The sequence below is a fragment of the Hibiscus syriacus genome, unplaced genomic scaffold, assembly GCF_006381635.1.
Source record: "Hibiscus syriacus cultivar Baekdansim isolate YM2019G1 unplaced genomic scaffold, ASM638163v2 tig00110733_pilon, whole genome shotgun sequence".
NCBI classification, from domain to species: domain Eukaryota; kingdom Viridiplantae; phylum Streptophyta; class Magnoliopsida; order Malvales; family Malvaceae; genus Hibiscus; species Hibiscus syriacus.
The window spans coordinates 2,429,106-2,501,194 of NW_024062845.1; the positions used below are offsets into that span (position 1 = coordinate 2,429,106).

General features: G+C 32.5%; 2 protein-coding genes across 2 annotated transcripts in view; both read left to right on the plus strand.

Moving 5' to 3' along the window:
* The first annotated feature begins 27,449 nt into the window (after positions 1 to 27,449).
* On the plus strand, positions 27,450 to 30,347 carry LOC120139263 (proline-rich receptor-like protein kinase PERK4). Its single transcript, XM_039154555.1, has 8 exons — positions 27,450 to 28,091; positions 28,260 to 28,796; positions 29,032 to 29,118; positions 29,214 to 29,284; positions 29,388 to 29,464; positions 29,592 to 29,730; positions 29,857 to 30,018; positions 30,092 to 30,347. The coding sequence occupies exons 1-8, from the start codon at positions 27,638 to 27,640 to the stop codon at positions 30,335 to 30,337; spliced, it is 1,773 nt and encodes a 590-aa protein (XP_039010486.1). The 5' UTR covers positions 27,450 to 27,637; the 3' UTR covers positions 30,338 to 30,347.
* Positions 30,348 to 71,390: 41,043 nt separating this feature from the next.
* LOC120139298 (sulfite exporter TauE/SafE family protein 3-like) overlaps positions 71,391 to 72,089 on the plus strand; it is a 3,540-nt gene continuing 2,841 nt past the window's right edge. The window contains exons 1-2 of the mRNA XM_039154573.1: positions 71,391 to 71,736; positions 71,856 to 72,015. Of these exons, the coding sequence (XP_039010504.1) occupies positions 71,518 to 71,736; positions 71,856 to 72,015 (379 nt within the window). The 5' untranslated portion in view covers positions 71,391 to 71,517. The remainder of the gene's footprint in view (positions 71,737 to 71,855; positions 72,016 to 72,089) is intronic.

Genomic DNA, 72,089 nt, shown 5'->3' on the forward strand with positions numbered 1-72,089 from the left:
ATTGCTAGATTTAGGTTTGGTATAATTCCATTATTAGTCATTCATGCATAATTTCATCGTTTCCTTCATCGTTAAATTTGATATTACATTTTGTTTGATTTTGTGGAAAAGATACTCTTGGTGTGTGTAAATTTGTGCAGATTAAGAATTACAATTTAAGCTGATTTTTGGAGGGATCCACCTCATTATAGAGAATCACGACACAAAGAGATAATTCCTACAAAGTTACGCAAAAGTTAAAGAATGAAAGAAGTCTTAATTTCAAGGGATTTAAGGATAAAAATGAAAGAGGTTTTTTTTCTTTTATTTAAAGAGATTTTTTTCTTTCATTAAAAGAGATTTATTTCATCTTTTATTGGAATAAAAACTCTCCTCTAATAAGAAAAGGAACACAAACATCCCCTATAAAAGAGAAGAGAATGTCGACACCCATTTTTGTCTTGTTATTTTTAATAATATTATTATTTTTTAATACAGGCCAATTACAACCAGCCTAAAATTGGGCCCCGAATTACAACAGGCCCGATCGTGCGAAACAAAAAAAAAACAACATTTATAACTCGTCCTAGAACTCTTTATAACCCGAATTACAAGTTAGGGTTTTTAAACCCTAACCCTATTCTACCCCCATCGCCTCAACTACCTAGTCCTAGGCCACCTTCATATACACCAATCCCTTGCCACCATCATCTGCACCAACACCCCACGTCCGGTCACTGTCAACGCACCAACCCCTTGTCACCGGGTTCCAGCTCAGCCAACATGTCCCAAGCAGCAAGCAAACATCAAATCAGTAACTTTCATTTATGATTGTTTTAGAAATGTAAGGGTAATATAAAAAACCCCCGAAAACAACAGTGTAAATGGCTTTATTTTTTCGAAAGGAAATAAAAAACAACAAAAAAAATCCAGAATATTCATTTTTTTCTCATTCGAAGTACGTTTTTTCTAGCAATAATAGAATAAAAAAAGAGGGAAGAATGAAGAAAAAGTTACCTTCGGCTGGAGGCTTCACCAGTGTTTAGAGCCTCTATTGCCAGATCCGAATGATGAGGAGGACCACATGAGCTAGGAGACCAACATACTTTGGATTGGGTCCGATCCAACGGCAGACGGCGGAGATCCGAGCGGTGGGAGCCGAAGGATTCCAACTCAATTTTACACCATTGGGGGTTATTTGTTTTACAAAACTTAGCCCATATCGGAGACGAGGAGGATGAGGTGAGTCTCCCGGTGAAGTTTGGTGGCCAGTGGCCATCAACGACGACGACGACGCGACGGTTCGACCGACGACCGGCTAGGGCTAAGCGACCCGCGAAGGGCCGAAATCTAGAGAGAAGAGAGACCATCTCTCTTGAAATAAAATAAAAGAGAAAAATAAAAAAAGAGCAAAAGGTGGGATTTATAGACACCGTGAAACAACGTCGTTTTGGGTTGATACCGTGCGTCTGGCTCCCGTGGTATAATCACACTCGTGGTCCTCGCTTGTTTTACCCGGATTCATTTTGCTCACCATGCTGTGTTCTTTTCATTTTTATTTTAAATTTAATGTCCTTATTTTGTTATTTTCCATTTTTATCTTTAATTATTAACTTTTTGGTTATTCTCTTTTAGGTCCCCCTATATTTGTTGTTTTTTCGCGTTTCGGTCACTAGACCTCCCTTTTCTAATTTATTGCACTTTTATCATCATGTTTTATTTTTTTTTTAATTTAGTCACTGTTTTGTTTTGACATTTATTCGAGATTGGTCACTGATTTTTATTTTATTTTATTTTAGTCACTTGATGTATTCTGTTTTATTATTTATTCATGAATTGTGTGTTGTACTTTTAATTTATGCATTTTAGTCACTGTTTGTACATGGATGCCTTTAGGTGGAATTATGGTGTGTCCTTCCAAGTTTCAGGTTTATTCTATTTTAGTCACCATTGTTTATTTATTTCATGTTGTGGCTTATTTCATATTTTTATATAGTTTGTAACATTTATATTTTAATCACTAATGAAATTACCTTTGCTTTATCATTTAAGCCCTTTATTTGCCAGTTATTTCGTTTTAACCATTGTCTGTTTAATAACCTGTTAGTGTTTATATTGTGATTATATTTTATATTATACTATTGTATATATATATATACATTGTACTCATGAATGTTAGTGTGTTAGTTGTTTTCATACTTTATTTTATTCATTTATTATGTTATTATTATTTATTGCATGAGTATACCATATGTATATATTAGTGATGTATCTTAACAATTTAGTATGTGTACAAAGTCACTATTTTCGTATGTTTGTTTGCATATAAGTTTAGTCATATCTTAATTAGTTTTGCATGATACCCTCATAAGAATTTCTTGACTCGAATCGAAATAAATTGACTAAGGGTAATATTCGTTCATTTTAATATTGTCGTAAAGTGATTGTCTTAACGTATAAGAAAGTTACTTTCGATAATTTTAAAATAAAAATATATCCCATTTAGTGACACGAATTAAATCGAATTCATTGGGATTGGGAAAAAATCATGTTCTTTTAATTAAATTCACCGAGAAAATACTATTAGATCGAATCTAAGGTCTCATCTCGAGGTATTTAAATAATTGAATATCCTTATTCTCATTAAATATTGGTAAAATAAATAATTAATTATACTTACTTGATATATGCTTTTAATTTGCTTTATTTTTGCATCTGTTTTTCCAATGGGTTTTCAAAATAATAACACTCGAATTGATTTAGAGAATAGTAATATCTTTTTATTTCGGTTGGAGTAATAAATGAATGCTTTAAGGCATGAGAGATCATTTATTCTCAATTGGAAATAATTCGATATTACCATTTTCTCTAGAATCAATATTGTTTTTTTTAAGATGGAATAATGATATATATTCATTTCGATTGGAGCAATAAATGATTTCTTTAAGGTATGAGAGGTCATTTATTCTTGATTGGAAAATATTAGATATGATCATTTTCACTATAATCGATATTGAATTTTAAGACGAAATAATGATATCTCTTCATTTCGACTGGAGTAATAAATGACTGTTTTAAGGCATGAAAGATCATTTATTCTCGATTGGAAATACTTAGATATTATAATTTTCTCTCTTAAAAATTATTTTTGGGTTTTGTTATTTTGAATTAATAATGAAGTTTAGAATGGAATTTTAATATTTTTTTTATTTCAATTGGAGTAAGAATTGATTGCTTTAAGGTATGAGAGATCGATTCTTCTCGATATGAAATAATTAAATATTATCATGTTTCATCCAAAAATTCAAAGAATATTATTTTTAGGGGTTCTTAAATTAAATTAGACTAGAACTCATAAATTTCATTGCAAAGACAACTAATTAATCGACTAGTTACCGATTTAGGGTGTTGTGGGGGTGCTAATCCTTCCCCATATGTAACCGACTCTAGAACTCGATTTTTTGTAATGTAGACCACAAGTTTGTTGTTTTAATTAAAATTAATATTTTATTAAAATGACAAATACATTTTTGGGTGCCTAATCACACCCTAATCAAATTTTGGTGGAGACTCCTCAAACCACGTTTTATCATTAACAAATCATCAAAAATTTATTTCGAAACAAGACCCCCTTTTTTCCCTCCAGAAAATTGTTTTGACAGCTTGGCGACTCCGATGGGGACTTTTTTAGAGAGTCAGACCATTAGTCGATATTAATTGTCTTTGCAAATGAAAATTACAAGTTTGCTCTAATTTGATTTTTGACTCCTTGTGTGGTTTGAACAAAATTTTCGTGGTTTGAATACATTTTTCACTTGTAATTTGATTAACCACTAAATAGTTGTATTGATTTGTTCTCTAATGTTTTTAGAGTAAACAATTATTCATGTTTTTGAGACTTCTACTTGGTGTTAATTTTTTTGTTTTTGCTTTTCCTCACACACTGCAGAACTGCACAACTGCATTTGCATAACATGAGCTAAAACCCCGCTCCATCCTATTTAAGTAGGAGTGAGAAGCTACACCCTCGTGTGGTTTTCACCTCCGTATTGGATAGTGAATTGCTCTTGGGGCTCACACCTTATGGTCCTCGTGATGGTTTTCACCTCCGTATGAACATAAGGAGGTGTGTCCCCTCGAATTGAACTCAATCCAAAAGCTTGTGATGGGCCAGGATTTAGGGTTTGATAGCCTAAGGGGGCACCATTAAGGACAATTTGAGAACATCTTACTTTAGAGCCGAACTGAGCACATAGTGAACTTAGAATCCAGATAAAGCCTTACGCAGACTTTAAGAGTCCCGTAAGGAGAGAATACAAGGAAAAGCCTTTTTATTTTTGTAGTGTAATTTTAAATTCCGAATAAATGTATGCGAACTACATATCATGCGGTTAGGTTCATTGTTTTTTCAAACAAGTATGCGAACTAGATAGTATGAGGTTAGGATTTATATATTGAACAAAGCATGGGGTAGAAAACATGTCTGGGTAGAACTGCTATAAAAGCATGTCAGGGTAGATACCATGTTGGGTAGGATCTTTTCTTTTCGTGAATATTTTTATGATTTTTTGGTTAAGTGGTACTAACAATTTATTTTATCTTATTTTTGTATGTCTTATGTTTGCATTTGCATTTACATTTTCATATCGTAACTAAACAAGGTATTTGATTTGCAAGTGATTGACTAAGTAATGAGATTGTTCATAATGAAACAATAAATTATTAGCCATGTAGTCAAAACCCGGAGATCCAAGGGTGTTCAAACGATCCATGAAGAAAGACATCCGATGAGTGAAGGAATTTGAAGCTGGTTGAAGATTTCATTTGAAAACACCAAAACCAAGATGTTTCCTCAAGAGGTGGATGCAATCGGATCAAGGAGGAGAAGACCCTTCACAAAGGCATGAAGACTATTTCACAAAATGGAGATCTCACGATTCAACCACAAATAATTTAAGGACCTCAGGCGTTGTTAAATGTAATAAAGTACCGACAACTTTAGATGCAATGCTAGATTCCATGAAGAGTACGGTTCAAGAAAATAAAGAAGTGAACTTAGTCGTGAGTATGTTATCTAATGCTCACTCAAATACCATGCAAATGTGCAGCGCTGCCAAGATGTGGAAAGAACTATCGAGAGCTCATCTTGATGTTTCATAGACTGCATCGCCTTCGACCGGGTATGGTTATGGCGATGGAGGAGTAGCGTTAATCGGCGGAGATGTAGTGTTGCTTAGAGATAGGAGCATGTTTTATTGTTATGACACGGAAAAAAATGCGAGAGCAAATTTGGGTGAAGTTGATATTGATACAAAGGCAGCAATTGTGGGTTATGTGAATAGCTTGTTGAGCCCTAGACTGTGGGATGAGGACTCCATGAAATTTGTTCATCTTTTATTTTTGGGGTAAACTACTTTTTACTCACTGAAATATGACCATGCTTCTATTTTAGTTACAAAATAAAATTTTTTGGATTAAGATGTTGAAAAAATTGATTAATCAGGTAACCACATGTTAAATAGTAACGACGTGATTTTTTTTTGATTGGGATAATAACATATTTTGTTTTCAATATTTATATATTATATTAGTTTAATTCTAATGCTAAATAAATCAATAATTTAAGATTGAATCATGTTACTTTTCTTTAGGATTAAGTATACAGAAGTTGCCCAACCTATGCCCCTTTTTCCAGTTTAGTGGCTAATGTTTATTTTGTTCTAGTTTGGTGCCTAATGTTTCATTCCGGTACTCAAAATGGGTCAAGCCGTGACGGACCGTTAATTTTGGCCGTTACCCATTAAAAATTCCACATGGCATATTTTTAATATTAAAAAATACCACCCTAATCCCAAAACTTTAAAAATCTTCATTTCAACCCCTAAATCTACATCGTCCACCATCTTTTTCCTTCGATGAAGCTCCACTCGACCTCCCCTTCCCCTGGAGACCAAAACCCCTATGAAATCGTGATCAGTCGACGGTCGATCGACCGTTGGAATCATAATTTTCATCTTAGGGTTTGTGGGGTATAAAACATTGATTCGTCATTGATTGACTGTCGATCGGTCACGATTTCATGTGGGTTTTGGTTGCCTTGGGGAGGGGAGGCCAAATGGATTTTCGTCGACGACAAAAGGAGGTAACCGACGTGGGTTTAGGGGTTGAAATGAAGGTTTTCAAAGTTTTGAGTTTATTTCAAAATTTTTGTTTTCTTTTTATATATATATATATATATATATATATATATAATGTTAGTTTTTTTAATTTTAAATAAATTTTTTAAAATTATCAAGTTGTGACACGTGTCACTTACTGGGAGAAATTAACGCTGTTGACGGCCTGAGCACCTAAATGGGTAACGTTTGTAACATTATGAACCAATCTGGAAGGAAATAAACGTTGGGCACTAAACTAGAAAAAACAAGCATAGATTGAGCACCTTTTGTATACTCGAGCCTTTTTTTTTATATGATTTCGTGTTATTCATTTTTGGCTCATTTTGTTTTTAAAGTAAACTCAAATTAGAAATTTTGTTCATATTTTTTGGTTGTATCAATTTTGTATTGAAGTTATTTGATTATATCAAATGTCTTTTGATCAATATTGACTATTACAATGCTAACAGGCGGTTTAATGTGTTGATGTGTAGTCCATGTATGAATGGTGGTGTGATAAAGTGGTAAAATTAATATTTTAGTCATCTTCGAGAGCATAATTTTTTTTATATAGTTCAATGGCATAATCGATTTTTGTAGAAATTATAATGACGATTTAATCTTTACTAAAAAAAATAAGAATTTGAAAAAAAATAAATTTATTTTATTAAAATAGTATGAAAAAATAAAAAAAACTTTATAATATTAAAAAAATTAAATTATAAAATAATATATTATAAATAAATTTAAAAATAATTATAAAATATAAAAAAATTTGAAAACTTTCATAAAAAAAAATCTTCGATTGTCTCTCGTCAACCTAAATTTACTACTATTCCTTGAATATATTTTCAATAGAATTATTATTGTATTAAAGTAACAATAAAAGAAAGGGTTAACTACAAAAATAATCATTTATGTTTTTATTTTATCTACTTTTGATCACTAATTTTAAAAAAACATAAGATATGATAACTTTGTTTATATTTAATTAAGATGTTGTCACCTCGAGTTAATTGCCATTAAAAATAGTTAAATATTTTGATATAATCACACATTTGGTCCCTATTATTTACATATTCTCTCAATTTAGTCATACTTTTAATAAATTAAAATAAATTATATATTTTTAATGAAAATAAAAATAAATTATTTTTAAATTAAGTTAATAATAAAAATATATTTAATAAGTTAATATAGAAATATATTTAAGTTAATATATATAAAATTATATTATATATAATCCGGGTCACGGGTACTCAATCCAATTTTTTTATTTAAATTATAAAAAATTCTAAAATTTAAAATTTAAAATTCTATAATATATATAACCCACACATAAAGTTTAAAAATTCAAATTACATAATTTACATAAAATTTATTAAAAAATAAAATAAAGAAATATAATTAAATTTCAAATGTTTTGAATTTAAAATAATTATTTTTAAAAATAATTTAGAACATTAATGTGAAATAATTTCAGAAATTAAAAGTTTAGAATGTTATAAGTGTCAAAATTTAAGAAATTAGGATTTTAGAATGTTAGAGTGAAATAATTTGAGAATTATGAATAAAATTTAATATAAAATAAAAATGAAAAATAAAAATATATATTAAATTGGGTATCGGGTCGGCGGTTAAACAACATTTTGTGACCCAATCCCGACCCTGAAACTCAAAACAAATAGAGGGTAGGGTACCTAGCCTAGAAAATTGAGTATTTTTATTATAAATACCTGATTTTTTAACTAGGTCAGCAGGTCAATGCGTCTGGTCAATCGCATCGGGTATTTTTGAACACCCCTACGTGACATGACATGTGACATCTTTCGATTGGAGGCTTAAGTTTAATTTAAGTTAATAAAAGTATGATTAAATTGGGAGAATATGTAAATAACAAGGACCAAATGTGTGATTATATCAAAATATTTAATTGTTGTTAATAACAATTAATCCAGGGTGATCACTTCTTAATTAAATAAAAATGAAAGTGACTATATCTTAATTAAATAATAATAAAAGTAACCATATCTTATGTTTTTAAAAATCATTGACTAAAAGTGGACAAAACACAAACGTAAGTAACTATCCATGTTAACCCTAAAAGTAAACATGGATTCCATTTTTTACACCAAATAATAATCAATGCACCACAAGTTTGGCCGACTTTCGATTTTTCACTTTTAGTTTACGAAAGTCTACGTGAAAAATTAAATTTATATATGGTGAGTAAATATATATAGACAGTAAATAAAAAATTAAACTTGTGACAATAACATGTAATTATTGGTAAGAAAATTTGAATGAACTAAAAAATAATATTATTTTTAAAATTTTTAAGTAAATTTAATCTAGTTATTTTGTTTCTGAATAAAATGAATAAGTAATTTGGTTATTCTATTTGAATTTTTACAATTAGAATATCTAAAAAAATAATTAACAAATTAATGTAAATATTCTTTAAATCTCTGACAAGTTTAAAAATCAGAAAAGTAATAATCCTCACGAAAAAAATCAAAATATTCTTCAAATTAAAAACCCATAAATTTAATAAAAATTCTATAAAAAATTCAAAATATTAAAATTATCATAAATTTAAATATTAAATTCAAAGAATTAAAAACAATATCGAAAAAATTTGAACACTTTTATCAAAAAAAATCTTTTAACATAATTAACATTGTATTCAAGTAACAATATAACTAAAATATTTTAATAATTTATTTATAATTGATTATATTTTTAATTTTTATTTATTTTTTTATTTCTAGTGCTTTGATTTTGATTTTTATGAATATTTTAATATTTTTTTATTGTTTTCAATTAAAATCGATTATGCCCTTAAACATAGAAAAAATCAATTATGTTCTTGAAGTCGACTAAAAAAACTTATTTAACCACTCTACTATCATTCACACGTGGATTGCTACATATGCATAACAAACCATCATATCAATATTGTTAAATGTCATGGTAATACTGTAATAGTCAACGTCGATAAAAGGAAAAAAATAATAAAAATAACTTTGAGAGTAAAATTAATACAATTAAGAGTAGAAACAAAAATATTGATTTAGATTAATTTCAAAGAAAAATAACCTTTTAAAAATTTTATTTTTCTTCGCTTATAAATTTCTAAGAATATCAAATAAATTTTGTGAGATAATTTTTTAATTTGCTAGATGCTTTTTTTTGTAAAAGAGTAAGAAAAAGACTAAAAGCATGCATGAAATGGGGACTAAAATTTGAATTTATAAAGTATTAAAATTCAATTACTAAACATTGATGAGATTGATGGTGCATAGAAAAACATATAAAGGTCGGAATTAAAATTAAGGATAAACTACAAATGGTCATTTATGTGTGAGCCTCGAGTTCCTGGTTTCATTGAAAAGAAAAAAAGAGTATAAATATTGATGCTAGTCTTAGGTTTTGGTGTGTTAAGGTTATATATTGTGTTTGTATGAGAGTGATGAGATTGATAGAGAGATGGTGAGACCTACAAGGAATATGGTCAGATTTGGATGCAAGGATAAAAATCACAAGCGTGGGGTGTAACACCTAAATCCCTCGAATTTGAGTGTCACACGGAATCATCGAAATGATTAACCATTTTTTAAACCATACTCACTTTCAAAATATTTACACAAAGTATGAAATCATAACAATTTATAAAAGCGAGGCCCTAATTTAAAAAATTGATAAATAAAATAAATAATTAAAATATTACAAATCGACGACCTCTACAAGCCCACTAAGTTGTCATTATTATACTCTGGTACTGTATTGAGACTCCTCTAAATATATCGATGTCCCGTTATAGTTCACGAAACCTTAAACCTACAAACAAAAACATATTCCTAGCGCTAAGCTCGTAAGTCCCGCGTCATACAATACATCTACTATACTACATGCATTCACAAAATAAGCATGCTAACAAGTACAATCAGAGAAGCAATACTACCATGCCATCAATCCTGCTAAATCGTCTATTCAAGGTACATCTACTATCACAAGAGTCTGAGTCTCATGCTTCCCTTAGTCTACTATAGAAGCGCCTCGCCATGAGTATACATATATCGGGTTTCTAACCACAATATCATATAACTATGCATCATCATTTACAAAACACAATCATCAAACACACAAACAAGGGTAGGCATAATGGTATAGTCAGAGGGTCACTTAGCATCTTGAGACTCACACCCCTTTATCCTACCCAAGTTACCCTAGATAAGACCCGGGTCACATAGCATCAGAATCTTCATCTAGAAGGGCCCTCATTACCCACTACCTAGGATGTCTCTGGGGTCACATAACATCGGAGCCTATATTCATCTAGTCTACTCCTCGTTAGTACTCGGGATGCCTTCGGGGTCACAAAAATATTAAAGCCTACGCCCGACTAGTATTTTAAGTGCATTGGCACTGACTTGGATATAACCAAATATTCCTAACAAACAAGATGATCTTCGTATACACACAAAAAATACAAGGGTACCCGTAGGCCAAACACCTCAATCAATGTCACACAAGGGGAGTTAAGGTAACTCGACTACTCACTAACATAGTTCATCACAATCGGGTAAGATCATCCCCTTACTCGTCACTATTTTTCTCATTCTTTTATCTAGAACTTTATACGAGAGTTTATTATTCTTTTAGTGTTCTATTTTCTTAATGTAACACCCTAATCCAATCCAACCCAAAATATGGTGGATTAGAATATTACACGGAACCACCTAAGTGACTAACCATTTTTTTAAAATTATTTAAGCATATTCACAAGTTCAAACATAACAAAATATCAAGTATACCAACTTATAAAATATTGGGGGAGCTCCCAACAATAGTCTCCAAAATATATACGTTTAAAATAGGGTTTATAACTCAATGATACAAAAGGGTATATGACAATACATGCTTACTAAAATACTCGAGACGTACTCTGATAAAAGATCAAGTATGGAAATTTTAAAATCTGGCAATGAGCTCCTTGAACAAGCACCTAAGAACCTACACTCGAAAACACATTCCATACACTAAGCTCACCAGCCCAGTACTATATAAATATAACCCTATTATACTACAAGCATTTAACATACAAGCATGCTACAAGTATTGTTAAGAACATTTGAACACATTCATCAAAATAATAAAAGTAAACATCATGGTGTAGCTAGGGGTCACTTAGCATAAAAAAACTCACACCCCTATTTGCTTACTAAAAAAACCTTAGGTGAGATCTGGGTCACACAACATCAGTATCTCCCTATTATATATCTCAGGCTAGGTCCGGGTCACAAAGCATCGGTACCTTGCCATACTAGTCTACTTCTCTAGATAACATCGTCACAACGTCTAACTAGCATTTAAGTACCCATGCATTGGATTGGATATATCCAAATAATCCTTACTCTACCAAACAATCATCATTTGAAGTGACTGGGGTATCCTTATCATTTCCCGAGCATTCAAACAAGACATAAATCTTATGGAATCTTACCTCCTTAAGATCTTATGTTATTATACAATTATTAAGGTTCTCACTTGTAAGATTATTGTAAAGTCCCCACTTATGCAAACCCTTTTTTATATCTCTAAAGTAGGCAAGGCGTATAACCTAAAACTTCATGATGGTAGCAATACTCAGCCTTGGGTATTAGTACTTTTCCTCTTAGGGTATCGATACTTCCTCGAGTATCGATACCAAAATATCTCACTGTAATTTTCATAGCCCTCATTATCGATACTCTCCTTTAGTGGCATCGATACTACTTTAAGTACCGATACCAAAATTCTATTCGATGTTTGAAAATCAAAATCTGGTATAATCTTGTGTATCGATACTAGGATCCTAAGTATCGATACTCCATGAACAATATCGATACCCCAAGAATAGGTATCGATACTCTTCTTATAACAGTTCTTAGAATTTTGTTCATACAATACCGATACTCTAAACCTAGAAACCCCTATTTCACTTGTGTAAAACCTCTCAAATCACTCGTAAGGAATTCTTAAGACCCCCAATCAATGTTTAAGGCTTATATAGGGTTAAAGGGTAATGAAAGAAGAAACAACCTCAACCTCACCCAAGGACTTCTTTCTCTCCCCCTTGCTTTTAGAGCCTTCATCCACTTCTTGTAATACCCCATATATTGAATTAAGGACTTTATTAAAAGGATTTAAAAATATGAGGATGTATTCGAGTAAATAATAAAAGATGAGAAGGATCTGTAATAATGTTTAGACTAAAGTGTATCACTTGATAAATTAAGAGGGCATTTTGGTCTTTTAAGAAGATAAAGGAATTTAAAAATATATCATAGTTAGGGATTTTAAATAGGGGAAAAACAGGAAAGTGAAGCATTTCTTTTCTTCTTCTTCTCCTTCACGTGAGTGGTGCTATCCTCCATGGTATAAGGTAAACTTTCATTAGCTAGTTATTTCTTTAAATTATGGGATGCTTTGGTAACATTAAGTGATATGTAAGCTTAATGAAGGAATAAAGAAGGTTAAAACTATGAAATGGAGGAAATATGGGAAATTTTAGAAAATGGGTTTTGAATATGTTAAAGTATAAGTGTTTATTGAGGTTTATTGGTAGAATTGACTTGCCATAAAGGTAAATGAGAGATTAGAAGTATTAGATGGGATTAAGAACATATTAGAAAAAGTGGTTTGATTCTTGGAATTGAATGTTCTTGAATGATTTTAGATGTTTTAAGAGGATAAATAAAGGAATGTTAGTATGGATAGTTAATGAAGAGATTAATATTATTGTATGGAGTAAATATAACGAGAATTGACCACTTTGGGATGAAAATAGAGTTGAAAACTAGAAATTCTGGGCAGGGGTATTAGTACTGCTAAGAACAGTACCGATACTATAAGCTAAAATGGGATGAAATACCTGAGTAGTATCGATACTGTTTGATTCAGTATCGATACCATGGTAAGGGTATCGATTCCAGTCTACAACGAATCAAAAATTGGTATCGATACCAGAAGGGGGTATCAATACCATAGTATTGTAGTATCGATACCATAATTGGGGCATCGATACTATAGAGCCAGAAAGGTTAAAAATAGGTTGATATTGTTATAGAAAGTTAATAATGTCCTTTTGAGTATTGTTTAAGTATAATGGTTAGAAAATATACTAAATTTAGGTATGGTACATGTTTTAATGGATGCTTGAGTCAGATCAAAACCAAGCTTCCGAGTCAAGCAAAACGAAGGGCAAAGGCAAAGTACCTGAGTAATCTGCCTTACGCTTTGGATGCTTAGCAAGGAAAGTCATGCAAGTACATTTAAATATGAACGTATATATTATGATAGACCTATTTGTATGAATTAATAATGTAAATTGGTGATTTCCAAAAGGCATTAAGTGTGCAAAATATAAGAAATCATACTAAGTGTATGAATTTCAGATAGGGCGTTTCGTACGCTAAAATGTTAAGAAATCATAATAAGTGTATGAATTTTAGATAGAGCGTTTTGTACGCTAAAATGTTAAGAAATCATACCAAGTGTATGAATTTCAGATAGGGTATTTCGTACGTTAAAATGTTATGAAATCATACTAAGTGTATGAATTTCATGTAGGGCATTTCGTATGCTAAAATGTTAAGAAATCATACCAAGTGTATGAATTTCATTAGGGCGTTTCGTATGCTAAAATGTTAAGAAATCATACTAAGTGTATGAATTTCAGATAGGGCGTTTCGTACGCTAAAATGATAAGGAAATCATACTAAGTGTATGAATTTCCAGATAGGGCACTTCGTGTGCTATAATGATAAGAAATTCATACTAAGTGTATGAATTTCTGTATTGGACATCTTGGGTGCTAAAGGACAAGAAATTCATACTATGTGTATGAATTTCCGTATGGGAAACATATGGGTATACACATAAGAACTACAAAATAAGGAAATGGATCTTTTATTAGTAATGGGTATGCAACCTACATAGATTTTAGAAATGGTTGATAAATGATGATATTAGCACTAGGGATGTAGATTATGGAATACTTACTGAATTGAAAGATTCCGTGAAAGATAAAATTGTCAGAAGTTCATAATAAAAGGGTAAATTGTCATAATTGTATTGGATAAGTAATTCATGTAAATTATAAAAAAAATTGAGGTATTACTGCACTGACAGTGTGAGTATAAATCATAGAATGTATAATGATGGAAAAGGTTAATTGATATGATGAATGATTAATATAGTAGAGACTGCTCTAAAATAAAATATCAAGAGGCCTAACTGTGCATATGACAGAAAGGTGTCATTTATACCAGTTGATGAAAGACTAAGTGTCTTTGAGGCCTAGCTGGGCATTTGGAAGAAAGTTGTCGATTATACCAGTTAGACAAACGTTAAACACTGATGAATAAGAGAATACATGAATTTTAATGTATTGTGATATGAAGGGATGATATATTTATATATTGTACAACAATGCATAATTGTATGAAATGATGTCATAAATGAAATGTATAATAGTGTATCAAAGGGATGAAAGGATGCCATAAATGAAAGGTATAATAGTGTATAAAATACATGTAAGGATGACATAATTGAAATGAATATATGTGCATTATAATCATGGATGGATGCTATCAATGTAAATAAAGAATAATGACTAAAGAGATAAATGGAAAAGAAAAATATAAAGGAAGATAGGTATGTTAGGCATACAAAAAAAATTTAGAAAATGGTGAATGAAATATGGTTTGAATGAGGAGGAGTATAGGATACTAAAAGAATATACGATTTAGTACGAAATAAATAAATGTGACATATTTATGTATATTTAAAGGTTACGTTACGATATTATGTTTCACTAAGTAATTACTTAACGTGTGTTTATTTCACGTGTAGGTAAAGGCAAGGATTAGTGCATAAGGAGTGTAGCAGTAGCATCAAATTTCATCATTAAAGGTTGACTCATCAGTAATATCATGACAATCTTATTTAATTTAAGAACTTAGTTAACATGTAATTAAACTATGGTAAACATTTTATAATGAAATTAAGGAATAAATTTTAGAATGTTACTTTTAGAAATATCTTATTTTATGGTTAATCAAATTGATACAAAATTTTAAGGGTTTTAAAATGATAAACATTATTCTAAAAGTGATGTGACATCTATATCTCATATACGGAAGGGTATACGAAAGATGGGTGTTACACTTCTCTCATTAGAAAAATCAATGGAATGTGTTGTTAACTCATCTAAGAACTTAAGAAATGTAATAACAAAATTTATAAGGTTTAAGAATAATCTAGAGCCACCCAAAAGCTCTAAAACACAGAACCCTTCTTAAACCTAACCATGGCCACTATGGTCAAATTGTAAGGTTGAGAGCTTAATTTGAAGCTCTCAGGAAAAGGATTTCAAAGCATACCTTCATAAATTCAAACTAGGGAGAATAGACAATGAAAATGTTTTCTTTGGTAACTTCCACTTGAGAGGAAATGAAGAAGTAGAAGAAGACAAAGAAAGATAAAGAAAAAGAGGATCGTAATGGGAATTCAACTTTCAAAATAGCTTAGGGGTTAATTGTTGTTTTGGCCTCTCATCTTCTATATTCATTTCAAAAATACCATTTTTATCTATAATGGGCTCAATTAAAGCCCAAACAACTCCATATTTGGATAAGGTCTTCTTATAAGCCTACTGGTGTATTTTATTCTTTCTCTCAGGTTAGCCCGAACTACTAACCCTAGAATTGGGGCGTTACACTGAAGGCAATTAATACTCATCTCTATGCACTTGATATATTATTGCTTGCCCAACACCTGAGCCTGGTTTGTTAATCAATATCGATTCTTTAGTCACTCTTATCATATCTTCCCTCTAATTCAACAATTTACCCTTGAATTGGAGGGAGGACATGTACACTATCGTAATATACAAGTAACTTGGGTGTCCTTGTTGTTTCCAAAATATCAAACCAGGATATTGTTAGGACCGTCAACGCACCCCACGATGCATCAGAAACAAAAATTCGATGGTCTCACCAGCGATCCAAGTATGTAAAACTGAAATCGGGAGGAAAGGATGTGAATACTTATAATGGGTTCCTTGAAAAATAGCAAAGACAGTAGCGACTAGTGGTGATCACGAACGGTTCAAATCATAAACCTCCGCGAAAACATGTCTCGGCCTCTACTTAGTTCACCCAATTGAGAGCAAATTTTTTTCCCCAAAATCGATTTTGAGAAAAAAACGACTGATGTGAATGACTGAAGTTAACGACTGCTAGATCTTATCTCATTTAAATATATCAGTTACCATCACATATTAGAGATTTTAAGTTATTTCAAATTAAAAAACTTATTTAATTAATTCAAAATACATATACAGTAAAGAATTATAATCAGAATTAAAATCTTTAATGTTTATTTAAAATCTTATTTAATTATTCCGAAATAAATATCAATTAAAAGAGTTGTAATCAAAATTATATTCTTTTAATGTTTACTTACTATATCCAGGATAATTAAAATCATCTGTATATTAAATATACATATATTAACTATAGATATATTTTAGTAACATACAATAAATTGTACATCTTTGCTCATTTCAATCCTAGGGTGTGACCCTGTAGGTTCTTGTAACGTTAGTAGTAATTATTAGAACAATTCTAATATTACATACAATGAGTGACATCTAGTAATATATCATTGTCACCTAAGTTACAAGAAATTATGATTCGATATATCATCTTCGTGATTAACTCTTGTATTTTTTACATCCTTTTGTCCTTTATATCTAGAATAGACACAAGTCTTGGAATAGTCACACTTCTATAACCCATCTATTGTTTCTTGATATCTAGAGTTGACTTTAATTAATGAATAATTTGTGATATCTCATATCAACTTATTCGAGCATGGCCATGCGTTTCTAGTCCCACTCAATCGAGTGGCTTGTGATATATTTCCTATTATGTAGGAATGACAAATCCTATTTTAATCATACACACCCGCTACATATATTGAGATATATTCAATAACAGTCATTATAGAGCAACTAGTTACAGAGCTTGTTTAACTGCATCAAAACATACAACAATATATGTTGGGATAGTATTGATCTCAAGTCTAAGGATCATAAAGATAGTCATCACCATGAGCAATGTTATGACTGTCACATAATAATCCAAGATATATGCTCATTGTGGGTCAATCCAATACATTGTTCTCTAACAATATAATCATGTATCAATTCTGACATCTTTATGTCAATGACAACTCGTTGTCATCAATCAATAACATGTTAGTCTTAAGCGTATTATTACTGTCCATGCCCATAATAATACTTGACTAGAGATCTTTTAATAATAACAATTATGTTATTATATGGACTTTATTATCTTCCAGTTTATGTTAAACACATATATATAACTGAAAATAATAGCATCAATGCCTTTATTCAATAAAATCGATAAATAAATGTATTATTACAATCATCATATGATTGGTCTTTGGGCATACTCTAACAGGTATAAGTCTTATGGAATCTTACTTCATAAGGTTCTTATTGTTAAAACACAATTTATTCAATATTTTCACTTGTAAAATTTATTGAGAGGTTTAAGAGGTCTTAGACTCCTTCGCCAGTCCTTGACTCAAAGTTAGGCTTTTTGTCCAAATTAGTAAGATGGTACTGATACTATGCCTTTTGATATCAATACCCACCCTTCAGTATCGATACCAAATTCGCATTTTGTGATTTGAGGAGGCCTTGCAGTATCGATTCCCCTACATAGAGTACAAATACTTCTAAATCAATACCATCCTAGGTACCGATACCAAATCTGGCTACTAGAATTTATGACTTAACGATGATACCGATACCTCATCCTTTGGTATCGATACCCAACAAATAGTATCAATAATCTATGTATAGAGTATCAATACTACCTAGAAAAAAACCCATATATTATTAATTAATATTATTCTCAATGAGTCTTCATGGACACCCACTTTTCATAGAGCTAAACATCTTATATCATTATTTAATCAATATACAACTCAACCCATTACTCATATAAGTTATTTCATTCACTGAGGCCCACAAGGGTAATTTAGTAACTTCATCACCTAATGGTATTATAGTAGTTTACGCACTCATAATTATATCAGATGTTTAAGGCTTATGGAAAGAGTACTTAATTAATTATCAGGGGCTTAATACCATTTTTCGTGTGCTCTTAGGCTTTTTATATCACTTATTATGACCAATGGAATTTTGATCATTTTACCAATTCGAGGGTATTTCAAGCTTTCTCTCAAGTTTAACGAGCAACCACTAATGTCTTATGCAATTTCTTAAGGTCTTATCCTTTTAAAGATATTTTAGATCATTATAAGGTATTATTCACAACAAGGGTAATTTGGTAATTTTAATCCTTTAAGGGCAGTTTAGTAATATTCCATACTCGAGCTAAGTGCCCGATCTAAAATCAATATTAAACTCCTCACTCTTGCGTCTATTAGGCATCTTGAAGATACTCAACCACTTTGGGTATTGATACCAAACCTTTGGTATCAATACCCTATCTTCGGTATGGATACCAATTTATCTGGTATGGAAACTAGCCTACCAGTATCGATACCAAGTATTCGATATTAAAATTGAGCTTCCAGTATCAATACTAACACCCTTAATATCGATACTATGGGACCAGTATAGATACCAGTTCATCCAACATCGATACCAACACGTAGAAAACTAGTTTTCACCCAGAATATGAATAATATCAATCTAGTTCATCTAGTATCAATACCATTTCTTAGAAACACGCTATTTTGCTCAGTAATCACCCCAAACTTATCTCCAACACTTGTTTTAAGGTGTAAGTTGATTATTAAAGCTTATGAAAGTCATTAGGGGTTATCATACATATTTTTTACTCCAATCTAACAATAAAAACATCCATAACAACAAATCAAGAACCAAAGTCCCCACAAGCTCTTCCACCCCATACAAGCAAGAAGACTAAATCAAAATAAAATAAAATAAGTCCCTCACAAAAATTGGTGTCTACATTACATATACCCGATAAATAATATTGATACTCTATGTATAGTGTATTGATACTACCCAACCAAAAATCCTAATATTATTAATTTATATTATTCTCAGTAAATCTTCATGGACACTCATTTTTCATAGAGATAAACGTCTCATATCATTATTTAATAAATATGTATTTCAAACCATTACTTGTATAGATTATTTCATTAACTAAATCCTATAAGGGTAATTTAGTAATTTTAGCCCCAAGGGTATTTTAGTAATTTACCCTAATCACAAGTATATATGATACTTAAGGTTTAAGAAAAGGTACTTAATTAATTATCATAGTCTTAATATTTTTTGGGCGCTTTCATGTCACTTATTATGACCAAAGGCATTTTGATCATTTTACCCATTCGAGGGTATTTCAGGCTTTCTCTTAAGTTTAACGAGCAATCACTAATATCTTAATTTCTTAAGGTTTTACACTTTCAAATATATGTTTAGATCCTTATAAGGAATTATTCATAACAGGGTAATTTGGTAATTTTAGCCATCTAAGGGTATTTTAGTAACCTCTCACACTCGAGCTAAATACCTAATCTCAATCAATATTAAAATTTTCACTCTCGTGTCTATTAGGCATCTTGAAGATACTCAACCACTTCGGGTATTGATACCAAGCCTTCAGTATGGATACTCAATCTTCAATATGGATACCAATCCATCCGGTATGGATACCAACCCTCTAGTATGGATATCAACCCACCGATATCAATACCAAGCATCTGATATCGATACTACAACCATTAATATCTATACTAAGTGCCGGTATCGATACCAGTTCATCCAATATCGATACCAACACCCAAAAAACCCATTATCCACCTAGAATATAAATATATTGATACCAATTCATCCAATATCGATACGTTCCCAGAAACATACTATTTTTCTTAGTAATCACCTCCAAACTCATCCCAAGAACTTGTTTTAAGGTTAAATTTCATCCAATTTCATACATAATTTTTACACCAATCTAACACCAAAAACGTATATAACAACAAATCAAGAACCCAAGCCCCCACATGCTCTTTCACCCCATACTTGTAAGGAAACTCATGTAGATGACATACAAGTAGTAAGGAAGAATTATAGTGTGTTAACTCAGCTCCTAGGAACCCAAAAACGTTTATAGCTTACCCAAGGATCAATATTTTCTTGACCTAGCTTAATGAGGGTTTTACATAACTTTTTCTTCACCCAAAAGCTAACCATTGATTCCAACAAGAAAAATAAGAATAATAGTTGTTCAACGAAAGCTAAACCATGTGAAAAAATTAATGGAAATCAAGGGAGAAAGTCTTTAGGGTTCAAACCCTCCCAAAACTCCATGAGAGCTAGAGAAAACTATTAATGGGGATGGTGAGGTTTTCATGAAGCTCAAGAACTCTATATCATGAATCTCACCTCTAGATTTTGGATGGGTGTTGATGAAGAAGAAATATGAAGCTTTTCATACAAGTTCTCTAACTTGGGATAATAAAAAAGAATGGAATAAGAAGAAAAAAAAAAGAAAATTTTGGGAAGATGTGAGAAGAAAATATGGTCTGTTACCTTGCCCAGAAAGGCCACGCCAAGAAGAATAAAATCCTCCCCAAATCATTCATATTTTCCCCAATGGGGAAATTACCCCTTAGGTCCCTCTAGTTTTATTCCAAGCTTTAAAATCCCTTTTTATCTTCTACAAGGCTAATTGCATACTCGATTAAACTCAATTTCAAACTAGTGGACCTACATACTATAATAAATCTATTAAATAAATTCTTGGGTCAACACAAAATTACTAGATCGATATTTGGGGTGTTACATAGAGAGAAAGATTCATTTAGAACCGGATTCCTTCAACCTTTCACCTTCAACTTCAATCTTTTCCATTCGTTCACTAACAACCAAATCTACCAGTCACATGTTAGTTATTAATAAAGAATACAATGAATGATAATAACTATTTTACTTTATAACACCCCAAAATCTAGGTTAGTAGTTTCGGGTTTACCCGAGAGGTAAGTGGACTCGTGAATTTCATATTTTAAGTCGTTGGTCCGAGTTGACCTTAATTGGGTCGGTTTATACCCAATTAGACATAAAAATGATATTTTTTTAATAAAAAGGTGAGAAGGACCAAAAGTTTAATTTTTCCAGTTTTAAAAAGATGAAGGTTGTATATTTCTCTTTATCTTCTTCTTTTCTTTATTTCTTTTTTCCTTCTCATTTTCTTCTCTTCCTCCTCTCTAACTTCCATAAGTTAAAGGTAAGTCCCTTGAGCCATTTCATATTTCTTTTAAGCTTTAATTTCATTTATAATCCCTCCTGCAACATTATTTCAATGATTTAAAGGTTTTGATTCTTTGGTTTCAAGATAATTAGGGGTTTTACATCCAAGATTTGGTAGAGGGTGTTTGCTAGCTAAAAGAGCTTCATTTCGGGATCCTTTAACTAAGGTAGTGTATTTCTAATCCTTTACGGTGCTATAATTTCTATAAACTATAATGCTTGTTAAAGATTTGAGTATATTAAGGTTTATCTTTGATTCTTACCATGGATGATTTTTTGTTAAAAAGCTAGAGTTTTTATAGTGCTAGTGATCCTAAATAACTTCCATAAGCTTTAACAAACATTTGGAGACCTTAGGGGAATTTTTAGAGTGATTTAAAGTGCTTTCTCGTTAGAAAAATCTTCAACAGAGGTTTTGAAACCCCTGAGCTGGTTTCAAAACCCCTTGTCTAGAATGTAAATCTGTAGCAGAGGTTTTGAAACCCCCTAAAGTGGTTTTAATCCAAAATGTCCAAAATGGCCTAAAATGTTGCTTGTGAGGCCCTAAACCTATAACATGACCATAAATGGGATCGAATATGCGTAAAACACTAGAAATAATATTAAGGAAGGTGTTTAAAGGTGGATTACAATTGATGCAACCATATTAAGCGTACTATACCCAAGTATCTTCAGTTGAGTACATATACAAATAGTTGAGAACGAGGATCATTGCAAGGAAATATACTGAACTACGATACAATGAGCAATTCATATTCAGAAATAGCGAAAAGCGTGGGCTTCGAGAACGTCAGTGAACCTAGGAGGTGTAAGCCATCCTTTTAATTCTAAGGGTTTTGAAAGGAAGTTCAATGAGGGCGATCAAAGTGTCGCTACCCAGTGTTGAACCCAAGTCAGGTATTGAGCTAGCAGTTGGTTCAGCTAACGGGCAACAACCATAAAAATCATTGTAAAACCTCAAGAATGCAAAGAAACCTCGCTATAGACAGAGAATGATTAAAATAACCCTAAGTAGCGAGTGACCAGAACGAGGACAACATATTAAATAATAATAGTAACAGACTAATAATCATTTGCGTAACATTCTAGGTAGAGATCGAGAAAGGTAACATCTAGTGAGAGGATAACCTCTCTTTACTGAGTCCAGCTATTCTAGGGTATATCAGGTTACCTTAGTTGCCTTAGTGGGGCATTGTCAGTGCGTGAGCAATTCAGGAGCTATACAGGCTCGAGGCCCGAACACTCGCGAGGAGTGAATTAGCAACGTCAGTATTATATGGCCTTTAGGACTTAGACATACATATGTAGTTGCATCAAACTCGTACCTCAGTTCAGAAAAGCTTAGCTTGATGCCGTGTGATACCAAGCCAACGCTTCAGTTGATTAGGAATATTCAATTTTGGGTGATACTGGGATTCTTTCTTGATGGTCTACCTTATACTATGTGATATTAGAAGATCATCTAGCAGCTTAGAGGGACCTTAGAGACGTTATGTGATACTGGTACCCCTCTCAGTAGGCTAGTGTCTGATGATGTGTAATATCATATACTAGCATAGCAAAGCCAATGTTTCATTTAGATAATACACCACAGAGTCAGTTTTACATTGATCAGGACATGCATAGTTGTGTCATAATTGCATTCATATAATGCATAGCAGTCAATCATTAGGATTAGAGACCTCTTTTAGTGGTGTGCTCATAGAAATACCCTTAGCATAAGACTAATGGAAGCGTGAGACCTTATTTCAGTGACAAATCAGTTAAGCCTTAAGTAAGTAGCACTTGATTAAGATCATGTATGTGCCTACTCCTTAGTAACTATTCTTTAGCACGCTTATGTTTATGAAACTCTTAATGTTGCTCTAGATTAGCGATTATAATGATGGGCTTTGTAAGCTCAACCTTCGAATGTTTTCCGTTGGCAGGTCAGTAGCTTGAGTAGTTCGTAGAACACCATTGCAACAAGACTTTCAGCATCTCCTTTAGAGTATTGTACTGTAGCTTTAGTAGGCATGTGTATTCATAGAACCTTACTTATGTACTTAAGTTATAAACATAAAGATGTATTATTTTGATTTTAAATTATGTGTCATGGAGTTCTGATTTGTAAAATGTTTTAATAATTGTTTTATACGTTGTATGATACCATTGAGTATGTTTTAAAAGGAAACAAACATATTTCGAAATTCACGGGTTGCCTTGGCAGTCCAATGTGGCACTTTAGGCCTAATCGGGTTTAGGGTGTTACATTCTTTAGTCCAATGTGGTACTTTAGTCCAATGTGTTACATACTCTATATTTTAAAGCATGTATGCAACTTTTGGTTTTAAATTTGTAAACAAATAGCTTGGCTTTGATATTTATAAGTAGTTGATGATGAATAGCTTGGAGAACATGAGATAAAATGACGTGAGATTATGCATCGATCTAGTATGATGCAGGGAATACGAATAGAGTAAATCATAGGAAAACAGAAAGGGTAAAAGTGTAAAGAGAGACAAGACACCATAGCAGGGAGAATCGAATACCTCGTGTGAATTATTTGAGTTATTTCTCACAAAAAACTTATTAGCTCTAATTGATTGAAGGTTGACTTTCATGGCGGCGAACATAAGCCAAGACAACGACGTTGCCAAAGCTCATGGAGAAAATATTGTAAAGGCGATGAGAAATGAATTCATTTAAAGTTTATTCAGACTTTTTAGGCATCTCTGAAGATTCCTGAGAAGTTAGACCGTTCATAGAGGTGTATTCGGTTTGGTTCGATTTTTACAGAACCGCCCTTTGTCAATTTTTAAAAATAGAAACTGAAACCAAAACCGAAACCGAATGGTATAAAAACCAAGGTTTTCGGTTCGGTTTGACGATTGTTGATTGTTCATTATTTTTCAAATTCAACCTAAAAAAAGAAATTTAAAGCTTAAATCGAGTGCAAATATATAAATTTAAATTTATAAAAAAATATTATTAGTTTTAATAATTTATTTATTTAAATTTATCTTATAATAAATTCAAAATGAATGTGTTTTGAATACTTATTTTCTTTCATTTTTCAATTCGGTTCATACGGTTTCCATATGAAAAAATCGAAATCGAACCGAATAGGATATTTTTTTAAATTGAACTGTAAATTGAAAAACCCAAACCGAACCAAACAAAATTGAATAATCCGATTCGAATCGATTTTTTCAGTTTTTTCGATTTCATTGCTCAACCCTAATTGTTCAACTCTTCTAGTGGATTAGAAAATACCTTATGAAAAATAGCTGACATTTTCCTTATTCTTTTTTTCTTTCAAATTAATCCTTAATCCTTAAACTAGACACAAAAGAATAGATGAAAAATACACTAGAAAAGAAGTAGAGATGGGTTTGAAGAGTTTGAAATGAGTAAATAGTATAAATAAAAAATAAAAGAAATGTGGAGATGAAAGGAAAACATTTGTCAAAATGATTCTCTTGTGGTCAAATAGTATCATGTCAGTGGTTAACGTGTCACATCAGTTTTTTGTCACCTACACTAACAAGTATTAACTTCAAGTGACCGAATTATTACAAATCAATAATGTTAGTGACCGATCTGTTATTTTTAAAATTTCAATGGAGAAAACAGAAAATTACTCAAATATAAGTGATCATTTGTATAGTTTATCCTAAAATCAGTTATCAATATGTTCTTACTCTTTAGCAAGTTCACTGACTTTTAGGTGTGTTCAATCAGTCGATTTGATTATAATCGACTGAACCGAACTAACCAAAATTCATTAATTGATTTTTTTTACTTTTTAACCGTTAATCGAACTAAATTTTTTCAAAAACTTTTTACCGAATCGAACAAAGGTTGGTTAATTCATTCAGTTAATTGAATTAACTGAAATTTATAAACAATATATCAAATATTTAACATTCTTGATTAATTCGATTATTTTGGTCGGTTAATTCAATTAAAACCAAAGTTCGATCACCCTTAAGCCTAAGTAATATACAAATAATATATAATATATTAAATATCTAATATTTTAATTAATTGGATAATTAACTAATTTTAAATAAAATTAATCGATAACGAATGAATCTAAAATTAACCATTTTTTTTAATTTCATTAGTTAATTCAGTTAAAACCAAGTATGGACACCCTTACCGGCTTCACATGGATTTCGTTTTATCGTAGCCGTCATAACTTGCTTCTTAGTACATGCAAATCTGTACACCAACAGAAACAATTCTTTTATTAACTACTTTAATATCACTCACCTTTAGGGTCGGTCTCGTTTATACCACTGACGTTTTAATTATGTCAATTTTAACATTGGCGTTTATGTTTGACTGCAATTATGTCATTCCGCTGTTATTCCATTAACGACACGATAATATGACAACTCTACGTCGTGATGGTGATGATTTAGCTCCCTCATCAAAACGACGTCGTTTTGACGAAACTGTTTTGATACTCAAAAACCTCAAGATGACGTTTTATCATAGTCTTTTGATGAAAAATTGATTTTCATGGGATTTGAACCAAAGCTCTTCATAAATAAATGCCAAACAACCAACCGCCAAGCTAACTTAAAAAATTGTTATTTTTTTAACAAACCTAATATATATGTTTAATAGTCGTTACTTTCATCTTCCTTATCAATTCAAATCCATAGCTTCAGTGATGCCAACCAACTGATGGACGAAATGCCAAGCTCATTAAAATCCATAGCTTCAGTGTTTTGACTAATCATTCTATTTAATACTGCAAAATTCTATCTAATAAAGCACGTGTGCTTCTTTGCATTTGAATAGCTAGATAATATTTTCGCTCAAGAACCTCTAAGCCACATGCCTTCGTGCATTTTAGCTGATCACACTTGTCGATTTTGGCGTCTCTTAATTATTTTGCTTTGCAGAAAAGGTGAAGTAATGAAATTTCACATCTTTCATTTGTAAGTCAAATTGAGTTTGTAGGAAAGTTAAAATTGTCCAAGCAACTATTGCTTTATTGTTGTACAATTTTTATTTTGCTTTCGTATATCAAGAAGTATAATCTGGACTGCAGGATTGTTTCTTTACCAGCAAACTTGGACTTCATGATATTAAAATATTTAATTTTACTTAGCTTGGAATTTCGTCGAAAAGTTGGTTGGCATCACTAAAACTATGGATTTGAATCGATAAGAAGAAGAAAGTATAGAACGACTATTAAACATATATATTAGTTTTGTTACAAATATAACAGGTTCTTAAGTTAGCTTGGTGGTTGGGTGTTTGGCATTTGATCATGAAGGGCTTTGGTTTGAATCCCATGGAAATTAATTTTTCATCAAAAGACTATTTCTAATAAAACGACTTGGTTCAATTAGGTGATACAATCTTAGAATCCTTCTATTATGTGTTTTGTTTTTGTTACAAGTGTTGAAATAAACGCAGATTTAGGAGTTTTTGCAGCTGAAGTTGATAATCTATACTGTTTGAGCCTAAAAACGAACAAAAAAGGGCTGGCAATACCAAGAAATAGTAAAAACAAACTAAAAAAGAAATAACCAACAAAAACGAATCAAGGGTGTCAGCCAGACAACAAGAGGTTGAGAGAGAATAGATAAATAAATAAAAGAGAAAAAGAGAGCCAAAATTCCTGCTTTGTAGGAAGCCACCGATGGGAGGCAAGGCAGGGTCCCCTTTCCAGAGTTATGGCAAATTTACCCACATTTTCTATCCCTTCCCTTTGAGAACCCTTATTTCTTCTTCATTCAGGTACCTCTTTTCTCTCCTCTTTTGATTTCTGTTTTTTCCTCTTCATGTACAGACATTCATAAAAAAATTGTTGTAATGTAGTAAGATCAAATGAACGGTTTCATCATAGAATATCAACACTTTAACATGTAGTTCGTGTTTGTTAAGAAGAATGTACGACCATAATATCAGATCTTCAGTAGTTTGTGTTACAAATTCGATGAAGCTTTAACATGTAGTTTGTGTTCCAAAATCCTGTGTTTGATCAACATTTTTCTGCCATTTTAACCTTGGGAATTTGAGCAGGGTTCTTCGGTTGTTTGAGCCAGGCAAAATCAGGGAGTGGGTGGAGTTTCTTGGCTGGAAAGCTTTGTAGACTAATGCAAAAATGGCACCATCCCCTAAGGAATCTCCTTCTGAAGAATCCCCACCTGCTCCATCAGGATCAAATTCATCAAAAGACATCTCTTCACCATCCAAAAACTCACCATCACCATCACAATCACAATCATCGTCTCCGCCACCAGAAAAATCATCTGGTCGCAAAAAAGACAGTCAAGGTAGTCAATCCTATCCTCCTCCTCCTGCAAAGAAGAAAAGTGGCAACACTCATTCCCCTCCACATTCTTCTAATTCTCACAAAACTAATGGCAACAAGCAAGTTGGTTCTTCTGGCAAAACACCATCCTCAAATTCATCCGAAAACGACATAGACATAGAAATTATTATAATAGCAGCTGTGTTTGTAGGATTGGTGCTCCTTTCTATGATCATCTGTATAATATATTGCTGCCGGAAGAGGAGGAAGATATCCAAAGTGATGTACTATGATGAATCTAAAGGTATGGAAATATGGAAACGAAAGCTACTTGCCACCTTTATAAATCCAATGAAGAGTATAAAATCAATATGCATGATATATTCTGTTGAATCTTGTATGCATCTTGTTTTGATATAAAATTTATGATTTGGGAACTGATGATAAATCTTTTATATTGTATGTTTTAAAGCTGGTGGTAAAGACCATAACAACCATCAGAATTCTCCGTGGGTTCATAGTGGGAAAGTGCCAGAGCATGCTGTACATGTACCCCCACCGTCAGGAGGTGGTGGTGGCATGGGCGGCGGCAGGGGTATGCAACCACCGTTTTATAACAGTGAAGCAAGCTCCCAGTTCTCCGGCCCACACCATCCTCCTCCTTTTCCACCTCTGTCACCAACTATGGCTCTTGGATTCAATAAGAGCACTTTCACTTATGAGGAGCTGCTTGCTGCTACAAATGGATTTTCTCAGGCCACTCTGATTGGTCAAGGTGGGTTTGGATTCGTGTATAAAGGCGTCTTACCCAACGGAAAGGAGGTTGCGATTAAGACTTTAAAAACCGGTAGTGGACAAGGAGAGAGAGAATTCCAAGCTGAAGTTGAAATAATTAGCCGTGTTCACCATCGCTATCTTGTGTCACTAGTTGGATATTGCATTGCCGGTGGGCAGCGAATGTTGGTGTATGATTTTGTTCCAAATAAAACCTTGGAATATCATCTCCATGGTAAACTATTCCTTATCCTTTTTCCTGTTGGTATTTGCACAAGGAAACATTAAAGCTTGAAGCCTTGCACCATTGGCCATCGCTGTCACAAATTAGCATTACCAGACCATAAAGGAAACGGATGAACATTCGATCTGTACCAAAACCGACAAGAATATGTTGGCCATCACTGACATAAATGCTTTTTGTCTTTAAATTCTTGAGGCCTAAAATCATTACGAACTTCTCATTGCAGGAAAGGATCATCCTGTCATGGATTTTCCCACTAGACTTCGTATTGCATTAGGATCAGCTAAAGGGCTTGCTTATCTGCATGAAGATTGTAAGGACTAAGGAGTTCCTTGTCTCCTTTTCTTATCTCTCTGCCACTCCATTATTCTCCAAGGTTTTCATTTCCTTATTGAATTATGAATGCAGGCCATCCTCGCATAATTCATCGCGATATCAAAGCGGCTAATATTCTGCTTGATAACAACTTTGACGCCATGGTATCTTCTTTTACAATTAAACCAGTGTCTGCTATACACCATTGAAATTCAAGTATCCAGTGATAATGTTTTTAGTGAAACTAACTTATAGCCTATTTGATAGGTTGCTGATTTTGGATTGGCTAAGTTGTCATCTGATAACTACACTCATGTCTCGACAAGGGTGATGGGAACATTCGGGTAGGGATGGAATCTATAAGCAGAAATGAAGAGCTATCTTATGAATTAGTGTGTTTAAGGAGAAGATTGATTCATGCATCATGTCATAAAAGTGCTAAAGGCTTTGATTTCTTTTGATCGAATATAGGTACTTGGCTCCGGAGTATGCCTCGAGTGGCAAGTTAACAGATAGATCCGATGTTTTCTCATTTGGGGTCATGCTCTTAGAACTCATAACTGGAAAGCAACCAATTGACGTTACAATGGACGACAGCTTAGTAGATTGGGTCCGTATCTGTTTCTCTACATATTCTCTGATGCATTAATCACAAAACGTTATCAGATCTTATCACTATAATTTACCAACGTGGAGTATATTGAATTCCATACTAATTGATGTAGTTTATGGACAGGCTCGACCACTTTTGGCTCGTGCACTAGAAGATGGCAACTTTAATGAGCTGGTTGATCCGCGGTTGGAGAAGAACTACAACCATAACGAAATGCAACGCATGATAGCCTGTGCTGCTGCAAGCATCCGACATTCGGCGAGAAAGCGCCCGAAAATGAGCCAGGTTTGCAATGATCAATGACCTGGTTTGTTACAATGGTTTGTTTGGATGATAAAAAAATGACTATGGAAAGCAGATAGCGCGTATACTGGAAGGAGACTCGTCCCTGGATAGCCTGAATGAGGGAACAAAGCCAGGGCAAAGTACAATTTTTGGAGCCAGTGGAGAGTACAACAGCAGTTTATACAATGCTGACATGCAGAGGTTCAGACAATTGGCACTTGGCAGCCAAGAATTCGCGAGCAGCGAGTACGGAACATCCAGCGGCGACAACTCGAGAGAGATGGGACCTGGAGGGATGAGAAAGGAAACCAGCACGTAACCAAAAAGCTTTAATTTGAATACCAAAACAAAACAATGTTTTATCTGCGTAACAATATCGAACAGGTCAAATGCATTATCCATTCCAGGTCATTTTATACTGTCAAATTGGATTCTTCTGTAATTCAAGAGTTTTGTCTTTGATTAGCGGAATCTATATTATAGTAGCAGATCTTGCTTCTGTTATTTGTGTTCATTGTGTTGTACATGTTAACAACAATAAAAATATGATAAGATATATGGTCTATAAGAAATATTATTGTTAAAAATATTAATATGATTGGTTCGTAATCTTTCGGTGTTTGACATATGAATCCAAGTTTGAAAACTTTGGGCTTTTCAATTCAATAAAATTGTTTTCCAATTTAACTTTCAGAATTAAAAGTAATTTAGGTTAAAAAAGTACTTTCCAAAATCAGAAATTTATAAAGTTTATCTTTTTTTTCATAAATAAAATTATTATTTATAGTTGTTTATATCATTTTTATATTTTTAAAGTATTTAAAATAAATATTTCGTCTATTTAAAATAAATGTTTTTAATAATTATATCATACAATTAAATTTTAAATTATTTTAAAAAATATTTTTTAGTATACTTTGAACAAATTCTATTTTCATTTGAGTCTATCTTTAATAATCGAAACTTTTCCTTTTACCATATTGTTGGATCCCTCCTTAATTGGAGAGATTCTAGAAAATTCTAGAGCTTTATGGAGAAGTATAAAATTTTCTAGAACATTTCGGAGAACTCTAGAGAAGTGAACTCTCTAGAAGCTTTTGGAAGAGTGTGGAATCATCTAGAGATATGTGGAACCTTATGGAAGAGTATGGAATAATATGGAAGCGAGTGAAAGAGTGTAGAGCTTCTTAGAGTTGTGGAGCATTCTAGATAATTAACCTCCACCCTTGGATGTAAGTAATATTCACCATTCATTGTGGAGGTAGAGTAGTATAAATAGGGGTGAGCAACTTCATTCTTTACTATCCAAAATCCAAAAACACTAAGAGATTCCACTTCTTAGAGTGAGAAACTAGAGAGTTAGAGAGCCTCTTTGAGAGAAAAGAGAGATAGCTTGAGAAGTCTTTATCCTCAAGCTTGAGTGAGTTACCAAGTGTGAGTCAAATTTTGTAAACATATCCTTATATCCTACTATTCTCTCCAAATTGAAGAATTATATTCTTGTACTCTCTTTACTATCATTTAATCTCTAAGTGACTATCTTAACTTCACCAAGCAGGAAACACCAGTATTCCCAACACATATGTATATTTTTATAATAAAGTAAAGGTATAATTCAAAAATGGCTACTCAATTTTTGGATCTTTATTATTAAAAAAACCCCTTTCAATTGAGTTACCTAATTTTAGGATGTTATCAATCTAGTCACCTCTATTAGAAAAAATTCCAATGTCAGCCACTATCATTAAATCTCTTAACAACATGTCGCATATCATTATTTTATTAAATTAACACCATAATATTATCATTAAAACCGTAATTTATGTCATCATTTAGTTAATAATAAAATGAGATAAAAATGAGAATCAAATTTAGGATCATGAACTTAAAGATTTAATGCACAATCACTATGTCCAACAAAAGGATTTATTACATTATTGTTTTGAATAAAAAATTTAAGGGTGAATTAAACTTTTTCTATAATTTAATTAATGTTATAAATAATTTGAACTATAATATTTGTTTATTTATTCTAATTTGAATTTATGAATGAGGTAAAATATGGAAAGAACTTCAAAACTTTATAAAATAATATTGAAAATCATAAAATTAAATTATTTTATCAAAATAAAATAAAATATTTAAAACATAGAATTAATATAAAATGTGAGAATCAAGTAGAATTGAAAAAAAATCTAATAAATATAGTTAAACTGAATCGACCTCACTCTTAATAAATATCAACTCAATTTTTCTAACTAACACATATTAATTAGTATTATAATTCATATTTTTAACTTTAATTAAAATTATAACATTAAGTAAATTACAATATTAGAGGTGACATGAGATCTAATGATGGGAATTGAAATTGAAAATGTTTACTAATGTGTGAGATCTAATGATGGGAATTGTAATTTCTCACTTTTATACACTTACATTTTAAGGTTAGTTTCTTATAAATAAAAAGGCTTTTTAATTTGAAATAATAAATGAACTTTTATTATATAATAAACAAATATTTTACCAACCATGATATCACTTAAAGAAAGTCTCATGTTCAAGTTTCTGTGTAAGCAGAAAATCTCCATTAGAAAATTCACCCACCAAAATCATGTGTGCGACCCTGATCAATCTAGATCAGCCAAAGCAAAACTTTGGAAGTGTAAAGAAAAAAAACAAATATATTATAATCTTATTCATATATATATATATATATATATATATATATATATATATATATATATATATATATATATATATATATTATCAGCATGATTTTTTTACTTTTACGTTTGTTAATTCTTGTTGAGAATTTAAATGATTTGGCTTAAACCAAGGTGGGGTAAGGGGAGTCTTGGCCCCATCAATTATATTTTTAATTATTAATTAATATAAAAATATACTTTTAAAAAATAAATAAAATTTTTATCGGACCCCTAAAAAATTTTATATATAAAAAATAAAAAAATATTTTAGCGTCCATTATAATAAATTCTTAGTTTCGCTTATAGATATTGGTAGCATGATTAGGCAAATGGGACAAGTATAAGGATTGACACAAGGCAGAAGGAGACCCCGCCCCTCAAATATTTTATGGGTAAACTATGCCAGTAGTCCCCTTTGTTTTCGATTTGATCGACTTTGGTCATTTGTTTTTTTAATTAAATACACTTGGTCGCTTATCGATCCATTCGGTTCAGGTCCCTCAGTCGTTAACTTCCGTTAACCCATTAACAGAAGTATGAGTTGGCAATTAAAAAATAATAAAACAATAAAAAAAAACCACGTGGGTGAGTTGGCATGTGAATATCTTCTTCTTTTTCTTCCTCCTCAAAATAATAGAGTCCATGGCATAGTATTTTACTATGATAATATATACATTATACAACATTCTCAATTACCTTTCACCTCATTTCCTAACCTTTCCACTACCTCCCAATCTCACCACCTCATTATCCACGTTTTCCCTCCCTCTCTTGCCCCTCGATTCCGTCGCAGCTCTCTTTGGTGGCCTCTCCACCCCTCTCTTCGCGATGACCAATAGGCACAAAAACCAGTATCCTAAACCAAACGACAAACTCATGAATATAGTGCAACAACCACTCTACATACTCATCCCGATCTTTCCACTCTCTATTTCTACAACATCTATCAAAACAAATCAGACTAGACTTGCGATATTAACATTTTGAAACAAAAATGATGCTTGAAAGATTCACCTTTCACAACTTTACAAATGCAATAACATCCTCATTTTGTGGTTTGCACCCAATTCTCCACTTTCAGCAAAGCTTCATAGCACCCTTTCTTATTAGCCATAGGGATTTAAATTGTGATCGAGAATAACTTTCGGACATTCATTATGGTAGCATATCAACAATGACTGCCAAATAATGACCCTAACATTGTTAATTTGTTCCTATCACTGCATTGATTTTGCTATTAATGTCAATCCTTATACTACAATTTTCACAATGAGGCTTTCCAAATTCAACTAAAACAATAGCAACAACTTTCATTCAAACTAATTTTTAGAAAATAACAGCTCAAGAACATTGAAAACATGCAATAGATTGTAGTGGAAAATGAATTTTTTTTTGATAATTTCTGATGGTTTTTCATTGTCAACAATTATACTACGTTAAACAATTTTGCAAATGTACTATGTTTAATCTAAAGAAAAAACCCAAATGATCAAATACCAGAATAATCCCCTCTGGGACTATCGAGCTCCTCATCTTCACCAGCAAGCACGTGCCCATACGGTGAGTAAATAATCCATTACCAAATCATCCGTACTCCTCAACACCGCATGCAAGGTCATGAAATCGAATCCAACGGTAACAACCACCAGAACATTACCCAAACGTCGGTGAAGACCAGTCCGACCACCGTTAACTCGACGAGCGCAACGAGGATGAGACGATAAAACAGAGGCACCGCTAGATCCGTAGCCGTGCCTCCTAGAACGCCCCCCGACCGATGTGGTTGGTCTGATCTGATCTGAGGTATCATATTAGGGCCACCAGAGCAACTCACATTGAAAACCCGGGAAATTAAAATTTTACCAAACACAATTTAAAATCGTAAAATTATGTCAGAATAATTACAAAAATTCAGAAGACATTCAAGCGTTAAAATAAAATTCAGTAACACAATATATAACGAAACAAATCACTGACTCTCATATACAGACAAAATATGACCTACATGCCCCTAATTATACTTGTATCGTACTCTGCAAACAACATCGAAGGAACTCCCAATCTGATGTAGATATTGCACAAGATCAATTCTTTTAACCTGAAATGATCAATAACAGAGTGAGCTTTAGGAAAGCTCAGTAATACAAAACTACCAGATGATGCTGAAGGACATGCATATAAATGGCAAATCATTATATTTCCCTATTGATTTTGGCAACTACATGTTTTCGTGATAAGCTGAGGTTCTACTGATATTTCTTCAGGTAACAGGCAGTAAGCCTATAGTTCAAACCAAGTTTAGGAGACTGAAAATAGATGTCTAGTGTGTTCCCATAAAACATAAAATAGTTTAAAAAATAGTAGTAGTTTATTTCAGAAAACATATTTTTAAAACCACTATAATACCCTCCACCCGAACACTCCATATGAAATTCCCCATAACAGGAATCGATAAGGACTTACCCTAGACCCCTAGGATCTAAGAGTCCAATATGAATAGTCCAAACAGAAAGGAATTACCAACTAGCTGAACCTCAGAGTCTCCAGATGCCTACCCAATTAATACCCTCATATAAATCAGTTTAATAGTAATCAATAATATATGAGATCGAGAGCTAGATATATTATATATCAGAAAATAGAAATCAAAGATTAAGTTTTTATTTAAAACGCATAGTCACCCTCCAATCGTACACTAAATGCAAATCCCCATAACATGTATCCATGAGGACTTACCTTAGACCCCTAAGATCTAGTAGTCCAATATGGAAGATCATAACAAAAAGGAATTACTAGCTAGTTGAACCTCAGAGTCTCCAGACACTTACCCAGATAATACCCCAATAAAACAATTTCACATAGTACTGATAAAATCAGGAGATCATAAATCAAACAATTTACAATAATTATAATCCAGAGAATAGGTATCAAACAATAAAAAATTCCAGATCAGTAAAAACAATAATGTGCACTTGACAATTCAGATATATATTTAAAATAGATAAATAGAGAAGACAAGGAACACACTAGAGGATTCAGATATTTTTTGGAGGCATTTGATAGTTATCAGGAAAGGAAAACATGAAACTTATGTAAAATAATCGAATTTTAGGAACACGGTCCCTAAAAAGGGATCGATTACTAACGAATTTAATCAAACATCTATAATTGATACTTCAGGACCATGCATAATTCAGTTGCATCAGGAAAATGTTTAGGACCCTTTATATCAGAATAATTTAATATTCGAATAAAATATGTTTGATTCCATTTTTCAGGCAATCAGGGATATTTTTGATATTTTTATTTCATGAAGAATTCTTGATAATTTAACCCAATAAGGGTAAAACAATAATTTTCAGTATTAAGGTTTTATATTGAATTATCAAGATTCTGGGTCAAATCACATTGAACATAACTTAGCATTGCAATACTTACTATCCGTTTAGATTGATATCCTTAGAATATTCTCTTCTTAACAATTGATTGCACTAGTTGAACTGATCACCAGAAAATCATATTTGAAACGAATCTTGAGGGAGACAAACGAGTATTCTGATGATATTATATATTTCTGTATTGCAATGGTATAAAAAATGGTCAACATGTTTGGTTCATGGTTAATAGCTCTTGGGGACAATACAACATATATAAAAGTCAACTACTTAATTCTAGCTTATGAGGGTATTTAGGTCATTCAGTACTCCAGGTTACTTTTTTTAATTTGGAGTTTAGAGTATTTCTACCCTTTTTAGGTTTAAGGGCATTTTGGTTATTTTCTTTGATTCAGTCATATGCATCATTTCTAGTAATTTAGTTTTCGGGAGTTTATTCCATAGTCTAAAATTCTAAGTCATTTTCCATCTTGGAAGCTAAAAATTGATTATCAAGATTTTTCAAAATAAATCGGGTATTTAGAAGGTGAATTAGTCATTCAATGGAACAAGAATGGCCTTTCAGGATTATTTCCACTTTTAGGATCAACTCAGGTCATTTTTATCTCACAAGAGTAATTTTGTAATTTTACCTCCTAGTGGTATTTTTTTTTAATTTCTTATCTAAGTATTCTCGTCACTTAACCTTTAAAGAAAATAATAAGAAATTATGGTTTCCTATCTGTTTCCAATTCCTTATGTAAGTCATCCGAGTCTTATTCAATATACCAAATTTATACCATATTTAGTTCGAGTCTTAACCAATTTAATATCATTTCACCAAATTTAGTATGAATTTAAGAATATTCATCGAGATTAACTTGACTAAACATTTTGAATCATGCATCAGTCAATTTCCAATATGTATCGTAAAACGTGCATAAGGTAGTAGAGTATTACCTCAATTTTTGAGCCACATCAATCTACCAATTAAACTCCATTCAATTTATCTCAAACTTAAATTCAATGTCTCATCATATCTCGGATACATAACAAACAAATTTACGTAAGAAACGGAGCTTAATTGGGAAAAATAATTGAATCAGGAAATAAATGCTAAAAGTAGCTTATTGGGTTCAAATTTGGAAAAATAGACTTTAGATTCGGACTCATGACGATGAACAATATAAAATATAACTTTTCGAAAAAATTAATTTTTTCGTCAAAGTCAACGCTCAATGTTGGTCAAAGTCAATGTCAAAAACAACATGTTTGGTTAATTATCAGGTCAAGACAACGGTCTAGGGGTTAACAGTCAACGGTCCAGACCGGTTCGAGTTAACTCAGACTAGTTTGGGTTGATGAGGGGGTCAAATTCGGATGGTCAATCACTCTACAAGCATACACACAACAAAATCAACTCAAAGTAACTTGAATATCCAACCAAAATAACGTTAAACGGTTGAAAAAGAGTTTAAAGAGCTACCCACAGCGAACGACAAAAAACAAGCAACAATGAGGCATCGGACCTGACTGTGTTTTGATCGGATTCATGTTGGGATTCTAATGGTGGGGACAGTGAGTTGAAGAAACGTCGAACATGGTCAAAAATCATGAAAATCAGTGGCGGTGATAAGGTTTTCAGATTAACCTTCCATCGATGATTCACGAAGAACGACTATGAGTTTTGATAAATGACCTTCGAGGTTATGGTCGGGAGGAGGTAGCACTTCTGATGGAGGGGACGATGACACTCATCCCTGGACGGTGACTGAGATCAGAGCTGAACCATGTGAGGAGTAGTGAAGGGGGTTTAAATATTTTTGGGTAAAGGTTATTCGAATATTTTGTATGCAAAGTCTGATACAAATCATATATAAAAGATGGGTTTAATTATTTTATTAGTGAATAGTGGCCTATCCTAATGGTAGAGGTATGGTACACCATATTGTTGGTTAGAGGTTCAAAACACTATAATCACAACTTTTTTAATGGCCAAGGAGTGATGGAATAATCAGGCTTCAAATCCCTAAACTTTCTTAAAACATTGAATATTAACATATTATTTCAAAAACTCAAATATAGTAATTAAATTAACTTACTTGAATCCAATAATCAAACCTTAATAGTTTTAGGGTGTGAAACCTCCTGTCAGTACGTTTTGCAAGCATAGTATGAGTGCAAGGCCACCAATGTCATCTCAAGTATCTTTATTGTGTTTGGTATGCCTGTTACTACTTTAGTAAACCTCGGATCAACCTATTCATATAATTGTTGTGACCTTGCCTGAGAGAGTGGTATTCCATCTTAGGACTTAGAAGTCTAGGTTTGAGTTTCAAGTCCATTAAGGTTAGATATGATAATGGACAAGGTCCATCGTAGATGCCCAGTAGAGATTCAAAGATAAACTTTTAACAACGACATAATGAAGCTATCCTTCCGACAATCTGATGTAATTTTTAGGATGGATTGGTTATCCGTGCATGACACGAGTTGAGATGTAGAGCGAGGCAACTCAAACTCCGTAAGTACGGTGGAACCAAAGTCATGATGGATATCGAAGAGCTCAGTTGTACCTCGAGAACTGTTTCAGCCTTAGAGACCCACAAGTTGATAAGCACTGGTTGTGAGGTGTTCTTAGCTCATGTGGTGGATACTCATGTTCTGGGTCCAGAGCTTAATGAACTCCGTACAGTGATGGATTTTCCTGATATATTTATGGAAGAGTTATCGGGTTTACCACCTGATAGAAAACTAGAGTTTGACATTGAAGTCAAGCCAAGTTCGGCCCCATTGTCCATTACTCCTTATCACATGGGACCAACAGAGTTGAAGGAACTTAAAGTTCAAATTTAAGAATTTCTCAAGTGAGGATTTATTTGACCAAGCATTTAACTGTGGGATGAATCAATACTATTTGTGAAAAAGAAAGATGGGTCAATGAGGCTATGCATTGACTACTGGTAATTGAATAAATTAACCATGAAGAATCGATACTCACTTTCGAGAATCGATAGTTTGTTTGACCAACTTAAAGCACCTAGAGTGTTTTCCAAGATTTATTAGAGGTTGGGTTACTACCAGTTGAAAGTTAAATAGGCCCACATAGAAAAAACCACAGTTAAGACCCGATATGAACATTACAAGTTCCTAGTGATGTCTTTTGGTCTCACTAATGCCCCAGTCGTGTTCATGGATTTAATAAATAAGATCTTCCATCAATATCTAGATCAATTCCTAGTGGTATTCATCGACGACATCTTGGTGTATTTGTGTTCAGAGGAGGAGCATGATCGTCACCTCTATATTGTACTTCAGACCTTGAGGGAATTCCAATTGTACACCAAGTTCAGTATATGTGAGTTTTGGCTATAAGAGGTATCATTCTTGGGTAATATAGTGTCTTCCGAGGGTATCTGAGTTGACCCTCAGATGATTTGAGTCGTAGTCGAATAGGAACCACCAAAGAGTGTGTCCGAGGTGTGCAATTTTCTAGGACTTGCTGATTACTACCATCATTTCGTAAAAGGGATTTCCATGATTGTCGCCTCAATGACAAAGATACTGCAAAAGGGAGTATCATTTATTTGGATAACAATTGCCAGAAAAGTTTTGAAAGGTTAAAGGATATTTTTACTCATGCACCGGTGTTGACTCATCCAAATTCAAGAAAGGATTATACCGTGTTTAGTGATGTTTCGTTGAATAATTTGGGTTGTGTGTTGATGCAAAAAGGTAAAGTGGTTACGTATGGTCCTAACAGTTGAAACTGCAAGAAAGCAACTACCCTACTCATGACTTGGAGCTAGTGACTTGTGTTTGTGCCTTGAAGATTTGGAGGCACTACCTCTTCGGTGAGAAGTGCTAAATCATTACTGACCATAAGAGTTTGAAGTATTTGCTCACATAAAAGGAGCTAAACTTAAGACATCGTCGTTTGGTGGAGTTACTTAAGGATTAAGACTGTGTGATCGACTACCATCCAAGTAAGACGAATGTAGTGGCTGATGCCTTGAGTCAGAAAATAGTGTGTGATCTGAGGTCTTCCTTGCACACTTTAGTCTAACCGAAGATGGTGGGTTGTTAACCGATTTGCAAATTGAACCTGAGTTGGTTAAATAGGTGAAGGAACTTTAAAGGACTGATACCCACTTTTTGGCAAAACTTGAACAAACTCGTTGAGGTGAGGACTCAGGTTTTGAATTGAGGAATGATGACATGTTGTACTTCTAGAGATGATTATGTGTCCTGTTTTTGGTCCACCCAGGATGAAACAATGTGTATCAAGATCTTCAACAATTGTATTGGTGGCCAGGAATGAAAAAAAATAACTAAGTTCATGGCTAGATGTTTGGCTTGTCAGCAAGTTAGGGTAGAACATCATGTTCTATTAGGATTACTTTAGTCTATCCAGATATCGTAGTGAAAGTGGGATATAGTGACCATGAATTTTATAAACGAATTAAATATGACACGAGGAAAGCACGACGCAATCTGGGTAGTGGTTTTGATCAATTAACCAAGTCTGCTCACTTTCTGTCGGTTCGCATGGATTTTACCTTTAAAATATTGGTTGGATTGTATATTAAGGAGATAGTGAGATTGCATGGAGTGTCAACGTCGATTATCTTCAACCAAGACTCGCGCTTTACATTGAGGTTTTGGAAATATCTTCACGAGGCTTTGGGTACCTAATTGAACTTTAGTACCGCTTTCCACTAGCAAACGAATGGCTAGTATGAGGGTGTTATCCAGATCTAGGGATGGTAAAAAAATCTGAAACTGATAGATTCCAATATGACCCGATATGTTCAGATTTTTTTCTTTCAAAATTCAGTTTTGGGTTGGGTCGGGCCGGATTTTGATAGAAGAAAAATTAGAATCGGGTTAAGGGTACATCCGCCTCAATCCGACCTGGGATAATTACAAAAATGCCATTATGTTATTTAGGGTTTAATTTTTTTCCTATTTTTTCTGCCTAAACTGCACGATACAAGTAATTAAGTAAAAAGACAAAAAGTTTTCCTTTTTGGCTGGCTCTATGTTCGTCTCTTCAACTCAAGTCTCCGAGGCTTCATATATTCAAAATCAAGGTAAATTAGATAAGAGTAGTATTTCATTTCTTTTTTTTTTTAATTTTTTATTTAGTTTAAGATATTGTTTCTTTAATTTTTAAAGTTCTTCAAAAATTTTGCAAAAATCAAACCATCTACGATTTTTTGCTGTTGTTCACTTGTTCTTGACTTGTTCTTCTTTTTCCTTTTTTTTTGAATTTTTTATATTTTAGTTTCATTTATCCTATTTTCTCATCTATTAATGATACATTCTTTTGATTAGAAAATATGTATTATGTAAAGTTAATTAATCTATGAATTAAATAATAAAATTATTGGCAATTATATTCCTAGAGTAATAAAACTATATTTCCAATGAGTGATGACTTGATGCACTGGTGTAAAATAAATTTAATATAGTAAAGCTAGAGAAAATTTTATTTTCAGATTTTGATTCTGTTCTGCAAGTGTTGAACTTGAAAATAATTATATAATTGATTTAAGTAGTCCATATAGAAATAGGATATAATGTAGAAAAATAAGAATATTTATGAAATTGTTTTTTTATATTTAACTATTTAGTTTTGTATTTTTCATATAGGAAATGTCCAATTTAGGAAAGAATTCCATCTCTTCAACATCTCCCGCTTGTAACTTTTCTCAGTCACCAATCTATGGAAGTCCAATTCCAAGTTCTAAAGGAAATACAATTCCCTCGTTAAGTGAAACCAAAGCTGCGGAGGCTGATAATGATGAATCAGTCGAATGCAACCATCACAGTTAAAATCTCCGGTATGAGAGTATTTTTAAGAGAGAAAAGATCAACAACAAGTGGAAAGCAATATGTCAGCATTACAAACGAAAGTTTAATGGTAATTCTAAGAATAGAATGAGTCATTTACATGATCATCTAACAAAGTGTAACAAGAAAGGTCAAGTAGACATTCTACAACAAGTTCTACTAGCTAATCAAAGAAAGATGGAAAATTGACATTATAAATTGTCTTATTTAATCAAGATGTTGCAATAAGGGAGCTTCCCAAGATGATAGTCATGCATGAGTATCCGTTATCAATGGTTGATCATATACAATTCAAAAAATATTGTTCTAGCCTACAACTCATGTTTGATATGCCTTCTTCCAACACTATAAAGAGATATATCATGGATATGTTTGAAGAGGGGAAGGTGAAAACAATGTCCATGTTGGAGGCTAACCAAGGTAGAATTTCCATCACAACTGACATGTGGATTGCGGATCACCAAAACAAGGGATATATATATAACTCTTGGTCTTTACAAAAGCATATTATAAGGTATGTTTTTTCATGTTCAAACATGCTTATTATTTTTTGCATAAATCATGTTTCTTTATTAATGTATGTTGTTTTGTCATTGTTGGTTTAGGTTTGAATACGTGTCAACCCCACATACCAAGGATGTCATTGCTTCAAGTTTGATGAAATGTTTTTAGGATTGGAATATTTATAGGAAACTCATGTCGATCACCGTTGATAATTATAGTGTGAGTGATGGAAAAAGAAATAATACATTGGTGCTTAATGGAGCTTTCTTTCACATGCGTTGTTGTGTGCACATATTGAACTTAATTGTTAAAGATGTATTTAGTATGCTTGGAGACAGAATAGAAAGAATTCAACATAGTGTCCTTTTTTGAATGCAAGACAATTGCAAATTTCAACTTCAAAAAGATTATGTATTGATGTTAAAACACAATTGAATTCAACATTTTTTATGCTTCAGACAACTTTATCTTACAAGGACATTTTTCCTCATTGTGTGCAATTACGTCGTGATCCTTTGTACAAATACTTGTCTTCTGAAGATGATTGGACCTTTGCAGTAGAGATTTGTGAGAAGTTAAAGTTGTTTTATGATATCACTGAAGGATATTCAGAAACAAAATATATGACAATAAATCTTCATTTTTGAGTATTTGCTGAATCAAAGTGGCATTGAATAAATGGATTGTTAGTGATGATAACACCATTTTGAGCACGACAAAGCATATGCTAGAGAAATTTGAGAAGTATTAGTATGATGTATATAAATGGTATCATGGTTATTGTCACACTTTTAGACCTAAGGTATAAAACATCATTGTTGGAGTATTATGTTGAGGATATTTATGGGGTTGCTGCAGAGTATGAAGTTGAAAGAATTGTCCAACTATGTTGGGATTTGGTAAAAGAGTATAAAAAATGATTTCAACAAAAAGTGAAACTCAATCCTTTAACACTACATCTTTAGATGATGGTGTGGCTGATTTGGGAAAACTAGGCGATTATGATGCTTATGTTTCAAGGAAGAAACAAAGGAAATTAAAAGTCAAATTCGAGTTAGATCACTATTTGGAAGTAGCTGTCATTCCTAAAAAGCCAAACTTATGTTGGATTGGTGGAATACAACTGGACCTCTATTTCCTATCTTGCAAGTGATTGCCAGAGATATTTATGCTATACTAGTTTCTACAATTGCTTAGGAATCTACTTTTAGTACTAGAGGAAGATTTGTGAATGAACAACATAACATACTTCATCCATCAATTATAGAAGCTCTGACATGTTGTCAAGTTTGGTTTTGGGCAGAGGAAGGTACAATGATATTTATCATGTTATTTTTGTTATATTTTTTTACTTATATTTTTAGCTATTATTTTCTTATTAAAATTTATTTTCATTTATATTGTTTTAGATTCAATTTCAAATTAAGCATACTCCTTCAATGAAGACGTTGATGCAACCACTTAACAATTGATAACGATAATGATTAATTTCATATTTATTAGTTTCATTATATTTTTATTTATATATATTGATTATATGAATTTATTTATAGGATTTGTGTGGTTAGAGAAGATTGAACAATATGAAGTCAAAGTGTGAAGGATTTTGTAACATCCTCAATATCGAGGAGTGACTAAATTGAAATATTTCAGAATTTGTTGGTCAAAGTGGATAAATTGAAAGTTTGGGGGAATCACATGAAAAATGTTGTGTAGGATTTAAATATTAAAGAAGGAAATATGGAAGGACAAAATGGTAATTTGCAAGGAAAATAATTAATTTGGTTAGATATATATGGAGGCCACGTGTATGAGAGGAAGCAAATATCCAAGCTTCCAGACAACTATTCTCCTCCTTTCTTCTTTGTGCGTATTAACCAAGGTAAAGGTAAGAATTCTTATTAGTTGTTTATTAGTTGAGATTTAAGTTTGGTTTTGCTCCTTAGATGCTAATTAAGCTTAAGGAAAGCTTAATTTGTTTTAAAACCACAAGATGAAGGGAGTTGGAAGAATTAAAGATTTGGAGTTCTTTAATGAAATTTTGAAATAAAGTTTATAATGAGAATTGGAAGTTGAATTTGACTTGTCACCAACTTGATTAAGGGATATGAAGGGTTAGAATCAGATTTAGAGCAGGTGGGAATTTGAGTGAGATTCTTAAATTCTATGTGGAGGAATGGATTTTCAAGTTTAAGAGATATTGAATGTGTATTAATTAGTTTAAATAGGTGTATGAGAGTTAAGAACATAAAAAGGGGGTGAAATATGAAGAGTTGAGAGGATTAGGAAGGAATTTTCGTGCTAAAATAACATTTCTAGGCTATGTGCATCGATGCACATTCAATGTGTACCGATGTATCAAGGGTAAAATCCCAGAAATTATTCAAGGTGTATCGATGCACTCCTTTAAAATAAAAACATCGAATGTCATCAGTGTATCGATGCACAAGTAGTGCATCGATGCACCCGCTTAAAGTACAAACATCGAATGAGATTTATGTACCGATGCATAGATAGTGCATCGATGCACCCGTCAAGAGATGCATCGATACATGAGGTAGTGCATCAATGTATACCTTCATTAAAAGATGGAAATAACTTTCTTTTTTAGCCTAAGGAGTGATAGTTTAGAATATATCAATTATAATATTGATATGGATCCATATATGATTATGTAGATACCGAAATCGAGCAAGCTTTGGAATGATCACCGAGTTAGAATTCGATCGAAAGGAAGAAAGTCATAGGAATGATTAGTAATCAGTGAGGACAAGGTGAGTGCATATTAGATAGTGTATTATGTTTAATGGAAATAAGACTTGCGACAAGTCTATTTCCTATAGTAGAATGCATGAACTTATTAATATGAGCATATGTTTGACATGATACATGTGTGTTATTGATTATTGCATATGTTAAATGATATGTGTGAATACAAGGTTATATGATACATGATAAATGTATATAGTATATATGAACACATGATGATATGAAAAAGGATATAAGAGTATTATGTGATTTATAGAAAACATATGTGAACAATAAATAGTAATGATATACATGTTATATGAACACAAGATAAGTGTTATAAGTTACGTGATATATGCATATGAAATCATATAAGCAGTGATAAGTACATGTGAAGATATGAAATAATAAATAATAATGCCCATGTTATACATTATGAGGGCTAGAGGTATAGTTGGCATGCCAAGAGTTGAGGTATTATCAGTGGTCCTTCGGGACATAGTGGTCCTTCGGGACAAATTCATATGCCCCTAGTGGGACCCCATACGAGCTGTGGTGACAGCATAGTGCACAACCTCAATAGACTCACATATCTATAGTTCTCACGTGTGTACATGGGCTAATAAATAAATAACATGTGTTGTATATGTTTTGTGATATTAATCGTATGATTTATCGGATGATATATATATGTCTCAGTTAAATGAATCAGATGTTGATTAAAAAGGTTAGGTATAAGAGGATATAATTACAAGATACAGATGATAGTAAGAATTGTGACGAAAATGATGTGTGATATGTATATGTATACTTTACCTTATATTTAATGTTATAATTGTTTGGTATGGCATTACAAGATTACCTATTCATGCATGTTTAAATAGTTAGAGTTTTCTTCCATATTTTATTATGCCTCACTAAGTCTATGACTTAGCGTGTAAGTGATTTATAGGTAGGTACCAAGAAACAAGAAGAGCAGGAATAGAAGTGGCAAGGACATCATCACTACTAATAGATCAGATCAGAAGTAATTGACAAAGTAGGTATTTTGGTTGTGTATAGAGTGTTGGTATGTAATAAGTTGTTAATTGCGAATGCTCTGATCGATTTTGTATTTTGTGGTCTTTTTTATGTAAATTAACGTATTTTCTTTTAATGAAAATTTAAAATTTCCTTGTTTTTCTTTAAGTGTCAAAATTTGAAAAGTCAATGTAGCACTTCAGACTCTTCTTTTTGTTGACGTTGATGAACTTACTTTAATTTTATGTTTGAACTCATTTTATGTGAACTTGTGATTTTAATCATCCCTATGTTTGAACTCATTTTATATAAACCTAATTTATATAAGCATATTATTAAGAGTGTTGAATTGCGATTCAAAATGTTATGTATGAAGTTAAATTCTTGAGAATGATTTTTTTGATGTTGAATTGTGATTCAAAATGACATAAAGTTTGCAAGCTAATTTACATGTTTGTAAGACATGTTAGATGTTTATATTTTCAAGACAATTTACATGTTACATGTGTATATTTGCAAGACAATTTACATGTTAGTAAGATCGGAGCATAATAACATAATTTTATTTTAAATAAACAAGAGCATAATATCATAATTCTTTTAAATGAGTAATGTATATGTTTATAAGATAATTTATATCTTTTTAAATGTGTATTTTTACTATAAACAAAATAGTGCAAGCTAATATAATTATTTTTATAAAATTTATGTTACACATAATGGTGACCTTCAAGGCAAAAATAAGACTTTTTTAGTTAAAAAATTATTGTCGGGTCGAGTATGTCTAGTCAATTTCGGGTCGGGCCAGGTCAGGTCGGTTTCGAGTGTTCATCCCTAATTTTTGGGTCAGGTTCAAGTTGAAAAAACCTGACCCAACCTGACCCATTTCCATCCATATCCAGATCTACCATTAATTGAATTTTCTAATAACAAAAACTACCAGATGAGTATTCAGATGGCTCCTTTTGAGGCCTTGTATGGGAGAAACTGTAGGACACCCTTGTGTTAGACTGAGGTTAGTGAAAGGAAGATAGTTGGTCTGATTGATATAGAGTCAACTAAAAGAAGCTTTTGACTGGTAAAGTTCGTATGCAAACTTGAAGTGCAAAGATATAGAATTTGAGGTGGAAGATAAAGTTTTTCTAAAGTCGTCCCCTTGGAAGAGAGTACTCCGGTTTGGATGTAAAGAGAAGTTGACTCCACATTTTATTGGACCCTATGAGATTCTGGACAGAGTCAGACCCATGTCATATCGTTTAGCCTTACCACCAGAGATAGAATGTGTAATACCCCAAATATCAGGTCAATAACTTTATTGAAAAGATTTAAAAATTTGAGGATTTATTAGAATAAATGATAAAAGCTGAGAAAATGATTTGGAATAGTGTTTTAGACTAATTCGTAACAATAGATTAATAAGAGGGCATTTTGGTCCTTTAAAGGGAAATGAATTTAAAATTAATTTTTTAGTAAGGTCTTAAAGTAAGGGAAAAGGGAAAAGTAAGTCAACAAAAGCCATCTCTCTTTTCTTCTTTTTTCCCGTGGAAGAGCTCTCATTCATAGCCAAAGGAAAGGTTTCATTTGGCTAGCTATTCTTTTTTTTGTTGGTTTTTGAATCATTGAGTATTATAGAGGCTTAAGAAAGGGTTAAATAAGATTAAAACTAAGAGATGGATGAAATATTTGAGATTTAGGAAAATGGGTTTTTGAATGATATGTTAAGATATGAGTTTTTATTGATGTTTACAAGTATATTTGACTTATTAAAGAAGTGAATAAGAGATTATAAGCATTGGATGGGTTTAAAAACATGTTAGAAAAAGTGGTATGCTTTTTGGATTAAATTGTTCTTTGGAGATTGTAGATGTTATAAGAAGTTAAATGAGGGAAAGTTAGTCAGGATAAGTAAAGAAGAGTTTAATAGTGTTGTTGGAGGTAACAATAAGGGAAATTGGCTAAATTTGGTTAAAAATCAAGCTGAAAATGAAAAATATGGGCAAGGGTATCGGTACTGGAAGAACAATACCGATATTATAGGATTAAATTAGAATAAATTAGCTGAACAATATCGATACTGATGTAATTAGTATCGATACCGAGGTGAGTATCGATACTATGAGGAAGGTATCGATACCATTGATTACAGAGCGCAGAAAAGGTATCAATATCGTAATAGAGTATCGGTACCATAGTATAGATGTATCGGTACTAAGAGACGGATATCGATACCATGGATCCAGAATATAGAAATGGCATCGATACTGAAAGGGAGTATTGGTACCATTGTATAGAAGTATCGATACCATGCTAGGGGTACCGATACTATTGAGCCAGAAATTTTATGATAGGTTGAGATTGTTATAGAAAATTTAATAGTAGTACTTTTGAGTATTGTGTAAGCATAAATGTTAGGGAATATACTAACATTTAATATTATACGTGTCTTTAATGGATGCTTGAGTAGATCAAAATCAAGCTCCAGAGTCAAGCAAAACGAAAGGCGAAGGCAAAGTAGCTGAGTAATCAGATTTGCGTTTTGGGATATAATAGCGAGACTAGCCGAGTAAGGAGTGCAACAGTAACAGTAGCTATCATCAATCTAAGGTTGACTCTCATGAGTAACAATAGGACAATCATGTTTATTTTAAAAATTATTGGTGTGTAATGGAAATTAAGAAAAATTCTTTGAAATGTATTTAAAATGATAGCTTGGTAATATGTTTCAACGACTGTTTTATTGTTGTACTAAAATGTTTTGGTTTAAATTTTGAAACAAAATTTTATAGGTTTTACAAATGGGTAAATATTTTTAAAAGTCATGTGACACCTATGACTTATGCACGGAAACATATTTTGGAAATGAGTGTTACATTTATTAGTATCAGAGCTACAGGTTTAGCCAATTCTCGGCTGAAACTGGGTTTAAATTGAATTGAGAAAAAGGATTACATGCCATTAAGATTGTCAAAGTTACTGATATGGTGTCAATTAGAGTGTGATTGATGTCACTCCTTATTAACTTGAGTGTTATTATTGTGTATGTCCTAATAGATGTTGGAAACTAAGGACAAAAGTAAGACAATAGATAATATTGAAAAGAAGGTCGAGATCAAAATCGACCTAAGAAAAGTTGAATCGGATGAGGATCGAGAGGAGATCTTTGAATTTAGTGATGATTTCGAGGTTTCTTCAGGCAAGCTTAAATAATTGAGAAATATTTAAGTGAAATGTTAAATTGTTTAAAGTATTGTTAATTTGAGTAAGACGAAAAGAGTAAGCGGTAAATGCATTGACCGCTAAAAGCTAATAGAAAGATGAGTTATTAGTGGATCAACTGATTATGAGTTTGTTTAAGAATAAATGTTAAGTTTTATGGACCTAATAGAGTACTTTTAGAAGGTAATTTGTGACAATGGATTTTCTATCCATTTTATACTTCAATGAATTATTATTTAAAAATTAAGATTTAATTCTCGAGAACTTGGAAAATGTCAAGTTCGTAATGATAGGAAAAAGAGTAAAATTTGGTTACTAGTGTAAATTTAGCATTAACTGCTATGAGGTTATTGCTACAAAGTTGTCAAGTCTTCTTATTAAATTATTTGGATAATTAGACTTTCATAGTTGAGATAGAAAATGTTTCAACTACTCGAGAATATTTTAAATAGATCTAGAAAAGTTACACGGATTACCTCAAGAAGGAAATGAAATATTTTAAAATAAAAGTATTATATTCAATTTAATCTTGAATGAGATGATAGCGGTAAACCCTAGTGGGTCATGGTCCAAGTGTGAGTTGGACAAGTAGTAAACATTTAATAAAGATTTTAGGGCCTATGTTCCTGGTGAATATGATGGAATTAACATTTGATGAGTTAAGATCATATTGGGTATAGGTTGTTTCATATTAGGTATAGGTTGTTTGTCTCCAGTGACGATTAGTTCAGAAAGATGCAGAGGCTATGAAAATTATAGTTTTTGGAGAGAAAGTAAAATCATCGCTCAAGGTGATATTGATAATAATTGTGAAGAACATTATGTCCGAAAGATATATATAGTTTTTATGGCTAATGTGATAGATACTTAAATAATTAAAGTAGAATTGTTTGATAATTTCACAAAATTGTGAATTTATAGATGTCGTTTCAGGTAAATTTATTGAGTTACCTCTAGATCGAGAGGTGGAATTCAAGGTTGATGGTTATTAAGGTATTGAACATGTTTCTATGATGTAGTATCAAATGATTTAAGTGAGTTAATAGAATTAGGGGCTCAATTATAAGAGTTAATTGATCAAAGTTTTATCAGCCCAAGTATTTCATCTTGGGAAGTATTTGTGTTATTAGCGAAAAGAAAGATAAATCTATGTGGTTATGCATAGATTTTGACAGTTAAATAAGATTCTTTGAGAGAAGAACTTGTATGCCAAACTATTCCAATGTGAAATTCTAGTTAGCAAAGATGGCTTTCTTTGGCCAGGTTGTTTCGGCATAAGGTATAAGAGTAGATCCTAAGAGAAACTCATGTTGTAGAAAATTGGAAACTCCCAAAGAATGATCCTGAAGTTTGGATTTCTTTGGGGCTTACTGGTTACTATCGAAGGTTAGTGAAGAACTTTTCGACGTTAGCTTTACTGCTAACCAAGTTTTTAAAGAAAGATGTGTCTTTTTTAGAACGGAGAAGGGTCAAGAGAGCTTTGAAAATTTAAAGGGGATTTTAATAGAGACACTAGTGTTTATATAGCTTGAGTAGGATAAGGATTATGTGGTTTTTACTAATGCTTATCCCAACAGCTTAGGAAGTGTGTTATGCAGAAAGGTAAGGTTATGGCATATGCCTCGATAAAGTTAAAGATGCACAAGAGGAATTACCCTACGCATGATTTAGAGTCGGCAGCAGTCGAGTTTGCCTTAAAAGATTTGACGTTATTATCTGTATGGTGAGCGGTGCTATAGTTGTGCTAATTACAAAAGCTTAAAGTACTTGTGGAATTAAAGAGAGTTGAACCTGAGATAGAAAAGATGGACAAAACCTTTAAAGGATTATGAAGTGATTATTGATTATCTTCCAGGAAAGGCCAATGTTGTTGCAGAGGTACTTGGTCAGAATCCTTTTACAGTTTTGCGAGCTATGAACATGCGATTAGTGTTGAATGAAAATGGCATTGTTGGATGAATTAAAGATGAAGTCGATGTTTTTATTAAATATGATACAAGATTTATAAAGGAAAGAAGAAAATTTCTTGATAAGAATTTTATAAGTAGAAAATGAATAAAATAAGGACTTTTGAGGTCAGGTTCGATGGATGTTCGTATTATCGTGGGAGACTTTGTATTCCCGATGATTAAGAATTTAAAAAGATATTCTTTTTGAGGTGTTAAGTCCATTGACTAAGCATTCAGGTGGAACAAGAGGTATCAAGATTTAAAGAGTTAGATGGGTAGCCTGGTTTGAAAAGAGCCATCACGAAAATTTTAGCAAAATGTCTAACTTACTATTAGAGGAAAAGTTGAACATCGAGTATCTTCTAGATTATTTCAATCAATCTCGATTCATGAATAAAAAGGGATCATGGGAAAAATATTTGTTTTTAGAAGAATTTGCTTGCAATAGCAATTATTAATCGAACATCAAGATGGTTGTATACGACGCTTTATATGGGAGAAAAGTTAAACGCCATTAAATTGGTTTGAGTTAAAAGATAGAAATCTAGTTGGACCTAAATTAATGAAAGAAATGGAATATAAAATGGAAGTTACGTAAGATAATTTTAATATCGCTTCCGAGTGACAACAATCTTATTTTGATCTAAAGAGAAAAGGGATTCAATAACAAGAATGTGATAAAGTTTTTTATGAAAGTATCGTCTTGGAAGGAAATATTGTGGTTTGGACTGAGTCCGAGAATTTTTGAACCTTATGAGATTTTATCAATTAGCTTTTGCCTCCTGAAATAGACATGACCTATAATGTTTTCATGTGTTATTAATTATCGATCAGATTTGAATTATGATAAAAACCAATACAGATCTAGATTCGAGAAATCAAGAAAACCGCGTAACAAAACGATTCCTCTAGTTGAAGTATTGTGGTAAAAACATAAAGTCTTTAAATTCGAGGATGAATTTTCTTAAGGGAGAGAATTGTAATACCCCAAATATTAGGTCAGTGACTTTATTAAAATGATTTAAAACTTTGAGGATTTATTAGAATAAATGATAAAAGCTGAGAAAATGATTTGGAATAGTATTTTAGACTAATTTGTAACAATAGATTAATAAGAGGGCATTTTGGTCCTTTAAAGGGAAATGAATTTAAAATTTATTTTTTTAGTAAGGTATTAAAGTTAGGGAAAAGGTAAAGTAAGTCAACAAAAGCCATCTCTATTTTTTTCTTCTTTCCCGTGGAATAGCTCTCCTCTATAGCCAAAGGTAAGGTTTCATTTGGCTAGTTGTTCCTTTCGTTTTTGGTTGATTTTTGAATCATTAAGTATTATAGAGGCTTAAGGAAGGGTCAAATAATATTAAAACTAAGAGATGGAAGAAATATTTAAGATTTAGGAAAATGGGTTTTTTAATTATATGTTAAGATATGGGTTTTTATTGATGTTTACTAGTATATTTGACTTTTCAAATAAGTAAATAAGAGATTAGAAGCATTGAATGAGCTTAAAAACATGTTAGAAAAAGTGGTATGATTTTTGGATTGAAGTGTTCTTTGGAGATTGTAGATGTTATAAGAAGTTAAATGAGGGAAAATTAGTTGGGATAAGTAAAGAAGAGTTTGGTAGTGTTGTTGGAGGTACAAATAAGGGAAATTGGCCAAATTTGGGTAAAAATTGGGCTGAAAATGGAAAATCTGGGTAAGGGTATCGGTACTTGAAGAACAGTACCGATACTATATGCTTAAATTGGAAGAAATCAATTGAACAATATCAATACTGATGCAATTAGTATCGATACTAAGGTGAGTATCGATACTATGAGAAAGGTATTGATACCATTGATTACAAAATGCAGAAAAGGTATGGATACCGTAATAGGGTATCAGTACCATAGTATAGAAGTATCGATACTAAGAGACAGATATCGATACCATGGATCTAGAATGTAGAAATGGTATCAATACTGAAAGGGAGTATCGGTACCATAGTATAGAATATAGATACCATGATAGGGATACCGATACTATTGAGCCATAAATTTTAGATAAACTGAGATTGTTATAGAAAATTTAATAGTAGTACTTTTGAGTATTGTGTAAGTATAAATGTTAGGGAATATACTAACATTTGATATTGTACGTGTCTTTAATGGATGCTTGAGTAGATCGAAATCAAGCTCCAGAGTCAAGCAAAACAAAAGGAAAAGGCAAAGTAGTTGACTAATCAGATTTGCGTTTTTGGATATAATAGCGAGACTAACCGAGTAAGGAGTGTAGCAGTAGCAGTAGCTATAATCAATCTAAGGTTGACTCTCATCAGTAACAATAGGAAAATCATGTTTATTTTGAAAATTGCTGGCATGTAATCGAAATTAAGAAAAATGCTATGGAATGTATTTAAAACGATAGATTTGGTAATATGTTTCAATAGCTGTTTTATTGTTGTACTAAAATGTTTTGGTTTTAAATTTTGAAACAAAATTTTATGGGTTTTACAAATGGGTAAATGTTTTTAAAAGTCATGTGACACCTATGACTTGTGTACTGAAACATATACTGAAAATGGGTGTTACAGAATGCATCCATAATGTGTTCCACATGTCGATGCTTATAAGGTATCGCTCAGATACTTCCCATATCGTTCCATTAGAGAAAATCGAAGTAAGTCAGGATATGACCTACGAGGAGGAAATGATAAGGGTCTTGGATCGAGAGGTCAAAGAATTGAGAAACAAGTGAATTCTTTTAGTAAAGGTCTTGTGGATGAACCATGGAAACAATGAAGCAACTTGGGAGACCGAGAAAGACATGCAACTCTAGTGTCAACATCTCTTATACTCAGGTAAATTTCAGGGACAAAATTTCTTTTTATGAGGGAAGAACTATAACTCCCCGCTTTTTGGGTTAGGAGTTTGGGCCTACCCGAAGAAGGATTTAATAAACCTATTTGGCTTTTGAGAGACCCATATCTATTTATAAGATAGTTGGGCTTGGGTTGAGCCCATTTTAGTCTACCAAGGAGAGTCTTTGAAACAAGAATGATTGATGAAGGACCAAAAGATTTATTAACCCCTAAACTATTTGAAAGCTAAAATCCATTAAAATTTGATGATTTATACGGGCATGGTTCTTTTTTTCTTCACCATTCTCTTGTATTCTTCTTCCTCTCTTTTCTTCTCTTCTTTGGTTGTACTAAGAAGCTTAAAGGTGAAAGCTTTCTTATTTACCAGCCTTATTTAGAATCCTTTAAGGTAAGAGATGTCAACTATATAGCTAGAACTTTAATTCAAACCCACTTTTTCCTAGTTTGGTTATGTTGGCCAAGGTTGGGGTTTTAGAGGGGTTTAGAGTTTTAGAGCTCTTGGGCATTTTAAATTCGTCTCAAAGAGTTTAGAATCATGTTTGTACTCTTATAAACTCCTAACGAACTTAGTAATCCTTTATTGTGTGTAATTTTAGTGAGAGAAATGGGTGGAGGCTCCAAAGGCAAAGGCAAAGAGAAAAACTGATTGGGTGAGACTTGGGTTGTTTTCTTAGTCTCAAGGTGTAAGGTAACACACCTTTAACCTTTCCTTACTTCTTGTAGATCAGCATATGTAGTTTTGGTGCTTGTATGAGTTTATGAAGTATTTGGGTGCATTTGGAGGGTTCAAACATGAAAAATAGGAATTTGTTGTTGTTCATGCATTAAGTAATGACATTTCTTATATGCAAAATAAGCTTTAAACACCAAATGAGGGCTTTGGGAACACCTTAGGAGAGATTTGGGAAATTTTAGACGAGAGAAATAGAGTTTTTAAGCTAAGAATATCGGTACTGTAAGAACAATATCGATATTGTCCATCGTGAAAGGGTAAAACCTATAGAGCTTATAAGGAGAGGATATCCCATCAAGGAGTATCGATACTATTTGTATTGTATTGATACTCAAGACTAGTATCGATATTCGATAACTCATATCAGATTCCAGTATGTAATTTTGGTATCGGTACTCATTGGAGTATCGATACCCATGGTGGAGTATTGATACTCCCTATATGGGAATCGATACCGGGGTATTTTTCAAGATATCGAATGCAATTTTGGTAATGGTACTCATAGGAGTATCAATACTGAGGAAGTTGAACATTAATACCCCCAGGCGAGCATCGATAGTGAAATTAATTTCCAAACATCGAAGGTAAATTTTTTACTGATACCCAGAGGAGTATCGTTACCACCAGAAGGGGAATAGCGATATCCTAAGGGTGCATCGGTACCCACTTGAATTTTTAGGCATAAATGCTAGTTGAATAGATAAATATGTTGGGGTTTTATTAAGAGGATACACTCTCCCATAAGAATACAAGTGGAAACCTTAATGATTGGGTGATAACATAAGGTCTTAATGAGGTAATATTCGATAAGACTTATGCTTTTGTATGATGTTTGGGAAACTATGAGGACATTCGAGTTACTTAAATGACGGTAGTATGATAGTGTAAGGAATATTCAGGTATATCCAAATTAGTGCTTGGGCACTCAAATGCTAGTTGGATGTTGTATCGATGCTACGTGACCCTAACATGTCCCAAGTACTCTAGAGGAGTAGACTAGCTGGGCAAGGAACTGACGTTATGTATCCCAGGCTTTGCCCAAAGTTTAGAAAGACACTGATGCTATGTTACACAAGTCTTCCCTAAGATTCTTAGTAAGCAAAGAGGGGTGTGAATTTCGTGAGGATAGGTGACCTTGAGCTACACCATGATGCTTACCTTTGTTCTTGTGTGATGTATGGAAATGTTCATACCCATACTTGTAGCATGCTCATATATTGGATGTGTGTAGTATAATATGGTTATTTGTGTGACAATGAGCTTGTGAGCTCAGCGTATGGAATGTGTTTCCGTGCGCAGGTCCTCGGTGCTGGAGCGTGGAGTATGTCATTAGATTAGGATTTCCAGACTGACTATCTATCAGATTACGTCTCGAGTATTAAGTGGGCATGTACTATCACAAACCCTATTTATTTATTTGAGTCATAAATTATATTTTTGTATTTAAATATTTTGGCCCCCTATATATATATATATATTTAAAGACTTTTATTTGGGAAGGTGTTCTATTTTGATCATTTATATTATCTTGGATGCTAAATTAGTTGATCGTTTCCAAAAAAATGGTTAGCCACTTAAGAGGTTCCGTATGACATTCTAATCATCTGGACTTCGACTTGGATTAGATTAGGGTGTTACAAAATGTAACTAATGTGCCACCTCTTTTTTTTCTGGTGACCTACCTAGTGTTCTATCCGTTTCTATGCTCACTATTTTTCATAAAATACTATGACAAATATACACACTTTGTAACTTAGAGAAGTTAAAAAGTGAAATTTGATAATTTTATTAAAATAAGACTTTTAGTCATAGTAATAAAATTGTCAATGGTTTCATTAAGGTCAATATTTAATTAATATGGTATTATTAATTTATACACCATAAGGTTAGAGAATGTGCAGCTATTGGAAATATTCCTCCATCCTAAGAATGATATAAAATGTGGGGTGCCTAAAATGAATCTATGATTTCATGTTTTGCATTATGAAACATATAAATTTATTTGTATGAGAAGACTCTTTAAATTGCAATAAATTAAGAGAATTTTTTAAATTCTAATTGTAACACCCCCAACCCGTATCCGACTTGGATACCAATCTGATGTGTCACATAGACTTTTCAAAACCTTTACTCTTACAAAAATCATTAAAAATTTAAACTTATAATAAAATAAAGTTAACTAATTTACTTAAGTATAACCAAAATATTACAAAATCGATCAGAGCATATGTAATTGACAACTTTATCTATATGCCAACAAACTTATTACAACAAAATATATATTGTGTAAATTACTTCCGATTTGATCTGCTGGTAAAAGTATGATATCTGTAAATCCTAATTCTGATCCTCCTACTTCTTGGTACCTACGTGTGAAACAGCCACACGCTAAGTCACATACTTAGTGAGACATATAATACAATAATGCATTTCCTACATTATGAACATGCAACCTAATTATTTCATATACAATTACAACTATCATATCACTATTCAATCATGTCACATATAATCCATCATTAATAAATAATACCAAGATATCTTATAAGAAAGTAAACTTTTTTTATATCTTTTGTGTGCCCATGTACATTATTGAGAACTTAAGGTATGTGAGTACATTGAGGTTGTTCACACATGCTGTCACTACAACTCGTATAATTTTCCACTAAGTGGTATATAAAATTTGGCCCGAATGACCTCATATATGACCCGAAGGACCTCGTATATGTCCCAAAGGACCTCGTATAACTCTCGAATCTTGGCATGCCAACTATACCTACAGCTCTCATATCACATAACATGGGCTTGAATATTTATATATTTCATATGTTCATGTAATCACTAATTCATCACATATTTATATACTCATATAACCCATATTATTTCTCGTGTAATCACATATGTCTTATCTCGTAACATATATCATATGTGCATCTAATCATTTATCTCATACCATATAGCTTATGTTTGTTCCTTTATGTTCACATGAATCACAATGCATATATTAAAACATATACGCATATATCGTTTAAGCATGTACTCTTGATGATCCTAAGATATACATGTTCATAACTATTGAACCATGAAATTAAACATAGGAAATAGACTTATCACAAGTCTATTCCATAAACCTACATCTATATTATAGTATGCACTCACCTTATCCTCACTTAGTCCAGATCCACTTCTATGACTTTATCTTTCTGTTGATCGTTCCGGAACTTGCTTATGCTCAATATGTAAACAATCATACATTTGATATGCATATTAGAATTCTAAGTATTATAATTCGATCATTAATAACCCAAGCTAAAAGAAATGCTTAATAAAATTTTCCACTTTGAGTAGTATCAGAAGGTATGGTACCGATACTTCCCTAGTTGTGGTATCGATACTGAGCCTTGGTATCGATACCCTTTCCTGATTCTGGAAATTCTTATTTCAAAATGGTATCGATACATGTCTTATGGTATCAGTACCCTTGGTATCGATACTACCCTTTAAGTATTGATACTCCTTGAATAACTTATCCAATTTTGGCTTATGGTATCGATACTGTTCAACCAGTATTGATCCCATACTCCGAATATCATTCGTTTACCTTTGAAGTATCGATACTGGATGAATCAATATCGATACTCCTATCTCAGAATTCACTCCTTTAACCCAAAATTTACCAATATCAATCTAAACCTTTCATTTCTTAATCCCTTTCATGTCATTAAACTCAACTACACATACTCAATTCATCTTATATCCATATAACACATCATTATCTTCAAAGTCTCATTCTATATCTTGAAACCAAGAATCCTAATAATTTTCCAACCTACTCCAATTTCAATTCTAACACTTCATACTTCTTAATCTAACTGATGACAAGTCAAATTTCATCTTAAACTTTACTTATTAACTCTTTTCTAAGATTTGACTTTAAAACCTCTTATTTTTAACCCCCCATAACTTACCATTCTTTTAGTTTCCATATCCCTTTAAGTTTCCATAGTCTTTCCTTATCCATCAATCAAAATCACTCTTTAATTGTAAGAAAACCAGCTAAAAATCAAACTTACCTTAACTAGAGAGCTCACGTTGAAGGGAGGAAGAAGAGTAAAGATAATTCTAGATATTTTCATTTTTCTCCTTCTTAAGCTCCACGTGTATATATCCTCATCATAACACATTTTTAATTAATTTATTGGCCAAATGAACATTTTCCCTTCCAATCATCATTCTTTACTATACAAATGACAATTTGGTCACTAACCCGGTGTTTGGGATGTTACAAATCTCCCCCTTTAGAAAATTCGTCCTCGAATTTTTATTGTACAAAGAGATGGGGGTACTGATTTTGCATATATTCATCACGTTCCCAAGTTGCTTCCTCTACTTTGTGATTTCTCCATAACACCTTAACCAATGGAATAGTTTTATTCTGTAACTGTTTCACCTCATGAGCCAATATTTGTACCGGTTATTCCTCATAGGTTAAGTCATGTTGAACTTATATCTCTTCTGGTGTAACAATATGAGAAGGATCGGACCTATATTTCCGAATCATGGAAACATGGAAAACATCATGAATCTTCTTCATTTCTGGTGGCAAAGCCAACTGATATGTCACTGATCCTACTCTCTTAACGATCTCATAGGGCTCAATAAACCGAGCACTAAGTTTTCCTTTTCGCCCAAACCTTAGCACCTTCTTCCAATGAGACACTTTTAGAAACACTTTGTCTCCAATTTGATACTTGATCTATTTCCTCTTAAGATCAGCATATGATTTTGTCTATTAGCTGTTGCTTTAAGATTGTTCTCAATCACTTGAACTTTCTCTTCCACTTCCTTATTCAACTCAAGACCAAGAACTTCTCAATCCTTAAGCTCGTACCAATTCAAGGGTATACGACACTTTCTCCCATATAAAGCCTCATAGGGAGCCATCTTGATGCTTGACTGGTAGTTATTATTATAAACAAATTCGGCAAGTGGTAAGTACTTTTCCCAAGATCTCTTGAACTCTATTACACAGGCTCTCAACATGTCTTCCAAAATTTGGATATTCCACTCAGACTGTCCATCCGTTTGGGATGAAATATAATGCTAAATTTCAGTTGAGTCCCTAATGCTCCATGTAAAGTTTTCCAAAATATCGATTTAAATCTAGGATCCCGATCAGAAACAATCGAAACAGGTACACCATACAATTGAATAATCTCCCTGATGTACAGTTCAATATACTTATCCATGGAGAAATCAGTTCGTACTGGAATGAAATGAGCTGATTTAGTCAATCGATCAACCATCACCCAAATTGAATCTCTTTTATTTAGAGTCAAGGGTAACTCCATTACAAAATCCATCATCACATTCTCCCATTTCCATTAAGGAATAAACATTGGTTGCAATAATCCTGATGGAACCTGATGCTCAGCTTTGACTTGCTAGCAAGTTAAACACTTGGACATAAATTCCGTAATATTTCTCTTCATTCTCGTCCACCAATACCGACTCTTGAGATCCATATACATCTTGTTTCCACTCGGGTGCATCGTCAATGGGCTACAGTGAGCTTCTGTTAACATATCATTATTCAATTCCCCATCATCTGGAATTACCAATCTCCCTCGATAATACAGATTTCCATCAGACTTAATCTCATAATTTTTAATTTCTTCATTCTTTATTTGTTGCAACCTCATTAAACACTTTTCATCTTTGTTTTGCAATTCCTTAATTCGATCCAACCATGTTGATTTAAGCTTCAGTTATGCACATATTGCACCATCTTCATCCAATTAAAATTTTTCATCCAAAGCTCGTAAAACTGTAAACGTTTTCCTACTTAATGTATCTGCTACCACATTTGCTTTTCCAAGATGGAAATCAATTACCACATCATAATCCTTCAAGAATTCAACTCATCTTCTTTGCCTTAAGTTTAATTCTTTCTAAGTCATCAGATACTTTAAGCTCTTTTTATCAGTGTACAGATATCAACGTTCACCATAGAAGTAGTGACGCAAAATCTTAAGAGCGAACACAACTGCAACCAATTTCAAATCGTGCGGTTGATAGTTCTTCTCATGTTGTTTCATTTATCTAGATACATAGGCCACTACCTTACCTTCTTGCATCAATATACATCCTAAACCGTTATTGAAAGCGTCACTGTAAACCACGTAGTTCTTTCCAGACTCAGGTTGAACCAATACTGAAGCTTCTATCAGAATTTTCTTTAATGTTTCAAAACTTTCTTGACACTCAGGAGTCCAAGCAAATGTTACATCTTTCCTCATCAACTTAGTCAAAGGTAAAGCTATCATCGAAAAGTTCTTAACAAACCTTCAATAATAACCTACAAGCCCCAGAAAACTTTGAACTTCAGACACATTCCTTGGAACATCCCATTCCAAAATGGCTTTTATCTTTTGAGGATCAACCCGAATTCATTCTGCAGAAATCACATGTCTAAGGAATGTCACTTTATTCAACCAAAACGCATACTTAGATAGTTTGATATATAGCTTCTTATCTCGTAGAATCTGCAAGATTATCTTCAAATGTGCACTATGATCTTCATTCGACTTTGAATACAGCAATATATCATCTATGAAAACAACTACGAACTGGTCCAGATAATGTTGAAATATTTTATTCATCGGGTCCATAAAAGTAGCCGATGTATTTATAACCCCAAACGGCATAACAATAAACTCATAGTGACCATATCTCATTCTAAAAGCCATTTTTAGAATATCTTTCTCCTGAATCTTCAATTGATAATAGCCAGATCGCAAATCAATCTTCGAGAATACCGAAGTTTCCTTTAACTGATCAAATAAACCATCAATTCTTGGGAAGGGATACTTATTCTTTATAGTCACCTTATTGAGTTGTAGATAATCAATACAGAGACGCATTGAACCATCATTCTTCTTAACGAACAACACTGGAGCTCCCCAATGTGACACACTTGGTCTTATAAATCCTTGATCCAATAATTCTTGTAATTGAATCTTTAACTCCTGCAACTCTTTCAGAGCTATTATGTAAGATGTCATTGCAATAAGTGTTGTTCTAGGCATTACTTCTATTTGGAATTCAACCACTCTATCTGGAGGTATACCTGGCAATTCTGCAGGAAATACATCAGGAAACTCTCTGACTATGGGAATCTCTTCTAACCCTTTCTCCCTGGTTCTAGTATCCATCACATTAGTAATGAAACCCTGACATCCTTGTAGCAATAACTTCTTTGCTGACATTACAGATATTACATTTTCTAATGGATTTCATCTTTCACTGAACACTATAACTTCCAATCCTTCTGAACTGATCAACATTACCCTCTTCAGTCTAAAATCAATGTTGGCATGATAATGATATAACCAATTCATTCCAGTATCACTTCAAATTCCTCAAAGTGTAATTCTATTAGATTAGCAGGGAATTCAATTCCCTGAATCCTTATGTGACACCCTCGACATACTTTATTTACTCGAGCACTATGCCCTATTGGGTTTGTCACTAGCACATCACTATTAGTAGCTTCTAACTGAATTCTCAACTCTTTTACCAATTTACTACTAATATATGAGTAAGTATAACCCATATCAATCAATACCACAACACATTTATCATATAATAGGAAAGTACCTGCAATTATCTCCATATCATCACGCTCTTCATTAGTCTTGATGTTATATACTCGGGCAGTTGAGCGCACTTCCTATTGAGTAGAGGATTCAGTCTGACTTCTTCCTCTACCCCTTCCCTTTCCTCTTTGAGACATCGAAGCAGATCGCTCTGACTGTGCAGGCTCTCCGGCCATCATTGGATAATCCCAAATAAAATCTCTCGTGTCCCCACATCGGAAATAAGCTTCGGAGATTACTAGACATATTCTGGTATGGCTTCTTCCACAAAGCTGACATTGTCTGGCTTAACCCTGGTTTGCTCTCCAGCACCAGGCCCTACTATTTGAGTCTGTCTGGATCTCATCTGATTTGATCCTCTAGCAGGGGATGCCACTAACTCAGACTTTGCCTAAGATCGAAAACCAGAATCTCTACCTCTCTTTGGTGGTGCAGAACTTGATGAAGCCCCATTTCTTTTAGACGATTGGGTTATTTGCTCTACAAACCTTTTATTTTGAGCTCTCTCTAGAGCTTTAGCACTATTAACCACCTCTTGGAATGATGACAGATTCAATACAATCAATATCGCCTTCAATCTAGGGCGCAAGCCCTCCACAAACCATATTCATACACGGTACGATTCAACTGCTTCAAACTCATAAACTCTTGCTTTATTTGTCTGATAAACTGATCTCTGATATACTTATGCTTGAAATATTCCAAGAACAAAGACCGGGTCACTTGATCACTTGTTAACCTCATGGTGACATTCGTCCACCATATCCTAGCTTATCCCTTTAGCAAAGAAACTGCTCCATCTAACTTCTCCAGTTTTGAGCAGTGGAGACTATCTAACATAATCTTTAAATCATTAAGCCAGAGGTCTGCTGCAACAGGACATTCCTCGGCTTCACCTTTAAATTTGGGATCTCCCAATCCTTTTAACTCCTTTGCCACATTCATTATTTGAGTTGATGTGGCAGGAGGTTGGAAACTCGTCAGGATAGTGTCCAACGTCCTGAAGAAGACATCTTGATCTTGTACAGGCACTCCCGAAGGTGTCTGTTCTTCACCTTGCCTAGCCAGGGTAAGTGAATTACTACTCTCTTCAGGTCTATCATCTCCTGCTTTACTTTAGGAGCTCTCGTGTACGGACATCTAATAAGACATAATAATATAATTCTATTAGCAAAACAACATACTTGTTACCCTATCAGATCAGAAGGTCTCACTATTTTGTTGGCATGTATACATTTGAAGACACTCGGGACTTCAGTTTATGCCTAGAATCGGCTAAACCTTAGCTCTGATACTATTAAATATAGCACCCTCAACCCGTATCCAACCAGAATACGAATCCAAGGTGTCACATTTACTTTTTAAAACCTTTATTCTTACAAAAATCATTAAAAATTTAAACTTTCATTAAAATAAAGTTAACTAATTTACATATGTATAACCAAAATATTAAAAAATCGATCAGAGAGTATGTAATTCACAACTTTATCTACATTCCAACAAACTTATTACAACAAAATACATACTGTGTAAATTACTTATAATCTGATATGTTGGTAGAAGTATGTTGTCTCTGTAAATCCTAATTCTGATCCTCCTGCTTCTTGGTACCTACGTGTGAAACACTCACACGCTAAGTCACAGACTTAGTGAGACATATAATACAATAATGCATTTCCTACATTATGAGCATGCAACCTAATTATTTCATATACAATCACAACTATCATATCACTATTTAATCATGTCACACATAATCCATCATTAACAAATAATAACAAGATATCTTATAAGAAAGTAAACTTTTTTATATCTTTTGTGTGACCATGTACATTATTGAGAACTTAACGTATGCGAGTACATTGAGGTTGTGCACACATGCTGTCACCACAGCTCGTATAATTTTCCACTGAATGACATATAAAATTTGTCTCGAATAACCTCATATATGTCCCGAAGGACCTCGTATATATCCCGAAGGACCTCGTATAACCCTCGACTCTTGGCATGCCAACTATACCTACAGCTCTCATATCACATAACATGAGCTTGAATATTTATATATTTCATATGTCCATGTAATCACTAATTCATCACATATTCATATACTCATGTAACTCATATTATTTCTCATGTAATCACATATGTCTTATCTTGTAACATATATCATATGTGCATCTAATCATTTATCTCATACCATATAACTTATATTTGTTCCTTTATGTTCACATGAATCACATAGCATATATTAAAACATATAAACATATATCATTTATGCATGTACTCCTGATGATCCTAACATATACATGTTCATAACTATTGAACCATGAAATTAAACATAGGAAATAGACTTATCACAAGTCTATTCCATAAAACTACATCTATATTATAGTATGCACTTACCTTAGCCTCACTTAGTCCAAATCAACTTCTATGACTTTATCTTTCTCTTGATCGTTCCTAACTCTTCAATCGTTCTGAAACTTGCTTATGCTCGATATCTACACAATCATACATTTAATATGCATATCAGAATTCTAAGTATTATAATTCGATCCTTAATAACCCAAGCTAAAAGAAATGCTTAATAAAATTTTCCACTTCGAGTAGTATCAGTACCCAAGGTATGGTTTTGATACTTCCCTAGATGTGGTATCGATACCGAGCCTTGGTATTGATACCCTTTCCTGATTCTGGAAATCCTTATTTCAAAATAGTATCGATACCTGTCTTATGGTATCAGTACCCTTGGCATCGATACTACCCTTTAGGTATCGATACTCCTTAAATAACTTATCCAATTTTGGATTATGGTATCGATACTGTCCAACCAGTATCGATAACCTTACTCTTAATATCACTCATTTACCTTTGAAGTATCGGTACTGGATGAAACAGTACCGATACTCATATCCCAGAATTCATTCCTTTAACCCAGAATTTACAAATATCAACCTAAACCTTTCATTTCTTAATCCCTTTCATGCCATTAAACTCAACTACTCTTACTTAATTCATCTTATATCCATATAACACATCATTATCTTCAAAATCTCATCCTATATCTTGAAACCAAGAATCCTACTAATTTTCCAACATACTTCAATTTCAATTCTAATACTTCATACTTCTTAATCTAACTGATGACGTGTCAAATTTCATCTTAAACTTTACTTATTAACTGTTTTCCAAGATTTCACTTTGAAACCTCATATCTTTAATCCCCCATAACTTACCATTCTTTTAGTTTCCATATCCCTTTAAATTTCCATAGTCTTTCCTTATCCTATATAAATCAAAATCACTCCTTAATTGTAAGAAAACCAGTTAAAAAATCAAACTTACCTTAACTAGAGAGCTCACGTTGAAGGGAGGAAGAAGAGTAAATATAATTTTGGATATTTTCCTTTTTCTTCTTCTTAAGCTCCACGTGTATATATCCTCACCATAACACATTTTTAATTCATTTATTGGTCAAATAACCATTTTTCCCTTCTAATCATCCTTTTTTGCTATTCAGTCCTATACAAAATTTTCCATATAAGTCCCTGAACTTTTCAATTTATCTACTTTAGTCACTAAATAATGAAATTTTATAATTTGGTCACTAACTCGGTGTTTGGGATGTTACACTAATAGTTTGTAAATCTTGGATTGATATATGTGAAATCTTAGTATTTGAGACTAATAAAATTGATAAAAGACATTATTTGAATAAAAATATTTTTAAATAAAAGTTTTAATATTGAGATGATTCTTGAAATAATTCTCTTAACATAAAATTTATAAATAATGAATAAAATAATGTTTGAATGCTAAATATTTTTTGGAGTTTTTATACTTGACTTGGCATCCATAATATACCCACACCCAATATTAACTATCGGAAAAAAATCTTAAGTATTGAATAAACTTCTTTTAGTGTATATGTATTCTTTTTTGGTATAGTAACTTTTGTGAAAGTTTGTTTTAATAGTTCTATTGTGAAGTATGAGATGATAAGCCTTAACTTAGCTAGACAAAAGACTACGGATGGGCATGAGTCGGGTTGGGTCGGATTTTTGGTCCACCCGACCAGACCCGAGAACAATGACTCCTCCACCCGAGATCTGAGATCCGACCCAACCCGCATGAATCAAGATTTCACCTGACCCGAACCCGACCCGATATATAACTTAAAAACCCGACCCGACCTAAAATAATAAAAAATACTTTTATTCAATAAAAATAGTGACTTAATTGAAAAAATAATATATAGAGGGGTATTATTGTAATTATACCTAAATATATAAGGTAAAATTATATTTTTTTGGTCAAGTCTGGTCGGGTATTTTTCACCCTAAACTCAAACCCAACCCGACTCGAACATCACGTTTAAAAAACCCGACCCCAATTTTTTTTAAAAAAAAAACTCAACCCGATCGGTTCGGGTTGGATCGGAACCCGTCGGGTTCGAGCCTCATGCCCATCCTTACAAAAGACTGAATGCCCTAAAGAATCTATCTTGTTGAGAATCCTTAAAAGAGAAATTTTTTATTCTTTATATTTTTATGTGACTCAATAAGAATGGTTTAAAAAAAACCAACCCTGTAATGATAAGAGAATGCATGAGTCAATGAAATAATGATATAATAATTAAGTTTAAGAAAAACCCAACGTTTACACAAGTGGTCACTTTTATTCATATTCTGTTTTTTGGAATATTTTAACCCTTAATGTTTCATTTTGGGGTAAAATACTCTCTAATTGGATGAAAATCGTTAGTCAACTTAAGATCAACATATTACGATAACATGTCATTCTTACATGACACTGCATGATGATGTGGTAGTGCTACATATACAAAGATATTGACATGACAATGGCACAACAAGAAAAAATATTTTTTAAATTAATTTTATATATTTCTATTTAATAATCTTCATCTATTGATATGATCGATGACATGTGTATCATCATATTGATTTAAATTTAAGAAAGCAAAATGTGTAACTAGTAGACTCAAACCTAGGCTATTAGGGGGGAAACCCAAAGCCTAACCACCAAGTCAAGTCTTATACTTAGTTCATTCTTACAAGAACTTATATTTAGGATATAACTTGTGTCTCTCATACATTTTATCGAACACCTTCACGTAAGTAATAACCAAACACACTATCACATTAAAATTATGGCGTAAGTCATAACCAAACACACTATCACATTAGGTCAAGTCATAAAATATAGGATAATCGACTAGGTAATAATTTTTTGTGATGTGTGGGTGTTAATCATTCCCCACAAGTAACTGACTCTCAAACCTGATTTCTAATTTCACATACCAAAACTTGGTATTTTTTATAAAATAAAATGTTTTATTAAAATTACCTGATTTTAGGTGTTCTAATCTCACCTTAAAAAGAACTAGTGGTGACTCCCTTCTTTTCACAAAAATCTTTTAAAAAATCCCATTGTCATAATTAGTTGGCTTTTCTCCAATGAAGGGCCGATTTGACACGTAAATGTTAAAATGTTTTATTAAAATTACCTGATTTTAGGTGTTCTAATCTCACCTTAAAAAGAACTAGTGGTGACTCCCTTCTTTTCACAAAAATCTTTTAAAAAATCCCATTGTCATAATTAGTTGGCTTTTCTCCAATGAAGGGCCGATTTGACACGTAAATGTTAAAATATTGAACTTGTTATTATGGACTAACTTGTATTTTTTTTAACTTGGATGGTCATTTTATATTTTTTTCATAATCAAGAGATGCAACAAAAGGGACATATAGTTAGGGGACTATCTAGGTAATTTACCATAACTAAAAAAGGAAATGTTCTGTTGGTGTAACAGTTAATAAGAAGCAACAAATATGGATTGAAGTAGCTATGAAGTTTCATTTAATGAAAAAAATCTATGAAGTTTCATTTTAGAAATTTTCCCAATTGTATCACTTTGAAGAAGCTATTGCTTTTAGTAATGTAGTTGGTTCGTACTAAAATGTTTGAAAACTTAAAATAATGCTTCTGGGAAGTTTCCTTTGTCATTTGTTTTTTCTGATCTTCTGTTTTAGTTTTCATTACTTGATTGCCACAGTTAACTTACATAAGCAAATAAAAGGAGATCTCAGGGGCAATATTATATATATGATTATAAAGGGGGTAATTAGGAACCACTTGGCTTGCGTATGTTTCTGAAAATGATTGTTTGCAACACAGTTTATGCATAAGCGAAAGAAATTAAAAAATATAACATTTGGGATGAACGAACATGGTTTGATCCTTCATTTTAACTATTAATTAAAATCATTGTGGATTTAGCCCGTATAGCACTCTAATTTTACTCCTCCAAATGTATATTTTTAGTTCCAAAGCTAACTGTCTTTTTTCGTTAGCTCCATCAAATAATTTGATATGAATTATCTTTTTACAATTAGGTAATATTATATTTTTTTTTATCTTTTAAATGTATAAAAAATACTATACAAAAATTTGATTACATAAATAATGGGGTTGGTTTAAGTAGTAAGTAATTTGATATCGGTTAAGCAATGTCTCAAGTTCGAGTCCTTGTGTATGCAAAAAATCTCGCCGGAAGACACACCCATCAAAATTAGGTGTGCGATTCATATCGGTCCAGATTAGTTAAGGTAAAACCTTAAAAGTGGAGGGTAACCAAAAAAATGTGAGTAAATATTTCAAGTCATCACGTGTTAAAAAAATTAATTTATTCGATTGAATTAGCAACGATTTATATCAAGTGTTTCGGCTAGCTCAAGATTTCTCTCTTTAATTCGTATAATTGGTTCTTTCTATAAAACAAGTTGATATGTTAATTTTTAAGTTTATTAAATAAAAAATGAACATAACGATAAATGATTTGAACGAATTACAAGACTCGGCTGAAATTCTCAGGGTTAATGAAATAATTCCCGACACCATTTAAAATATCTTCGAAAAGCATTTTATTGACCCTTGTTATTCCCGTGTGATGTACTGGTATTACTTCAAAGCTTCTAAATCTCACTTTTCATTAAAAATTTTAAATTATAGGTAGGACTAAATCATCAGAAAGCACATAATTCAGGGACTTTCCATAGAATTTGATCATAATAGGTTTGGAAGCAGGCATGAAGCTTCCGTTGCCGCGTAAAATGTGTAGGGAAACTATCTGTTTTGGATTAGGCCATATAATCTACTGTTACAACAACCTAGAAAATTACTAAAACAAGTTATGATAATTAAAAAATAAAAAGATTAAAATTTGAAGTCTACGGCTCTCTCAGGTTTTTTTTTTTAATTAAGCTAATATGATTATAAAGTAATATATGTATTAGATACTTTCAACCATTTAACAATGAACATTCAATCACCCTGCTACGAGAGGTAGACTTAGAAATAAAATATGGGGTCCAAAATTTTAATGCTCAGTTTTAAAATTTTTAGGTATGCAAATTTTCTTATTTTTTTATTTTCATTAACAAATTAAAGTAAATTTAACATTTTTCTCAAAATAATGGTGTGTAGTGGATCTCCTTAAAGAGTCACATACATTCGCTCCTACCTGCTATAGTCATTGATGTTCGAATCTATGATCTTTAGGAACAACAATAAATCTTTTAACCGTTAAATTAAGTTGGTTTGCGCTAGGAATCTCTCATTTGCTAATGCAAAAAGATCATGTTTTATCAGCGTTAGATAAGGTAAAATTTGGCAGCAGAATAACAGGGAATGAGATAATCTGAAACCCCATCATGTAATTTGTTCAATAGTAAATCATTTCATTAGCTCTCTCGAAAGATCAAGACAGGCATGAAAAATTGGGATGCTGTTCTTTTCTCTGAAAATCTAGTTTTAACAGGGTTGTGTCTTGTAAGGGAATCAACAAGTAACTAACTCGACGATCAAAGTTGGAAACTTCTAAGGTGAAATGGTCACGAAAAATCTTTACAATGTCAGTGAGTGGTACAGATTCAGGAGGGGACAATCAGTTGATTCTAACCCAGAATTTTTATTGACTTGAAAAATAAATTTATTATTTTAAAAGATTAACTCAATTACGGTGGTGTTGAAAATTATATGTTGAGATAAGATGTTAATATTTATAGAAAAACACACATTCACATAATTTGAAATATGTTGAGTAATACGTGTGTTTTTCTACCGATATTATAATAAATACCCTAACTCAACACTTAGAGGTGTTTAAATTTCGGTTTTAACTGAATTAACATTTCAAATTAAAGTTTTTTTTATGAATCGGTCGATTAGTTTTAGGTTCGGTTTGTTAAAAGTTTAATATTTTTTTCAAACTTCGGTTATCGGTTAATTCGGCTCGAAATTAGATAATTAACTAAAAATATTAGATATTTAATATATTATATATATCATTTATATAATTAGTCTTAGTTTGTTCAAACTTCAGTTTAACCGAATTAATAAATTATTTATATATTATTTATAAGTTTCGGTTAATTTGAAAACTGATCGAATTAATTAAATTCTATTTGGTTTAGTTAAAAAATTTGGTTTAATTCGGTTAAAGAGAAAAGTTTTTAATTAATAAATTTTGAGTAATTCAATTCGATTAGTTAACTGAATCAACAGATTTAACACCCCTATCAGCACCTGTTCTTTTTACTGGAAGAAGATAAAAAAAAAACTGTCATTGGACGACGCGGTCGAGCGTACAATAAAGGGATTTAAAAATGTTGACACCATAGGAGAGAACTCACTATTTCTTCATATTTTCTTTCATATTTGAATGCTACGGAATTGATAGCAGAGAGGAAATAAGAAGAGAATTGATTAAAGTCGAAGCATAGAAAAGTTTTTCTTTTGGTTTGCTGATCCATTGTCTCTCCTTTGCTAACAATTCAGGGTATAAGCCAAAAATGGCTCGAATTCAGGTGAACGGGAGAGGCTTGGCAGTCATAGCTTGGATAGCCTTTCTGGTTCTTGTTATCAGCGATGTGGGAATTGCAGAGAGGTTATTGAAACACAAAATGCACCAAGATAACTTCAAAGAAAACGAGACAACTCAGGGACTTCTAGTTAGAGTTGCCAACTTCCTCTGGCAAGATGGGAAGTCTTCCTATGAACCTGTCTGGCCGGTGAGTTCGCCGTTTAACTTTTCGAAACTTCTTGCAATGAATGCATTGTTCTTGCATCAGCTGATGATTATTGCAACTTTTTAGCAATCTGTTTCATGTCATTGTTTACTTTTGAGCAGGGGATGAAGTTTGGTTGGAAAATTGTTTTAGGAACAATTGTTGGATTCCTAGGTGCTGCATTGGGTAGCGTCGGAGGCGTTGGTGGTGGTGGGATTTTTGTTCCAATGCTCAGTCTCATAATAGGTTTTGACCCCAAGTCTTCTACTGCCATTTCCAAGTGTGAGTTTCAACTCAAATTATAATTCTTTTTTATTACAGTAACATACAACTATACACTTGCTTATTAGTAATGT

What these genes read in the sequence shown, in the direction of transcription:
- LOC120139263 (XM_039154555.1), top strand. Translation starts at nt 27,638, where the DNA reads ATGGCACCATCCCCTAAGGAATCTCCTTCTGAAGAATCCCCACCTGCT. An exon ending in CTTGGAATATCATCTCCATG is followed by an intron (nt 28,797 to 29,031) that starts GTAAACTATTCC and finishes TTCTCATTGCAG; the next exon opens with GAAAGGATCATCCTGTCATG. An exon ending in AGCGCCCGAAAATGAGCCAG is followed by an intron (nt 30,019 to 30,091) that starts GTTTGCAATGAT and finishes TATGGAAAGCAG; the next exon opens with ATAGCGCGTATACTGGAAGG.